At 43.2% G+C, this 72,089-nt stretch overlaps 1 protein-coding gene and 3 long non-coding RNA genes across 5 annotated transcripts in view; 1 reads left to right on the top strand and 3 right to left on the bottom strand.

Annotated features, from left to right (window-relative positions):
- The window catches only part of LOC123046640 (uncharacterized), a 5,055-nt gene extending 2,486 nt beyond the window's left edge, over positions 1-2,569 (bottom strand). Inside the window, exons 1-4 of one of the 2 annotated variants that reach the window (XR_006422492.1) lie at positions 1,916-2,569; positions 1,052-1,825; positions 748-806; positions 1-491 (exon numbers count right to left, since the gene is read on the bottom strand). The exon at positions 1-491 is cut by the window's left edge and continues 2,486 nt beyond it. This is a non-coding gene — a long non-coding RNA (uncharacterized lncRNA). Of the gene's footprint in view, positions 492-747; positions 807-1,051 lie in introns of both variants that reach the window. The other variant, XR_006422491.1, reaches the window with a different exon arrangement.
- A 43,634-nt stretch (positions 2,570-46,203) lies between these two features.
- On the bottom strand, positions 46,204-48,366 carry LOC123046639 (uncharacterized). Its single transcript, XR_006422490.1, has 3 exons — positions 48,355-48,366; positions 48,126-48,256; positions 46,204-46,309 (listed from the first exon to the last, which is right to left on the bottom strand). It is a non-coding gene; the product is annotated as an uncharacterized lncRNA (long non-coding RNA).
- A 3,986-nt stretch (positions 48,367-52,352) lies between these two features.
- Positions 52,353-57,736, bottom strand: LOC123039383 (uncharacterized). Its single transcript, XM_044462579.1, has 14 exons — positions 57,611-57,736; positions 57,367-57,540; positions 57,213-57,284; positions 56,949-57,131; positions 56,689-56,835; positions 56,485-56,613; positions 56,340-56,405; positions 56,189-56,266; positions 55,158-56,096; positions 54,993-55,070; positions 54,819-54,896; positions 54,466-54,722; positions 54,236-54,377; positions 52,353-53,635 (listed from the first exon to the last, which is right to left on the bottom strand). The coding sequence occupies exons 1-14, from the start codon at positions 57,675-57,677 to the stop codon at positions 52,353-52,355; spliced, it is 3,693 nt and encodes a 1,230-aa protein (XP_044318514.1). The 5' UTR covers positions 57,678-57,736.
- Positions 57,737-57,764: 28 nt separating this feature from the next.
- On the top strand, positions 57,765-59,350 carry LOC123046638 (uncharacterized). Its single transcript, XR_006422489.1, has 3 exons — positions 57,765-58,120; positions 58,589-58,714; positions 58,820-59,350. It is a non-coding gene; the product is annotated as an uncharacterized lncRNA (long non-coding RNA).
- The last annotated feature ends 12,739 nt before the right edge of the window (positions 59,351-72,089 follow it).

The raw sequence follows: 72,089 nt of genomic DNA, 5'->3' as shown, positions 1-72,089 counted from the left end.
TAATGATGGAAAGCACCCACTTGCTGAATTATTTTCAGCAGGCACGGTTATTACTCTCTTCATGCTAACCCACGCCAATGTGCTCTGAAATCATACAGAACTAACAACTCGCCATCACACACAAAAAGAACTACTCTTCTTTTCATAGCATAATCAGATAAAAACAAAGGAGAACACAGAGCTTACATTCACAGCCAACCGAAGATTAGCATCTGGCTAACGCCTAATACCAATAATATGAAGGGATATTACATGACTGGAAATTATGACCGACAAGTCATCACAAATAATATTGATATGGTATTTCTCGAAAGAGTTAGAAAGATAAAATTAAGCGAGCCCTGATTATAAGTGAGTGTGTGCCAAAGCTTTGTGAGGTTATGCCTGAGCATCAACATGAGAAATGAGTGTGAGCAAGTACCAATAACTTCTGCTTCTTACGATTTCCGAGGCTCGTACTTTAGGTAGTCATCTTGTTTGATTTTGAACATCTGCCAAGAAAAGAAAATCATCATGGTTAGAGCCAAGCCAGTCTCGCTCGCATACTCGCACATATGAGACGTGAAGCAAAGATACCAGCACAAAAAATTTGATACACAATTCTACCAGTAACTTGGCACATATGGAATGCGAAGCAAAGATCCCAGCACAATAGATTCTAACTACTGGGTCTCATTGTCAGAAACTCAATATTCCCATTAACAGACCACAATATTAATTTCTGCACTAACATAACATAGGATGTACCTTCAAATGGTGATTTTAGTCGCATTCTTTTAGATTTTCCTGTATTGACCGGCATATCCCTGAAAGAGTTGAATATCATATTTGCAAATTAGAGATCGGAGCATCAGATTAGCAGCTATATATTGCAAGCATGCATTTTTAACTCTAAAAGAGCTAAAAAAGTGTTTACTTCAAGAAAATACAGCAGGCGAAGAAAAAATGCATATATAAAAGGTGAACAAAAAAATGAAAAATCAATCCTAATTAGGGTGTGCAGGACCAAATAATTAATATGCCACTCTGGGAAGAAAACTTCAAAACATACCAGCGATTATGTTCACATGGTACAATTGTTTGCCCTGTCATATTCCTCTCATCATTACACAAAAAAGGACTCCCATAGTCTCACATATGTACTCGGGATGCTGCAAGAAGCAACAAACAACCAACAAAAAGATAAATTTGCATATGTACCTATTGAGAGACAACATACACATTTTTTTGGATGATAATTTGAATGTTGTACAAAATTCAAGAGAAATTCTCCTCCACCATACAGTGCTCGCTACATTACTTCATTGCACATATACTCTGCACTGGAGCTATTGACTGCGGGAATTAATCTGATCTTAAGGTCGCCAACAACATCAATCAGCCATAACAGACAACACTACAGTGCCCAGTCTTAAAACTCTAAGCTACAAACTGCAACAGAGGACATGAGACAATACGGTATCTGGACCAACAATTGTCATGTGGAAGCAGAGGGATCAAATCATATTTTTTGTCAGATTTTCCAATAAAACCAGTCAAAGGGTGCAAACTTTGTTCCTTTAGGTGGACTGAACAAACATATAACCAAGGCCATTAGCTCATCCATAAATTCTAGAGAGAAGAATAAGCTTACCCTGTACACACATCAGTTCATGAGAATAAAAAAAAGGAGAAGATAGATATACACACATAAACAATGCACTGGTCAATAATGAGATGAAGAAAAAAGCCACAAGAAGACCAAGGAAAGAGAACGTGCAAAACATCATGTTGCTCTCCTCGCCGGGCTGCTACTTCACCCTGTCGTTGGCCTCCTCACCCTCCCCTGCATCTCCCCCCAACGCAACCAAGAGTCATCTCAAGATGGAAGAGAAGATGAGATCGGACAGACCAAGACGCCAGCCAAAGCACGCACAAAGTGATCCTCCGTCCGTTCTCTGTCGCCGATGTCGATTACGGCCTCCATTGCGTGGGGGCCTTACCCCTGACTATCCCTTGAGCCCGTGCCACGGCATTCGGCGACCTACTGGGCATCGAGCGCGTGGGGCCGCTCATGGACTCAGACGACGACGCTAGGCTCCCGCCGCCGCGCCCTCTCTTCTTTCCTCTGTCCGATCAGCAGTAGTGGGCACTTACACGGACATGCCAAACGTCATCAGCATGATCCCGCGATGGCCGAGACTGGCCGCATCCGTCGCGACTGGGCTTGCTGCGCCACCGTCGAGCCCCAAAGGAGGCCAGATCAACGTGCCTGAGCCAGCTTGGATTGGCCCCTCCCATGGCAGTTCGCCATGGCTGCCGGCCCTGCTCGCCGGACCCCTTGGTAGGAGACGCGTGGGTGGACAACCGGGCAAGATGTGGGCACGCGCGGGCGGTGCATCGGGATTCAGGAGGAGTATGTGGTCTGCGGCGCGATGGGAGCTCGGGGCGTTGGACAACAATGGGGAGAGGAATGAAGAGGGGCGGGCTTGAGCAGGCGACAAAGTCATCGACGGTGCTCGGGACGGAGCAGCACCCGGCGACAGGCGACCATGCGGCCGGAATTGGGGATCGTCGGTGGGAGGTGGGGTTTGGGATTGACGAGGATATCGAAGAAAACGAAACAATACGTTGACTTATGGATAGCGATGCTGGGACTGCGGGCTCTATTTTCGAAAAGCAAAGGGACTTTTTTATAAAAACGCTGCGACGGTGAATCCGAAGATTCAATCCGTGCTTTATTATTAGGAGAGATATAATGACGCGCAAAACTTTTGGGTGTTCTGAAAAAGAAAACCCGCACAAGTAGAAACAGCTATGACCGCGATGGCAAGGTGAGGGCATCGGTGATCTGTCCACCAGGTGCTCTCAGACTTAATCCCTATTTAATTTAGACTAGTTTAGCCTGTTGAATAATTATATTACTGAGTATAGTGTGTGCATATGCATCAGTCCATTAATCAAATTATTTAGGGAAGATATATAGTAGGTTAGTTGATCATGTTGTCACACACCAAGATTTCAAGATAGTTGCCCGTTTAAAATCAGGTTCAGTCTTTGATACGTCTCCGTCGTATCTACGTTTCCAAACACTTTTGCCCTTGTTTTGGACTCTAACTTGTATGATTTGAATGAAACTAACCCGAACTGACGCTGTTTCCAGCAGAATTGCCATGATGTTGTTTTATGTGCAGAAAACAAAAGTTCTCGGAATGACCTGAAACTCCACGGGATGTCTTATAAAAAATAATAAAAAATCATCGCCAAAGATGAAGACCAAGGGGGCCACACCCTATCCACGAGGGTGGGGGGGGGGGGCGCCCCCCCTCCTGGGCGCGCCCCCCTACCTCGTGCCCCCCTGGAGACCCTCCGACGCCAACTCCAACTCCATATATTGGCTTTCGGGGAGAAAAAAATCAGAGAGAAGAAATCATTGCGTTTTACGATACGGAGCCGCCGCCAAGCCCTAATCTCTCTCGGGAGGGCTGATCTGAAGTCCGTTCGGGGCTCCGGAGAGGGGGATTCGTCGCCGTCATCATCATCAACCATCCTCCATCACCAATTTCATGATGCTCACCGCCGTGCGTGAGTAATTCCATCGTAGGCTTGCTGGACGGTGATGGGTTGGATGAGATTTATCATGTAATCGAGTTAGTTTTGTTAGGGTTTGATCCCTACTATCCACTATGTTCTGAGATTGATGTTGCTATGACTTTGCTATGCTTAATGCTTGTCACTAGGGCCGAGTGCCATGATTTCAGATCTGAACCTATTATGTTTTCATGCATATATGTGAGTTCTTGATCCTATCTTGCAAGTCTATAGTCACCTACTATGTGTTATGATCGGGCAACCCCGAAGTGACAATAATCGGGACCACTCCCGGTGATGACCATAGTTTGAGGAGTTCATGTATTCACTATGTGCTAATGCTTTGTTCCAGTTCTCTATTGAAAGGAGGCCTTAATATCCCTTAGTTTCCAATAGGACCCCGCTGCCACGGGAGAGTAGGACAAAAGATGTCATGCAAGTTCTTTTCCATAAGCTCGTATGACTATATTCGGAATACATGCCTACATTACATTGATGAATTAGAGCTAGTTCTGTGTCACCCTATGTTATGACTGTTACATGACGAACTGCATCCGGCATAATTATCCATCACTAATCCGGTGCTTACGAGTTTTCCATATACTGGTTCTCGCTTATTTACTTTTCAGTTGCTACTGTTACAATCACTACAAAATACCAAAAACATTACTTTTGCTGTCTTTACTTTTATTACCTTTACCACCACTATCATATTACTTTGCTACTAAACACTTTGCTGCAGATACTAAGTTTTCAGGTGTGGTTGAATTGACAACTCAGCTGCTAATACTTGAGAATATTCTTTGGCTCCCCTTGTGTCGAATCAATAAATTTGGGTTGAATACTCTACCACTAGTAGAAAAAGGGTCAAACGTGAAGCACATTAGTGCCGGTTTGATTTTGGCCCGGTACTAATGGTACCGTTAGTGCCGGTTCGAACGGATTTGCATTAATGCCGGTTCGTGTTGAACCTTTAGTACCGGTTCGTGGCACGAACCGGTACTAAAGGGGTGGTGGCAGGCTGGCGTCAGGCCGGGGCCCCACGATCACCTTTAGTACCGGTTCGTGCCATGAACCGGTACTAAAGGGGTCTGACCTATAGTACCGGTTTGTGACACAAACCGGCACTATAGGGCAATTTTCAAACTCTACCCCCCCCCTGTGTGTCGCCATTTCAGTTCTGAAAAAATCAAAAGAAAATGATAAAAACTTCAAAAAATAAAATCCTTCGAGAGGTAGTTATATTACTACATCTACTAGTTAGGAAAATTTGAAAACTACAATTTGGACATGTTTTGCAAAAAGTGTAGGGAAAATGTAAAACGGCTATAACTTTTGCATACGATGTCGGAAAAAACGTATAATATATCAAAAAATTCAGCACGAAAATCTGCATCCGATGGAGACCGCCTACGGCCTGTTTGGAATTTTTTAGAATCCTCAAATTCCAAAAGGAAAAAAAGATATGGTCAAATTTCAGTTTTTTTAAAAAAATTGGTTAAATCTGGTCAAACTACTTATTCAAGAAGTATTAATGTTACTACATAATTATTCAAGAATATTAGTGTTACTAAATAATTATTTCAATTTTTGAATTTTGGTCAAATATGGTCAAACTATGGTCAAACTGTGGTCAAACTATGGTCAAACTGTGGTCAAACTATGGTCAAACTTATTCAAGAAATATTAGCGTTACTAAATAATTACTGTTTTTTAGAATAATAGTTTCAAACTCAAACAGTGAAATGTGTGACTTCATGCTCAAGCTAAACTCCTGAGGGTTAATAAGATTGACATCCTACTATTGTCAGGAAAACAACAAGTGCAGACTCAGTAACGAAGGAGAATAGAACCCGAAAGTTAAGCGTGCTCGGGCTAGAGTAGTGAGAGGGATGGGTGACCGGTCGGGAAGTTAGATGATTTGGAATGAGTGATCCACACTTGAGCAGTTAAGAGAGGTGATTAGAGAATAAATCATCAAATAATTCAGAAAAACTAAAAATCGAAAAAAAATCAAATTTTTTTTCCAAAATTTTCAAAAAAAAATTCAAAAAAAACCTTTAGTACCGGTTGGTAACACCAACAGGTACTAAAGGTCCCCCATACCAGGGCGCGAACTCACGCCACGTGGTGGCACTTTAGCGTCGGTTCGTGCCGAACCAGTACTAAAGGGGGGGCTTTAGTGCCCACACTTTAGTGCCGGTTATGGAACCGACACTAAAGGCCCTTACGAACCGGCGCTAAAGCTCCATTTTCTACTAGTGTACCCTCGAAAACTGTTGCGATCCCCTATACTTGTGGGTTATCAAGACCTTTTTCTGGCGCCGTTGCCGGGGAGCATAGCTCTATTCTTTGAGTCACTTGGGATTTATATCTGCTGACACTATGAAGAACTTGAAAGACGCTAAGACAACAATTTATCCCTCAACTACGAGGGAAGGTAAGGAACTGCCATCTAGCTCTGCACTTGATTCACCTTCTGTTATGAGTAAGCTAGCGACACCTAAACCTGCTTCTGCTATTCGTTCCGATATGTCGCATGTTATTGATGATGCCACTTCTGCTATGCATGATACTTATGATGAAACTACTTCTATGCTTGATACTACTGTGCCCCTTGGCAAATTTCTTGATGAACAGATTTCTAGGTCTAGAGAAAGAGAAATTATTGAATCTAAATACGATGATGAGAGTGATGATGAGAATATGCCTGCTATTCCTGAGGGTTATCTTTTTGATGCGGAATCTTCTGCAGCTATTTTTGCCTGCCAGGATAGATACGAACTTAAGAGACTGCTAGTTAAATGGAGTAAAGAATCTCTTAGAGATAGAATGAAACCCGACCCTGCTTTTGCTACTTCACCTATCTGTGTTTCCGATAAGGATTATTATGAATTTTCTGTTGATCCAGATATAATTACTTTGGTTGAATCTAATCCTTTCTATGGCTATGAATCTGAAACTGTTGTGGCACATCTTACTAAGTTAAATGATATAGCCGCCCTGTTTACTAATGATGAGAGATCGCGCTACCTTTATATACTCAAAATATTTCCGTTCTCATTAAAGGGTGATGCTAAGATATGGTTTAATTCTCTTGATCCTGGTTGTGTGCGTAGTCCCCAGGATATGATTTATTACTTCTCTGCTAAATATTTCCCTGCTCATAAGAAACAAGCTGCTTTGAGGGAAATATACAACTTCGTGCAAATTAAAGAAGACAGTCTCCCACAAGCTTGGGGGAGGCTTCTCGAGTTACTTAATGCTTTGCCTGATCATCCTCTTAAGAAACCTGAAATACTTGATATCTTTTATAATGGACTAACTGATACTTCCAGAGATTACCTGAATAGTTGTGCTGGTTCTCTTTTCAGGGAAAGAACAACGGATGAAGCTGAAATTCTCTTGAATAATATGTTGACAAATGAAAATAATTGGGCACCTCCCGAGCCACCTCCTGAGCCAGCTCCAGAGCCAATTACTAAGCCCATCTTCTTCCTCTGCCTCATACAAACCCGAAAAACCAACTCAAGCACGAGTTCCAGCCCCTGTTGCTGTGATTTTTGATCTCCTTGCTCAAAGCACCTCTCGCAAAACTGCTTGGGGAGATTGTTCCTTGGTATGTAACTCCCCCATTGGTCCAATTAGTTTTTGTTCTAGTGCTTTATTCATTGCAAATTTGTGCTGCATAGGTGACCATGTTCTTGAGCTTGCATGTCAAATTTATATGGTTCCAAGTAGTTCTAATGCTTGATATAGGCTCTAGGCACTTGTGGGAGTTGTTCCTATCAATTTTATTAAAGTTGGTTCACTTTTATTTGAAGTTACTAAAAATTTCAGATTATTTAAGAAAATAATGAAGAGACTTTTGAGGGGCTCGTCGAGCCGAAGCTCGAAGAAAAAACAAAAGGAAGAACAGCAGAAGCCCAAATTTAATTTGCCTCGCACCGCGGAGGTCCGGTCGTGTAAATGGCCTTTCGGTGACTTCTTGAGGAGAGCCGAGATTTATGAGGATTTCTATTTATTGATTGAGAATGCTGGCCTCACCGACTTCCTCCGCGACCAACGTCATTAGTATCTCTTACTCACCAATACTTTTGTGCAAAACTTCTACTTTTTCCCTAAGAAATTACCTCCATCAGTAGAGTTTCATTTATATGACGTTGTTAAGGAGATGCCATTAGATGAATTTTGCGAGGTTTGCAAAATACCCTTTGAGGGCACCTTGGATGAACCACACCGTAACGAAGTAGAAGCTTTTATTAACACTATCACTGTGGGAGAAACCAGGAAGGTTTCTGATGCAAGGATCACTAGCATACATTTTCCTGTTTTATGCTACTTTGCCTTATTTGCTAGTCGTTGCTTGATTGGATGCGGGAACTGTGGAAACCTTAGTGTTCCTGATATTATTATTTTGTTCCATGGTTTATACCGCAATAACTCTTTTAGTATGGGTGAAATTGTTGCTAGACGGTTAAGTCTGAACCGTACTAAGGGCCCTATCTTTGGAGGCATTTATGCTTCGCGCCTAGCTGAATATTTTGAAATACCTATTAGGCATGAGGAGAAAGAAGAAACATCGTTGCCCCATGCTTATTTGGATTATAAGAGTATGCTAGTGCATGACTTTCTTGTTAAGAGTCGTGAAGAGGAGCTCAAATATAAATTATACTTTGATAAACATCACCCTGAGACTATTACTTTGCCTGCTCCCTCTTTGTTTAACTTGTCTGCAGGTCCTCACATTGTTCCGTGGGCGGCCGTTCAAGCCTATCGGAATCCTTTACCAACCCCGGAACCGGAGCCACAAGATGAGCCTCCACGACAGTCTGTTTATTCTTGGGATCCAGAGGTGGTTGCCAGCCAGTGGCAGTCAGAGTCTTCTTCATCGTAGTATGACCCCAGCTTCACCTACGGGTATCCGCCAGGCTATCCCTGGCAATAGACCAACTTAGGCCAAAAGCCTAAGCTTGGGGGAGTACGTATTTCCCACCGACATTACATTCACGTTCACACACCCTCATTGCTAGATGTCGGTGCTCATACTCTTTCACTGTAATATCCATGCTAGTTTATTTTCCTTTTCCTGCTTTCTTCTTGTGTGTTTAATAAACCTTAAGAAAAAAACCAAAAAATTAGTAGTAGTTTATTTCCTTACTGTAGTAATTAAAAAGAAAACCCAAAAATATTTCCCGTTCTTTTTTTGCTTGTTGGGAGCTTTCCCGTGTAAATAGTTTTTATTTCTTTTCTTTTCTTTGGGGGTCAGTAGGAGAAGACCATGATTAAATTGTTGAAGTGGCTCTTATATGCATCATTGTTGATTTAACCAAGAGCCCATATTGCCTTGTCTTCTCCTGTTTATTGAATGCTCACAGATTCCGGCTTAGTCCAATGCACGTGCACTTTTATTATTATTCACATCATTCGGTCGTGCAAGTGAAAGGCAATCATGATGATATATGATGGACTGACTGAGATGGGAAAAGCTGGTATGAACTCGACCTCTCTTGTTTTTGTAAATATGATGAGTTCATCGTTCTTGATTCAGCTTATTATGAATAAACATGTTTGCAATGACAATTAGAGATCATAGTTGCTCATACCATGCTTGATTAGCTATGAGTTATAATGGTTTACCCAGCATGCCAACATGCTATTAAAATGGTTGCGATGTTGTATGATGGGGTGGTATCCTCCTTTGAATGATTTAAGTGACTTGACTTGGCACATGTTCACGCATGTAGTTGAAACAAATCAACATAGCCTTCACGATATTTATGTTCATGGTGGATTATATCCTACTCATGCTTGTATTCAATGTTTATTAATTTTAATGCATGTTCATGACTGTTGCCGCTCTCTAGTTGGTCGCTTCCCAGTCTTTTGCTAGCCTTCACTTGTACTAAGCGGGAATACTGCTTGTGCATCCAATCCCTTAAACCCCAAAGTTATTCCATATGAGTCCACTATACCTTCCTATATGCGGTATCTACATGCCGTTCCAAGTAAATTTGTATGTGCCAAACTCTAAACCTTAAAATAAACATTCTGTTTTGCATGCTCGAATAGCTCATATATCAACTAGGGCTGCCCTTATCTTTCGTGTTAGGTGGGTTATTCTCGAGAGGAGTGGACTCCGCTCCTCATTCACGAGAAAATGGTTGGTCACCGGGATGCCCGGTCCCATGCTTTATGCAAACTAAATCAAAATAATTGCAAACAAAACTCCCCCTAGGACCCGTTGAATGTTGGAGACACTCGTTTCGAGCAAGCCATGGATTGCTGCTTGTGGAGGAGGGGGAGTATAAACTTTACCATTCTGTTTGGTAACCGCCTATAATTTGTTTAGCATGGAAGATATCGCCATCTCTTAGTTGTTATGTTGACAATGAAAGTATGCCGCTCAAAATATAATTCATCTCTATTTCAAAACCGAGCTCTGGCACCTCTACAAATCCCTGCTTCCCTCTGCGAAGGGCCTATCTATTTACTTTTATGTTGAGTCATCACCCTCTTATTAAAAGCACTAGCTGGAGAGCACAGTTGTCATTTGCATTCATTACTGTTAATTTATATCGGGTATGACTATGATTGGATCTCTTTTACCATGAATTACAATGTCTAGTCAGTCCTTGATCTTTGAAGGTGCTCTGCATTTATGTTTTGCGGTCTCAGAAAGGGCTAGCGAGATACCATCTTGTTATATCATATTATGATTATTTTGAGAAAGTGTTGTCATCCGAGATTTATTATTATGGCTTGCTAGCTGATTATGTTATTGATATGAGTAAACACGAGACCTGAGAATTATTGCAAATGTGGTTAGTTATAATCTTTGCTGAAAACCTGAATGCTGGCTTTACATAGGTACAACAACAAGAGCAAACAGAGTTTGTAAAAGTTTTTCTTTTTCTCTTTCAGTTTGTCAACTGAATTGCTTGAGGACAAGCAAGGGTTTAAGCTTGGGGGAGTTGATACGTCTCCGTCGTATCTTCTTTTCCAAACACTTTTGCCCTTGTTTTGGACTCTAACTTGTATGATTTGATTGGAACTAACCCGGACTGACGTTGTTTTTTGCAGAATTGCCATGATGTTGTTTTATGTGCAGAAAACAAAAGTTCTCGGAATGACCTGAAACTCCATGGGATGTCTTATAAAAAATAATAAAAAATCCTCGCCAAAGATGAAGACCAGGGGGCCCACACCCTGTCCACGAGGGTGGGGGGGCGCCCCCCTCCTGGGCGCGCCCCCTACCTCGTGGGCCCCCTGGAGACCCTCCGACGCCAACTCCAACTCCATATATTGGCTTTCGGGGAGAAAAAATAGAGAGAAGAAATCATCGCGTTTTACGATACGGAGCCGCTGCCAAGCCCTAATCTCTCTCCGGAGGGCTGATCTGGAGTCCGTTTGGGGCTCCGGAGAGGGGGATTCATCGCCGTCGTCATCATCAACCATCCTCCATCACCAATTTCATGATGCTCACCGCCGTGCGTGAGTAATTCCATCATAGGCTTGCTGGACGGTGATGGGTTGGATGAGATTTATCATGTAGTCGAGTTAGTTTTGTTAGGGTTTGATCCCTAGTATCCACTATGTTCTGAGATAGATGTTGCTATGACTTTGCTATGCTTAATGCTTGTTAGTAGGGCCCGAGTGCCATGATTTCAGATCTGAACCTATTATGTTTTCATGAATATATGTGAGTTCTTGATCCTATCTTGCAAGTCTATAGTCACCTACTATGTGTTATGATCCGGCAACCCTGAAGTGACAATAATCGGGACCACTCCCGGTAATGACCATAGTTTGAGGAGTTCATGTATTCACTATGTGCTAATGCTTTGTTCCGGTTCTCTATTAAAAGGAGGCCTTAATATCCCTTAGTTTCCAATAGGACCCCGCTGCCACGGGAGGGTAGGACAAAAGATGTCATGCAAGTTCTTTTCCATAAGCACGTATGACTATATTCGGAATACATGCCTACATTACATTGATGAATTGGAGCTAGTTCTGTGTCACCCTATGTTATGACTGTTACATGACGAACCGCATCCGGCATAATTATCCATCACTAATCCGGTGCCTATGAGTTTTCCATATACTGGTTCTCGCTTATTTACTTTTCCGTTGCTACTGTTACAATCACTACAAAATACCAAAAACATTACTTTTGATGTCTTTACTTTTGTTACCGTTACCACCACTATCATATTACTTTGCTACTAAACACTTTGCTGCAGATACTAAGTTTCCAGGTGTGGTTGAATTGACAACTCAACTGCTAATACTTGAGAATATTCTTTGGCTCCCCTTGTGTCGAATCAATAAATTTGGGTTGAATACTCTACCCTCGAAAACTGTTGCGATCCCCTATACTTGTGGGTTATCAGTCTTTTTTTTAGCATCTCGACAACCATATAATTTATGTATTGTTTGAATTTATTCATTTTTCTATTACACTAAAAACATGTATTCTAGAAATTTCAGGGCCCCAATTTACATTTCGCACTGGGGCCCCGAATTTATGGAGACGGCCTGGATGGCCTTCTCCACTGCTCTCACTTCTGTACCAAAAGCATCAGCAACATGCTCAACCCGTCCCACTCTGGCAGCAATCAGTACGCCCTCACTATTCCTAGCAATCACTCCCCATGCACCATGCTTCTCCCCAGGGTTATGTGCCCCCATCCACATTGAATTTTAGACGAAACTGCTCCATGGACGACACTTCTGCCCGATCATTGCACGATGTGTAAATCAAGCGGCTAGTGCCCTTTTCATTGTTGGGCATATCCGTCTGGATGTAATCTTCGTGTGTGAATCGTGCAAATTTGGTCGTGTGTATAGCATGACTCAATTTTAAAACATCTGGAGAAGGAGGAGTCTAGCGAAAGTTCAGACTTTGTCTTGGTGTGGAAACTTTGTCAAAGCACTCCTGATACTCACAGGCCGTACATACAACTTTAAAAGAAAATGTTCTCGCATCCAGCGGCTTCTCCCCCTCCCGAACCTTGTTACGTTGTGTCCATGGTAGGAACCGGATCCCTACCAGGGCGTGCTCTCAGGTTGTAGCGGTGGAAGGAGGGATGGCGTGGAGGAAGGTGTGGTCGCCGGTGCTGGAGCACCGTCATTGCGTGCACGCGAGGGAGAGGGAGAGCAGGGGCGGCGGCTAGGGTTAGGTCTTCCGGCTCCCTAAGGAGCCGAGCAAATATGATTGGTTCTTGCTTAATCTCAAAACGGGTCCTTACATGAGTATATATAATCCTCCTAATAAGATAATTGGGCTAAGCCCCCAATAACGATAAGATAAACTGGGCTAAGCCCCTAATATGCCAGTCATAACATCTCTCCCCGCCTGCGCAAACAGCTCGTCCTCGAGCTAGAAGGTGGGGAAGCGCTTGCGGAACTCCTCGAGGTGATCAACAGGCGCCAAACACCTCCGCGTCAACTGGGGCGGGCAGGTCGCCGAGCCCGACGGCGGCGGTGTCCTCCTCAGTGTAGTCCACAGTCTCCAGGTAGAAGAGTCATGGGCAGACATGGCCGGGCACGTAAGGCTCATCGCAGTTGAAGCACAAGCCTTGGCGGCGACGCTCGAGTTGCTCGGCCGGGGTGAGTCAGCGGAACGGGCGCGCCGCGGAAGCCTGAGCAGGGCGACCCTGCGCGGGAACTTCCGGCCAGGGTGGCGGCCCAGCAGCCCGGGGCGGTGACGCCTGCTGGATGGCCACCGCGTGCCGCTCGAACGCGCGTGCGTAGTACATGGCCGTCTGAAGGTCCTGTGGCCCGTGCATCTCCATGTCCACGCAGATGTGGTCTGGTAGGCCGCCGACGAAGAGCTCAGCCCGCTGACGAGCCGAAACGTCGGGGACGTGGCACGCCAGTGCTTTGAAGCGGTCGGCGAAGTCTTGAGGTGAGGAAAGGAAGACGTCCAAGCTCCACCAGACGGCTCCCGCGTATAGGCGGACCGAAGCGCAAGAGGCCCAAATCACGGAAGCGCTCCCATGGTGCCGTGCCGCCCTTGTCCTATTCGAGGGTGTAGTACCACATCTGCAGGGATCCTCAAAGATGATACGAGGCGATCCAGGTGCGGTCGGATGCGAGTGTGCGCTGCCCCCTGAAAAATTGGTCGCATTGGTTGAGCCAATTCAGGGGGTCGACGGTGCCGTCGTAGGTTTCGAAATCCAGCTTGGAGAATCTCGGCGATGGGTGGGCGTGGACGACGGGCAGGTGCGCCTCGTTAGCACAGAACAACGAGGATGACGGGGCTGAGTAGGCGGGCATCAGGGTGCCGCCCTGGAACAGGGGCCCGTCGATGCTAGCGAAGGGCTCAGTGGAGCCTGAGGACCCACCAAACTGCATGGCCGGGTGCGTCGCCGGCGGGGGCAGCACGTGCAGCCCGACCGAGGCCATCGTGTAGACCGGCTCAAGGGACACGGCCAGCCAGGCCGGAAACGGAGACGGTGACGGGGGAAACCGGACCTCGTGGATGGGCACCACCGGGCCCGCCGTCGGGATGCTCGGGGCCGCGGTCGTCGGTGGTGGCGGCTGCAGCTGTTGCGGCTGCTACATGGTGGAGGCGCCGGGGTTCATCGCTGGTGGCGGCTGCCACGGCAGTTACTGCATGGCGGCAGCGACGGGGGTCGCCGTGGATGGAGGCTGCCACAGCGGCTGCAGCGCGGGGGGGGGGGGCGTTGGCCAAGGGCACAGGCAGCTGCGGTCCATATGATCTCGCGAAGAACGTGCAGATGCCCGCGACCGCCTGGGTGAGATCCCAGATGGCAGCTGGCATCTCCTCCGGGGTGAGGACAACGTGGATGGGCGCGGCGGAGGTGACCGACACCGGCAAGAGCGGGCCGCTGGCCGTGGTAGCCATCGGGGCGGTCGTCGTGATCGGCAGCGAGAGGGTCGGGGTGGACGGCGGCGAGGACATGATCGCACCGAAGCTATCTGATACCAAATTGGTAGGAACCGAATCCCTACCAGGGCATGCTCTCAGGTTGTAGGGGTGGAAGGAGGGATGTCGTGGAGGAAGGTGTGGTCGCCGGCACTGGTGCACCGTCAAAGCATGTGCAAGAGGGAGAGGGAGAGCAGGGGCGGCGGCTAGGGTTAGGTCTCCCGGCTCCCTAAGGAAGCCGAGCAAATATGATTGCTTCTTACTTAATCTCAAAACGGGTCCTTACACGAGTATATATAATCCTCCTAATAAGATAGCTGGGCTAAGCCCCTAATAACGATAAGATAAACTGGGCCACAACTAACTGGGCTAAGCTCCTAATATGCCGGTCATAACAGTCCACCACTACCACCACATCATGATAATCTCCATGGTACTGGAATTGGTACTGGAAATTGGTACTGGAATTGCTAGTGGAAATCAGCTTGCTTGTTACTCCTAATTAACTGAAAAAGTTTCAGTTTAATACCTCTAAAACAAAGTACTCCTACTGCAGTGCTATACTATAGTTGTCCTCCCTAATGAAGAGAAAAATTTTCAGTTCATATTAATTAACCGGAAAAGTTCTAGTTAATTTTAATTATCTAAAAAGTTAATTTTAATTAACTAAAAACTTGCTTAAACCTGAAGAAATTTTAAGCAATCAAGAATTTGAACAAGTACAGTATGAAATACTCCTGTCTACTCCTAGCAAGAAATTTCAGCAAGCAACCCAAGCAAGAAATTTCAGCAAGTACAATTTCAGACTGCCGCACAGACCGCCGGCTATGGGACATTACTATGGGATACTTATGGAAAAAATCTCTCTAACCATCTAGCTTAGTTGCTCTTACACATGTTAAATTCAATTAAATATTGGCAACAAGCACTACTCCAAGCACTACAAAAAAATACACTTCCGTGACGATACGTGTTTGTCACAGTAGGTCACGTTTTCTGTCATGCATGTATATCCATGATGATTTTATGACAGAATCAAGATAGTCATACATGTGCTGTCGTAGAAGTGTTCCATGACATTACCAAAATTATTATCACTGAAGTGTCCACTTCCATGACGATAAATGGCGCGTCATGAAAGTGCTTTCGTCAAGGGTGACCGACACGTGGCATCCACCATAACGGCTCGCCGTTAAGCTATTGGGTCCGGTTTTGGACCCGGTAACCCATTAACAGCCCTGACCAATGAGGATTTTCCACGCGTAAAATTCTCATTGGCCGTAGGAAACACGTGTTAGCTCACCGTTGGGACAGATGTCATACACTCATTGGATAGGAGGCGCCTATGATAGGTCGACACGTGGCACGGCCCAACAGTGGCCCATTGCAGTGAAAAAGGCCGGCCCAGTAAAAATTAGCAGGCCGGCCCCTATAAGGTCTACTTGTGTCAGGTCCATTTAAGCCCACGACCCATACGAGATGTGCCAATTCGGCCCATCAACGACCCGTTAAAGATTTGACACCACTGCAGCCCATCGTCAGTTCGAGCCTGTTAACAGCCCGCTATATATTTGGGCTCAATATCGGCCCGACGTGATTTCGGCCTTTTCGCGACCCATTTAAGTGTTGGACTAATTTTTGGCCCAGTGTGTCTATCAGCCTGTTGACGGCCCATAAATGAGTTGGGCCATTTGTAGTCGGACCTGAGTTTTGGCCTTTTAGCGACCCATTTAAGTGTTGGGCCAATTCCCGGCCCAATGTGTCTTTCAGCCTGTTGACGGCCCATAAATGAGTTGGGCCATTTGTAGTCGGACCTGAGTTTTTTCCTTCGAACAGATTAATCATGAGTTACTGCCATATTACCTGGCCTAGATTTATTGGAAAGAAACAATGGGGTTGCCTTGCTATTTTCAGAGTTTGTCTTCTTATCTTCAGCAGCCTGCACCAAATTAACACACTAGCATTGCTATCATTGACCAGGTCAGATAATAGAAAAACAACATTGACACAACGAACATTTGGGCAACTAGCCTACACCAAATTAACACAATATGGCACAGCTATCATCAGCCAGGTAAGGTAATACGAAAGCAATATTGACACAATGAATGAATGGGCAACCAGAGAAGCACTACAATTCAGTAATGTGCATGATATGAGATATTACACTCATGCAGCTTAGTATGCAAAACAACCAGGTAGTTTTCCTTACAAAAATCAACATTGGCGCCTTTAACATTTTGCTACATCTAATTTTAGATCAGATAAAGGTTGGATTCATGCCGATTAACAAAATACATGCTGATGTAAAAATATAGTGATATATATAACAGGTACCTACATCAGCATTGGAGCACAGAGAATTCCCGCAAGATACTTTCCTCGAATACGATCCCAGTACAGAAAGTCTTCTATCATTTAACCTTATTTTCTAAAAGAGAGATGAGTGATAAACATGTAGAAAATATAATCAGAATGCTATAAAATGTCATGATGCAAGGATATGCACACGCTTCTTAGAATGGAGCTGACATTCTTTTGCTAGACTGGAGCGGACTAGTTCTTTGGCCATTGGAATCTGCTTATTATCAGTGGAAGTTGGGTTTCTCTGTGCTGGAGCAATATCTATGAAAATTGGAGTTGGTTTATTATCTCCTGGCGTTTGGATCTTTTGCAAAGACCTGGTTTGTAACCCTTCATATTCTAACATAGCCGTCTTCCCCTTGCATGCCTTATATAGAAGAATGGTGCTTCAATTATAAAACAGGCTAGAGCAGAGATGGAGTAGGTACTGAAGAATAGAAAGGCATGGCATATTGACATGTATTCCCTCCATCCGGAAATAAATAGATGGGTCTAGGCGTATTTCAGTTCTAGATACATCCAGTTTTATCCATTTCTGCGACATGTAATCCGAACGAAGGGAGTATGATGTAAGAGCTAGGGATACGACAGGACAACAGTGTAAAAAAATACTACTTGAATGTAAAACTATATGCTAGCGAAATACATACAGAAAAACACTAAGGCAACATATGCGTGTATGATTGGGAAACTAAGATGGCATTGCAAGAGACCACTAGAACAACACTTCAATGTAAAAAAAAGAACATGGTATGGTAGACAGATGAAGTACATACTGATAAATAACAATGCATAAGATATTCAGAAGCATGATGTCCAAACTAAGAAGATGACATTATGATAGAGTAGAATGACAGTACTTGAGTTTGAAAACATGTTATCATGAATGGAATAGCACTGGTGCGCGTCGGTCCTAAACAAATGGTTTTTAACCCCTTTCCGCGACGGCATCTGGAACCGTCGCCAAGTGAGTGTGGGCGATAGGAGGGGTCCTTCCCACACGACCCAGAAACCATCGGGGATATGCCCTCCTAGCACACACGTTCGGCAAAATGAGGTCATGTGCGACCGGCGAGCGCTCAAATACGGAAATACGTACAGTAGAGCTAAAAAAATACAATTATACGGCGAAATTGTTTTCGGTCGCAAGTACATCCCACACAGTCAGTCCCCGCTAAACGTTTCTGTTCGTATGTACATCCCACACAGTCGCTCCAAGGAAAACGTTTCTGTTCACAGGTACATCACACACATTTTTTCCCGTTAAATCGTTTGTGATAGCGTTGCCATTGGACACGATATTAATAATTTTATCGTTTACGTTATTGAATGCATCACACACGTTGCGTAGAAAGAAACTGTGTGGCAAAGGCTGTCCATCACACACACTTTTTATGCGACGCGCAAGGTGGCCTAACGCAAACAGTTTTTAAGAGAAAGTCCTGTGTGCAGTGGAGATTGATCGCACACGTAGTGGATCCTAGAAAGGTTTCTGATCTCCACGTATATCGCAGACGTTTCGCTTTCGCGAACCGTGTGCATTGTAATCACTATTTAATCCATAATTAATCCATAATTAGTCCAATTAATCCCTAATTTAAAAATCACATGTTATGAATTTGAAAGTAGGCAATCACTTATTTCATATCCAACCATGTTTATTACAAATATAGGTTCAACCATGAATCCATAATTCAATGCATAGGTACATATACTGAAGAACTATAGAAGCACCAAGTAAAGAATGATGAACCACAGTTGTACTAAAGACTGTAAAGAGATAGGAAAAAGACATTCTGGTTGCTGGAGAAGGTGAAGTGAGATGCCCATATTGTGCCCTCCTCCATGCGTAAGGCGCGCACGACTCTAGGCCAACCCCTTGTGCTGGCTGCCCGTCCGTCCTTCACCATCTTCATTAGGTCTTCTCGATGCTCATTGTAGTCTAGATGAAATACTTTAACCTCCATTACGTGTCCACCAATCATGTACTTTGCGAGGTAATCTTGAGTGAACTGCTTCGGGGACCACTAGGAACGAAAAAGATTCAGACATTGTTGTCTAACAACTCATTATGAGCAGTAAAAAGAGAAGGCTGCAGAGTTTGTAATTACCATCCTACAGCTCACTGTTGTGTTGGATAGAGCATAAACAAATAATTTGCTTGCCACCATTCGTATCTTTTTGCTAATAATCCTTATCAGTTTCCTCACTTGATGCTTGTTCATCAATATCTCATTGCCCCATACGCAAAAAGGGTCGATGCATGGATCCTTGCCAAGGGCATATGTACCTACAAGCAACAAGTCAATATTAGAAGCTAACTAGTGTCCAGGCCTGGATCTATATGCACTACATTATGGAACGACAGGGGAGTACAAGCCGAGGGATGAAGCTAACCTCAGCGGAAAATGGTGGCCACTCCCGTTGTTGTCCTGCATAAGCAGTGGAAAGGCATGATAAGTACAACAATCTTAACATCAAACAAATATAGCAAAGGTAAACAACATCATCTCCAAATGATAGCTTGAATGTGTTGGTTTCAGCATGTTGTTAAAGCAGATATAAAATGGAAGGCAATGTTAACAACAGCAGGCTTAACAACCATCAAATATTGCAATTCAAACTGGTATTGTTGAAAATGAATAGAACGTAGGTAATGCTTAAACATCACACTGGATAAATGTGTAAAACTGAAAATAAAGGGCATGTGTTAACTACACCAGGAATAACTGGAACCAAATATGGCCGTTCAAACTGGTATTGATGTAGTCGAGCAGCACCGTTCCGACTTGCACATAATGAACCACACATTGTGAATGACTGAAATAAACAAGGCATAAATGACTAGTATAACAACCAAATATAGCCATTGAAAACTGGATAGAGTCTCACTGCAACCAACCTAACAAGCAAATACAGATAAACACGACATATGCTTGAAAACTGGACAAATGCTCACTGTAACCAACCTAATAAGCAGATAAAGATAAACGAGGCATCTTCTTGATAACTAGAGAAATGCTAAAAAAGCAACCTAACAACCAAATACAGATAAACAAGGCATCTGCTTGATAACTGGACAAATGCTAAAAAAAGCAACCTATCAACCAAATACAGATAAACAAGGCATCTGCTTGATAACTGGACAAATACTCACTGCAACCAAACTAAGAACCAAATACAGATAAACAAGGCATCTGCTCGATAACTGAAAAATGCTCACTCCAACCAACCTAACAACCAAATACAGATAAACAAGGCATCTACTCACTATAAATAACCAAATATAGCCATTCGTGAAACTAAAGTGGACAATTCATACTTAAACATCACATAGACCTATTGAACAATACATTTTTGCATAACTGAAATAATTAAACACGTCACAGTTAAAGGACCGCACTGCAAATGCTACTACAACAAAGGGTATGAGTTGGCAAGCTAGAAAAGGTAATATTTGCTGATAGAATGTTGCCTCACATTTCATGGACGGGATCCTTCCAGTTGGAAGAGCACAGACCCATGGTGCGCTCTCTGATGTCACATATGGGCTGTTTCACCTTGGAAGAACCTTCATGGGTGCCCTCCTCGTGGTCGTGCTCGTGGTTGATGAGATCTGACTTGGCAATTGAGGATCCCAAGCCGCCGCCATAGGACGTGTCCTTCAGAAGTGACAAAATGAGCTCGATGACGTATAAAGCTCGCAAATCCTTGACTGCTTGGTGGAGGAGATCAGCCACAGGGCCGTCGAAGAGATCGACGACTATTGAACCAAAGGGGTTGGGGACGGACCACTTAACCTGTGACATGGCCCGCGTGAAGCCGTCGGTGTGGACGAGCTTGATGTCATAGCCAGCTTTCCCGAGATACAGTAATACGCTAGCCTGCTGACATGAAGCCTTCAGCATGGCAACGTAGTCAACGTCTTCGTCGGCTTCCGCGACGACGTGTTGCTCCGGGATCGACAGATCGGGGCGAATGGCGGCCACCTCGCCAACGTCCAACGGAGAGGCCATGATAAACCTCTTCTTGGCCGAACGCTCGTCGGGCTCCCCGGGATACATGGTCGAGATTAGGCTACGACATTCTGGAGCAGGGGATGTGGATATGGCAGGGAGGGACACTGCAGGCCTCATCTAAAAACTCAGGGGAGTGGGGCGATGGTATGGGAATCGCTAGATAACCTGAACTTTATTATATAAGCTAGGAGAAACAGGCAGACTGGCAGGGTTGGCGGCGGCGCCGGCGGCGGCCGCGAGCTAGGGTTCAAAGGGAGGGAGGGGGCGGGTGGGGGACTGTGGAGGGGGGGGGGCTGGTGTTTGAGGATACGCCGCGGCTATTGAAAATTTTAGTAATGGTGGGTGGAGATGGTGGTGGACGAGGGAAGGCGATGGTTCAAATGCCTCGTTTGCTAAAAATTTACTATAAGGTCGGTGCTGGAGGAGTGTGGGTGACGGTTGAAGTACGGTGGCTACTAAAATTTGGGTAAAGGAATTGATGAGGGGCGGGAGTGCCCAAGATCATGCACAGTCCAATAACAATATGCGTGTGTGATAAGAAGGAAAAGTGGCGCGGATCCGCCGATTTTTGAAACGCTCAAGGCAGGTAGTTTGTTTTTTTATATTTCTAGGTAGCTGGTCTATCGCACATGGTTTGTCCTAATTTCCAAATAAACTTACCCGCCTTTAGCTTCCATAGGTGGTGGTTTTACAGCGCACTTGCATCGCACACGGTTAAGCCAGTACCTCCACCCTTTGCTCGCGCTTGCGCGGCCATGGTGATTTCAGCGCACTTGCATCGCACATGGTTGAGCCAGTACCTCCACCTTAATTTGCTCGGGCTTGCGCGGTCGTGGTGATTCATATCGCACTTGTATCGCACACAGTTTAGGTATTATACCCCCTGTCTGCATAGGATCATCAGAGTCTTTGCAGCAAAATATAACATTAGGGAGGGTCAAAAGACAGCCACACCAGCATGTGGCGCAAATATATATGAGTGAAAAGGGTGGTATGTGATGTTCAAAATTCCAATGCACAACTTTGACCCCGCGGGCCCACGGTTGGGCGCGTCATTGAAGATCGATGAGAGGGGCCAAAAGTCAAGAACCACCTGGAAGTGGCCAAATATATGTACGATTATTGGGGATGTTTAAAACTTTGAGCACACACTGCATAACTTTGGTGGCACCTGCCTCGCAAACCTGAAAGCACCCTAACAACCACCTAGCTAGGATATATATAATGACATAATGTCGTACCTAGCTAGGATGCTTGGCCCACCACCTCCCACTTCGTGTCAGCGGCGCGGATGCACGTAATGATTGATACTTTGGTCATACATGCATGTCAACATGACCTACCATAAGACGGACCAATGAATCTTTCGTTTGGTCAAATGATAGTTGTTGCTGTCGATAAACCGCTTGGACCAATAGATTGAACCATCATAAACATCGCACGAGAGGGACCACAAAACCAGCACCTCTTGCATGCGGCCCAAAATGATGTATGTTGGGAAGGGGTGATGTGTGTTTTCAATAAAGAATAATGTACAATTTAGATGTGGTGCCTACCTCTCGATACAGACAACAACCATGAAGGAAAGTTAGTTAAGGACGAGATACGTATGCAGGGTTTGATGTAGGTCGAACCCAGCAATCCGAGCATCTGGGAGGGAATCCTGACAACGCATGAGCTCGAGTTTTGGTTGACCGACATTTAACGGTGACCGGCCCTAACATGAACTAGGAGGAATCCATTCATGGCAAACACACACCCCTCATTATCGGTCAAAAGGATGATATATATACACTCGGGGAGCCCACATATATCCGTGTCATCACAAAAAACTGGACAAGGGAGATGTGGTCGATCAGAAGACCCCTTATACACTGCATGTGGCCCGAAAATATGTATGGGTACGATGGTGTATGATGTGTTTAAATCCCAAATGCACAACTTCGATGGGCCACGCCCAGTACATTACAAACCGAACACCGTACCCGACTCCAAGCCTGGTTCAATACCTATGATGTCAGTTTCCCAACTTCGAGGCGGCAGCGGGGGGGGGGGGGGGGGGGGGGTCGTCCCACGCATGCGCTCAAACTTTATTTTGTGTAGCATGGGACACATCTATATATATCTATACATCTATACATCTATACACATATATAGTGTGCAAATGACTATGAAAGTTACTCGTTGGATGAAGCCAATCCGACAGTACAGAGATGGCAAATCCGAGCACTACTGGCCGTTGGATATCATCTACATTCCATCAGATTCTGCCACATGTACAATCTAGAAGACTCCATGGTTGAACTTAAGCATAATGCACAAACCTCTAAACACAAACACTTCTCCTTTGTTCTCTAGAATCTTCCATATCTTAATTGCCCAAAACTTTTTTTTCTAAATGAATTGTCCCTATTTGTTTTTACCTTTACAATGCACAATTCCATGAATCTTAAAATAGTTTTTTTACAAAACTAATTGATTTTAGATGAGATGAACTATAAGAATTAAACGAACATCTACATCATGCATATCTGGGAGAAGAGGCGGGAAATCAATGAGAGGAGTGGCGAGAAACGGTAGCCTGTTTTGAGTGGAAACCTAGTAGAGAAGGAAGCGTGAGCTACACGACGCATGCGCACCGTGCTTACCCATGTACTGCATGTGCTGTCAAAAGGGCTCAGGGTTGTCGTTCGATCTGGGAGCATCCAATGGTGCACACGTACAATCCGTGGGGTTTGGTTCTGACCAGTCAGAATGCAGGACTCAGATCGTGCGCGCAGCGGGGGGGGGGGGGTATCATACGGAAACCAACATTCGGTGGAAACCGGTGAAAACCACAAGAAAAAGATGTTTTGAAGTTAAAAAAAAATCAAAAAATGCGGGATGTTAAGACGATGATGTTTTATTGGCACACAAAATTTCAAGTTGAAACACATTAAGAGATGTGAGCTATGAAAAAGACAAAATCAGTGTTGAATAGTGCCGAATAGTAATGTCACTATTCAGGGCGGAATTTGTCTTTTTCATAGCTCACATCTCGTAATGTTTTTCAACTTGAAATTTTGTGTCACAATAAAACATCACCTTCTTAACATCCCACATTTTTTTTCAGTTTTTTATGAAACTTTAAAATATGGTTTCCATGAAGTTTTCATTGAATATCGGCTTTCGTGAGTGAATCGCGTGCTATTTGAAAACATTTCGTGAGAAGAATCTCGGTTTTTAAATCCCCGTAAATCCAAAACTAAGCTGAAAATCGTGAAACCTGCCATGGTGTCACGACATCGCACTTATATGTCGAGGAATTTTTTTGGTCATTGTGGTGCAAGTTTTATTGCAAGCCTCTTACAAACCGGAGCTTCTCTCAAAGAAGCCTCGTGGTTCCGATAGGGAAACATGTCCCCCTTGTGGGCGAAACGTAATCACTGCCTCTTTTCACCTTGTATTTTCTTCTACGGGCAACATGGAACGACAGGATATCCGTGCTGAAATTTAAACTTATTCAAGGTTCGTTTGACCTTTTTATACACTAATTGAGTTTCATAGGCATTTAATGTCCATAATTCAAATCTGAACTACAAATACATGCTCTAGTTCACCAAAATGGCTGGAAAAATTATACATCTGTCCTTGGGTGCATGTTTAGGTCCCATGCTAGGAATGGGAATGAATTACAACCGTACTGGTGTCATGGCTCGTACTCAAACATTTCGAATCTCGGTTTCTAAGTCCCCATAAATCCTAAACTCACCAGAAAGTCATCAAAGGTGGCATGGTGTCATGTCATGGCACATATATGTCGTGGTAAAAACATTGTCCAATTTGGGTCAAGCTTTATTACAAACCTCTTACAAAAACTGGAGCTTCTCTCAAAGAAGCCTCGTGGTTCTGATAGGGAAACGTGTTCCCCTTGTGGGCGAAACATAATCACTGCCTCTTTTCGCCTTGTATTTTCTTCCACAAGCAACATGGAACCACAGGATATCCGTGCTGAAATTGAAACTTATTCAGGGTTCGTTTGGCCTTTTTATACACTAATTGAGTTTTCTAGGCATTTAATGTCCATAATTCAAATCTAAACTACAAATACATGCTCCAGTTCACCGAAATGGCTAGAAAAATTATACATGTGTCCTTGGGTGCATGTTTAGGTCTCATGCCAGGAATGGGAACGAATTACAACCGTACTGGTGTCCTGGCTCTTCCTCAAACATTTCGAATCTCGGCTTTTAAGTCCCCATAAATCCTAAACTCACCAGAAAGTCATCAAAGGTGGCAACGTTTCATGTCATGCCACATATATGTCGTGGTAAAAACATTGCCAATTTGGGTCAAGCTTTATTACAAACCTGTTACAAACTGGAGCATGTCGCAAGAACCTCTTACAAACCTCTTACAAGGCCTGGCCACAAACATTGCGAATCTCAGTTTTTAAATGTCTGTAAATCCAAAACTCACCAGGAAATCATGAAACTTGGTATGGTATCACTACATGGTATATATTATTGTCCAATTTGGGTGAAGCTATATTACAAGCCTTTTACAAACCGAAGCCTGTCGCAACCCTCGTGGTTCCGGCAGGGAAACATGCCCTCTTGTGGGCGAAACGATAATTGATGCCTCTTCTCGCCTTGAACTTTGTTTTCTACAGGCAACATAGAATAACAGGAGTGTGGGCTGAAATTTGAAACTGTTCAGGGTTCATTTGGCCATTGTATATATATTACTAATTACTAAGTTTTCTATGCATTTAATGTAGTCCATAATTCAAATTTGAACTACAACCACATGCTCCAGTGAAGCAAAATGGGTGGGAAATCGTACATGTGTCATTGGGTGCATGTTTAGGTCTCGTTTATGAGAATGAATTACAAACTTGTCGTTGTCCTGAAACAATGAGAATCTCGGTTTTTAAATCGCAGTAAATAAAAAAGTCACCCAAAAAACATGAAACTTGGCATGGTTTCATGACATGGCACATATATGCCGTGGTAACAAAAATCGCCCAGTTTGAGAAGAGGCGCACACATTAGTAGCCAATGAAGTCCTTTTTGAAAAAAAACTGACAGTTAATATCGCAAACGGTTGTATTATATTTACCATGTAGAAATTTAACCATACTCGGTAGCGTGCGTGCAGATGTTTGATTAGACGAGACGAGCATGAGAAGTCCGCCGTGCAGCTTCGACGGGATGCGTGCGAGCAGTCCGCCGTGCAGTCTCGACGGGATGCGTGCATCTTGTCCACCTCGCACGCTCGACGAGACACATGCGAGCAGCAAGGCCCGCCCATGCTCACCGGGAAGCGAGTTCTTTGACCTCCATGCACCAGCCGCCGCCCGCCTCGCTCACAACTTCTCCATTAATGGGTTAATTAAAACACCTGGACGGAGGGTGTGTGCTTGTGATCCCATGGCAACATTTGCTTTGTTCGTGTTTTCAACTAGTATTCTGCCCTAATTTAAATTGTCACATAGGGCAACGGATAATATGACCACAAATAAAATGGCAACGGATAATACGATGACAAATTTACAATGGTGCACATAATAATTGTCTTACATATTCCGGATAATTTAAAATGCCACATGTGGAAAAGCCCGGAAGACTCAGGGGCAAGAGAAGAAGGAAATTGCAGACAACGATCTGGGTCGCTACTGTCTCTACTCGTCGATGGATCGCCGGGCGGCGAAATCCTCCAGCTCCTTCTTCAATTCCTCACGACTTTGCTTGAAAGAAACCACGGATTCCTCCACCTCCTGCTCACGCTCGATCCGGAGCTTCCTCAAGCCACCCATCAGTTCCTCGACGACCGCTTTTAGCGTCATCTCCAGGCACTGCTCTTCTCATGCAACATCTTCCATTTGGTGGCCTCCTCCTCCTTCTCGGCGACCAACTTGAGGAGCTTCGCATTGTCATCCATGAGTTGCTCGACGAGGCCGGTCGCCTTGTCAACCGAGGCATCGCTGATCTTGAGCAGTTTCATCAAGCCGTCGACCAGCTGCTGCCGCGTAGTGATGCCAGCGAGAATATCGTCATCACCGGCGAAGGACTTCAGGAACGCCGGCTCGTCGTGATGGCCGACGCCGCGGATGCGCTTGTGAGAGCCCTCGCGTGCCCGTGAGAGCTCGTTCGAGGGCTCCGCGATGCGCCCAGAGATTTCTGTTGCGGCTGAGGCTTCACGGCGGGACCTCTCTAGTGCTTCCGCGGCCTTGGTCTTTGCTGCCTGGTTATATGTCCACCCAAAACTCCTCCTACCGGTCATGGCGGAACGACTTGACAGAGAAAACCAGTTTTGTGGGTGATGAGGAGAGGAACTGTGAAGTAATTTTTGAGTGCGTAGTTTTTATAGCCCGGTGCTAAGTGTGAACACATATTAGGTTGAGAGGTGTGAACTGATTTGCAATTACTTATTGCATTGTAATCAGCAATGTGATGAGAAAGAAGGTCAAAATTTATTGATGGCAGAAGGTTGACCACGTGGTTGCTCGCTGTTGAGGCGGCCGCGGCGCGCTCCGCTCTGGCGTCCCTGCGCGCGCTCTGCTCGCCGTTGAGGCAAAGTTACAATGGCAACTGTTAATAATTCTTAATAATTGTCTTACATATTCAGGATAATTTAAAATGCCAAATGCGGCAAGGCCCAGAACACTCACGACCTACATATGCATACAATTATAATAAAATATAAGCTAAAAGGCTGAGCTGGCGGCCTTCCGGCGATGGTCTTCTCAGACTCCATGATCAGCATAGCACCCTTGCGGCCGTTCACTCCGACTGTCCCGACCCGCCTCCACCTACGGAGCTGCTGGCGCTGATGTGAGGCTCTTGGGGCTGCTAGGCCTCTTCCAGAAGAGCTTGACAGCGTGCAATCGCGTGCATGACAACTTCGCGGAACCGCTCCATTTCCATGTCTCTAGCCTGGTAGCAAATTCCGTCGATCACATGCATCCTCAAGATATCATGTTGGCGATGTTCTACTTCGTCGGGGGCGTCACCTCCGCCAAGGATGCGCTCGAGCCTAGCCAGCACATCGTCGGGATCAAGGTTGACACGGCCGCCGCGGGCAATGATGAAGCCGCGGGCTGCCTTTGTCTTGACTGAATCACAGAGGTCATGTGCCCATGCCTTGCGGGGCATCAGGCTCTCGATGAGCACTGGTGACGGCGGTTCTTCAGGTGGGTCGTCGATCATGTGGCCGAGCAGCTTGATACGTCTCCAACGTATCTACTTTTCCAAACACTTTTGCCCTTGTATTGGACTCTAACTTGCATGATTTGAATGAAACTAACCCGGACTGACGCTGTTTTCAGCAAAACTGCCATGATGTTGTTTTATGTGTAGAAAAGAAAAGTTCTCGCAATGTCCTGGAAATCCACGGAGGCACTTTTCAGAATTAATAAGAATTTTCGGCGAAAGAATCAAGGCCAGGGGGCCCACGGCCTGTCCACGAGACAGGGGGCGCCCCCCCAGGGCGCGCCCTCCTATCTCGTGGGCCCCCTGGACACCTCCTGACCTCAACTCCAACTCCATATATACCGTCTCGGGGATAAAAAAATCAGAGAGAAAGTTTCATCGCGTTTCATGACATGGAGCCGCCGCCAAGCCCTAATCTCTCTCGGGAGGGCTGATCTGGAGTCCTTTCGGGGCTCCGGAGAGGGGGATTCGTCGCCGTCGTCATCATCAACCATCCTCCATCACCAATTTCATGAAGCTCACCGCCGTGCGTGAGTAATTCCATCATAGGCTTGCTGTACGGTGATGGTTTGGATGAGATTTACCATGCAATCAAGTTAGTTTTGTTAGGGTTTGATCCCCTAGTATCCACTATGTTCTGAGATTGATGTTGCTATGACTTTGCTATGCTTAATGCTTGTCACTAGGGCCCGAGTGCCATGATTTCAGATCTGAACCTATTATGTTTTCATGAATATATGTGTGTTCTTGATCCTATCTTGCAAGTCTATAGTCACCTATTATGTGTTGTGATCCGACAACCCCGAAGTGACAATAATCGGGATACTTCTCGGTGATGACCGTAGTTTGAGGAGTTCATGTATTCACTATGTGCTAATGCTTTGTTCCGGTTCTCTATTAAAAGGAGGCCTTAATATCCCTTAGTTTCCGTAAGGACCCTGCTGAACATGGGAGGGTAGGACAAAAGATGTCGTGCAAGTTCTTTTCCATAAGCACGTATGACTATTTACGGAATACATGCCTACATTACATTGATGAATTGGAGCTAGTTCTATATCACCCTCTGTTATAACTATTACATGAGGAATCACATCCGGCATAATTATCCATCACTGATCCATTGCCTACGAGCTTTTCACATATTGTTCTTCGCCTATTTACTTTTCCGTTGCTATCGTTACAACTACTATAAAAACCCAAAAACATTTTTCTTTACTTTTGCTACTGCTACTATTATTATCATACCACTTTTGCTACTAAACACTTTGCTGCAGATACTAAGTTATCCAGGTGTGGTTGAATTGACAATTCAACAGCTAATACTCAAGAATATTCTTTGGCTCCCCTTGTGTCGAATCAATAAATTTGGGTTGAATACTCTACCCTCGAAAGCTGTTGCGATCCCCTATACTTGTGGGTTATCACAGCTCTGGATCTTTTGCATGGTGGATGGCAAACTGCTCATCACACCTCCTCTGCAATATGTCGATTGTGCTCCCAAGGATTGTGACGCAGATATCACTGCCGATGGGCCATGGTGCCTGCACCGGCCGATGAAGATCTTGCTCCCCGACCTGCTCCGGCTCGTTCTCCTCGTCGAAGATGTAACGCAGGTAGGCATCGGGTCAAAGCTTTGGTCGTTGCTTGGCATGCTTGGAATAGCTAATGGTAGATGGGTGACGACTAGATCTTCGCAGAGTGTCATGGCGGTGCGTTGCCGCTTGGGTTATATGCAGCAAGCCGTTAGCTGGTGGTGGGAAACCGGTGAGGGAATACGCGTGGATTTTACAATTCACCCATATGGAGCGCGGGAAGCATTCGCTGGAGCGCAGGAAGCATTCGCCGGAGCGCGGGAAGACTAAGTGGAGCACACACACAACCCAAATACCGTAGCCGGTGCCACGTGTTATTTATCACACAAGTGTCAACATAAGGAAATGCATGTGTAACTTACTAATCATCGCACGCGAGTACTCGTAGACGCATCGTGTGCGATACTCCTAGCCACCGCAAGCAACTAGTTTGCATTTTTCAATTTTTTTTGTAGACACAGAATCGCACACGAACTAACTGTATTAACCGTCTGTGTTGTAAATTCTCATCGTAAACAATTCATCCGAGTCGGTTGTTTTCCACGTATCACACACATCTTGTTAAGTTGAACCGTTTCTGTTGCGTTTGCTAATTAAAAGCAGTTCGTCTGAGTGAACCGTATGCCCTATATCACACACACACCTTGATGTGGCTAACCGTTTATGTTGCACTCCCTAATAGCAAACGGTTCATCGGAGTGAACTGTATGCCGTATATCGCACGCACATTGATATGGCTGCCCGTTTCTGTTATTCTGCCTCATCGCAAACAGTTCGAACGGGTTAACCGTGTGGCCCATCAGAGCAAGGACCTTGTGGGGTGAATAGGATTCGTCATCTTTCTGCAAGTCTTGTGAAGAATTGCCTTTACATGTTCCATCATATTGGGTATCATTGACGTCAAGTTTGTTGGCTGTTACATTGCTCCGTGAGGTTCTTATGGATAAATCAGTGTGTGCAATTATATCTGACATGCATGGAAGGCAACTAGTAGTTAGATTTATGTAATGAGTGCTTGTAGGAGACGACATAAATAGTAGGACTAGGGTTAACTAGCAGCAATAGGTCTCAAAAACTAAAGGGAGAACACAGATGAAAGCTATAGAATATGTATCATTTGTACTCGAGATTAACTAGATGGCACACAAAAGTATTAAAGAACAACATAGGTAATACTAGAAGTGGTATAATAATATAATCACCAGCCTGTGGGATAGCATTGGCTGATGGATGATAACTATGGAACAACGTTACCTAAAGAACAAGTCTCTTAGCTGAACTATGGAACAACATTAACTCCTGAACAAGACCCGTAAGAGATCAACATGAATATATAGTGAAATGTGATAATCTATTTTCCATGCTTAGATGAATAACAAAGCCATAAATGTTGCACACAAGTAAGATGAGGGTACAACCTATCTGTCCGCCATCCATAGGAGTGAGCATCATGTGCTGACTTGTCGATGGCCCTGCAGTTGTTGTGGTTGTCCATGTCGGGCATGCGCATTCGATGCAGGGAACTGTTGAGTGGGGACTATAGCTCCCTTCTGGTGTATGCTTCCCTTGTTGGAGCAGCTGCAGTGAGTCAGAAGACGGTGTGGCTCAAGATGCAGAAAACACATAATGTTAAGAACGACACATCTCTTTGATCTGGAGAAATACCCTAAGCGATCAACAGGAAGGTACGAGAGTGGTCACACGTCTGTTGACTGAAGACTAAATTGGGGTCACACGATTTTATTTTATTTTGGTATTGTCTGATCTACGCCGGATGGCTTGATGGCCGTCTTGTGCCTCCCGGCTGACACTGTTCGGAATCTTCCCCGAAGAGCCAGCGACCACCGGTAGAGTAGCCTGCCTCCGCCGTCTGTGGCCTCGACCAAAACCCCGCTCCCTGCCCCACCGCACTACCGTGGTGGCACCGCCCCCGGGCCAATCCACAAAGACTCACCATCATCTAGATCTGGCGGCGCCAGTACCTTCAAACCATGCAACTCTAAGATAGCCATCTAAGCGTTGCTTCCGCGACGAACTTGCGCCCCCGCACCCTTACGTTAGACACCAGCCAACCAGCAGCCTAGGAGCTCCGTGATACGTCCATTTTGCATCATGCTTTTATATCAATATTTATTGCATTATGGGCTGTTATTTCACGTTATGTCACAATACTTATGGCTATTCTCTCTTATTTTACAAGGTTTACATGAAGAGGGAGAATGCCGTCAGCTGGAATTCTGGGCTGGAAAAGGAGCAAATATTGGAGACCTATTCTGCGCAACTCCAAAAGTCCTGAAACTCCACGGAATATCTTAAAATAAATAAAGAAAAATCATCGCCAAAGATGAAGGCCAGGGGCCCACACCCTGCTCACGAGGGTGGGGGGCGCCCCCCCTGGGGCGCGCCTCCCTACCTCGTGGGCCCCCTGGTGGCTCTCCGAGGCCCATCTTCTCCTATATGAAGTCTTTCAATGAGAAAAAAATAGAAGGCAACCTTTCGGGACGAGACTCCACCGCCACGGGGCGGAACCTTGGCGGAACCAATCTAGGGCTCCGGCAGAGCTGTTCTGCCGGGGACACTTCCCTCCGGGAGGGGGAAATCATCACCATCATCATCACCAACGCTCCTCTCATCAGGAGAGGGCAATCTCCATCAACATCTTCACCAGCACCATCTCATCTCTAAACCCTAGTTCATCTCTTGTATCCAATTCTTGTCTCCAAGTCCGGGATTGGTGCTAGTAGGTTGCTAGTAGTGTTGATTACTCCTTGTAGTTGATGCTAGTTGGTTTATTTGGTGGAAGAGCATATGTTCAGATCCTTTATGCATATTATTACCCCTCTGATTATGAACATGAATATGCTTTGTGAGTAGTTACGTTTGTTCCTGAGGACAAGGGAGAAGTCTTGCTATTAGTAGTCATGTGAATTTGGTATTCGTTTGATATTTTGATAAGATGTATGTTGTCTAGCCTCTAGTGGTGTTATGTGAACATCGACTACATAACACTTCACCATTATTTGGGCCTAGAGGAAGGCATTGGGAAGTAATAAGTAGATGATGGGTTACTAGAGTGACAGAAGCTTAAACCCTAGTTTATGCGTTGCTTCATAAGGGGCTGATTTGGATCCATATATTTCATGCTATGGTTAGGTTTACCTTAATACTTTTGTTGTAGTTGCGGATGCTTGTAATAGAGGTTAATCATAAGTGGGATTCTTGTTCAAGTAATAACAGCACCCAAGCACCGGTCCACCCACATATCAAATTATCAAAGTACCGAACGCGAATCATATGAGCGTGATGAAAACTAGCTTGATGATATTCCCATGTGTCCTCGGGAGCGCTTTTCCTATTATAAGAGTTTGTCCAGGCTTGTCCTTTGCTACAAAAAGGATTGGGCCACCTTGCTGCACTTTATTTACTCTTTTTACTTGTTGCTTGTTACAATTTATCTTATCACAAAACTATCTGTTACCACTTATTTCAGTACTTGCAGAGAATACCTTGCTGAAAACCGCTTATTATTTCCTTTTGCTCCTCGTTGGGTTCGACACTCTTACTTATAGAAAGGACTACGATAGATCCCCTATACTTGTGGGTCATCAAGACTCTTTTCTGGCGCCGTTGCCGGGGAGTGTAGCGCCTTTGGTAGGTGGAATTTGGTAAGGAAAAATTTATATGGTGTGCTGAAATTTTCTGTCACTTGTTACTATGGAAAGTAATTCTCTGAGGGGCTTGTTCGGGGTATCTTCACCCCATTGAGTAGAGCAAAGAGTTGCTCCTCAACCTACTGAACCTATTGAAAATGAAACTCCCTTTGAAATTCCTTAGGGTATGATGGAAAAACTGCTAGCTAACACTTTTACAGGAGATGGAACAAAGCATCCTGATGAACATCTACTCTATGTGGATGAAGTTTGTGGACTATTTAAGCTTGCAGGTATACCCGATGATGTTGTTAAGAAGAAGGCCTTCCCTTTATCTTTGAAGGGAGACGAATTGACATGGTACATGCTATGTGATGATACGAGATCATGGAACTATAAAAGATTGAAATTGGAATTTCATCAAAAGTATTACCCTATGCATCTTGTTCATCATGATCGCAATTATATATATAATTTTTGGCCTCACGAAGGAGAAAGCATTGCTCAAGCTTGGGGGAGGCTTAAATCAATGTTATATTCATGCCCCAATCATGAGCTCCCAAGAGAAGTAATTATTCAAAGTTTTTATGCTCGGCTTTTTGATAACAATCACACCATGCTCAATACTTCTTGTGATGGCTCTTTTCTGATGAAGACTATTGAATTTAAATGGAATTTATTGGATAGAATTAAACGCAACTCTGAAGATTGGGACCTCGACGAAGGTAAGGATTCAGGTATGACACCTAAGTTTGATTGTGTTAAATCTTTTATGGATACCGATATTTTCCGTAAGTTTAGCACTAAATATGGACTTGACTCTGAGATAGTTGCTTCTTTCTGTGAATCTTTTGCTACCTATGTTGATCTCCCCAAGGAGAAGTGGTTTAAATATCATCCTCCCATAGAAGTAAAAGTAGCTGCACCTATTAAAGTTGAAGAAAAGACTGTCACTTATAATGATCCTATTGTTCCCACTTCTTATGTTGAGAAACCACCTTTCCCTGTTAGAATGAAGGATCATGCTAAAGCTTCAACTGTTGTTCGTAAAAGCAATATTAGAACTTATACAACTCCTGAGCAAGTCAAAGTAGAACCTAATATTGCTATTGTAAAAGATCTCTTGTCAGATAATATTGATGGGCATGTTATTCAATTCTGTGGTGAAACTGCTAGAATTGCTAAAACTTGTGCTAGAGATAAACATAGACCTGTGATAGGCGTGCCTATTATTTCTGTTAAAATAGGAGATCATTGTTATCATGGCTTATGTGATATAGGTGCTAGTGCTAGTGTTATACCTATTACCTTGTATGAAGAAATTAAGCATGAAATTGCACCCGCTGAGATAGAAGATATTGATGTTACAATTAAACTTGCCAATAGAGATACGATATCTGCAATGGGAATTGTTAGAGATGTTGAAGTCTTGTGTGGGAAAACCAAATATCCCGCTGATTTTCTTGTTCTTGGTTCTCCACAAGATAGCTTTTGTCCCATTGTATTTGGTAGACCCTTCTTGAATACTGTTAATGCTAAGATAGACTGCGAAAAGAATGTTGTTACTATTGGCTTGGATGATATGGTTCATGAGTTTAATTTCTCTAAATTTAGTAAACAACATCGTGAGGAAGAATTGCCTAGTAAAGATGAAATTATTGGTCTTGCTTCTATTGTCGTACCTCCTAGTGATCCTTTAGAACACTATTTGCTAGACCATGAAAATGATATGTTCATGAATGAAAGAAGGGAAATAGATGAAGTATTCTTTAAACATGAACCTATTCTGCAACACAATTTGCCTGTTGAAATCCTAGGGGGTCCTCCTCCACCCAAGGGTGATCCCGTGTTTGAGCTTAAACCGTTGCCTGATAATCTTAAATATGCTTATCTTGATGAAAAGAAAATATATCCTGTCATTATTAGTGCTAACCTCTTAGAGCATGAAGAAGAAAGATTATTGAAAACTCTGAAGAAGCACCGTGCCGCTATTGGATATACTCTTGATGTTCTTAAGGGCATCAGTCCCACTCTATGTCAACATAAAATAAATTTGGAAGTGGATGCCAAACCAGTTCATGATCCTCAACGACGTTTGAATCCTAAAATGAAAGAAGTGGTAAGAAAAGAAATACTCAAGCTTCTGGAGGTAGGTATAATTTATCCTGTTGCTGATAGTCAGTGGGTAAGTCCTGTCCATTGTGTCCCTAAGAAGGGAGGTATTATTGTTGTCCCTAATGATAAAGATGAATTGATTCCGCAAAGAATTATCACAGGTTATAGGATGGTAATTGATTTCTGCAAATTAAATAAGGCTACTAAGAAAGATCATTACGCCTTACCTTTTATTGATCAAATGCTAGAAAGATTATGCAAACATACACATTATTGCTTTCTAGATGGTTATTCTGGTTTCTCTCAATGAATACATGAATACCTCAAAAATCAAAGACTACTTTTACATGCCCTTTTGGTACTTTTGCTTATAGACGTATGCCTTTCAGTTTATGTAATGCACCTGCTACCTTTCAAAGATGCATGATGGCTATATTCTCTGATTTTTGTGAAAAAATTTGTGAGGTTTTCATGGACGATTTTTCCGTCTATGGTTCCTCTTTTGATGATTGCTTGAGCAATCTTGATCGAGTTTTGCAGAGATGTGAAGAAACTAATCTTGTCTTGAATTGGGAAAAGTGCCACTTTATGGTTAATGAAGGTATTGTATTGGGGCACAAAGTTTCTGAAAGAGGTATTGAAGTTGATAAAGCCAAGGTTGATGCTATTGAAATGATGCCCGAGGACATCAAAGGTATAAGAAGTTTCCTTGGCCACGCTGGATTTTATAGGAGGTTCATTAAGGACTTCTCAAAAATTTCTCGGCCTCTGACTAATTTACTACAAAAAGATGTACCATTTGTCTTTGATGATGATTGTGTAGAAGCATTTTAAATACTTAAGAAAGCATTAGTCTCTGCACCTGTTGTTCAGCCACCTGATTGGAATTTACCCTTTGAAATTATGTGTGATGCTAGTGATTACGCTGTAGGTGCTGTTCAAGGGCAAAGAGTTGATAAGAAATTAAATGTTATCCATTATGCTAGTAAGACTCTACACAATGCTCAAAGAAATTATGCTACTACCGAAAAGGAACTTTTAGCAGTTGTATTTGCTTGTGATAAATTCAGACCATATATTGTTGATTCTAAAGTAACCATTCACACTGATCATGCTGCTATTAAATATCTTATGGAAAAGAAAGATGCAAAACCTAGACTTATTAGATGGGTTCTCTTGCTGCAAGAATTTGATTTGCATATTGTTGATAGAAAAGGAGCTGAGAACCCCGTTGCAGACAACTTATCTAGGTTAGGGAATGTTCTTGATGACCCACTACCTATTGATGATAGCTTTCCTGATGAACAATTAAATGTCATAAGCACTTCTCGTAGCACTCCATGGTATGCTGATTATGCTAATTATATTGTTGCAAAATTTATACCACCTAGCTTCACATACCAACAAAAGAAAAAGTTTTTCTATGATTTGCGACATTACTTTTGGCATGACCCACATCTTTATGAAGAAGGAGTAGATGGTGTTATTAGACGTTGTGTACCTGAGCATGAACAGGAACAGATCCTATGCAAGTGTCACTCCGAAGCTTATGGAGGACACCACGCTGGAGATAGAACTGCACATAAGGTATTGCAATCCGGCTTTTATTGGCCCACTCTCTTCAAGGATGCACGTAAGTTTGTTTTGTCTTGTGATGAATGTCAAAGAATTGGTAATATTAGTAGACGTCAAGAAATTCTTATGAATTATTCACTTGTTATTGAACCATTTGATGTTTGGGGCTTTGATTACATGGGACCTTTTCCTGCCTCTAACAGATATACACATATTTTAGTTGCTGTTGATTACGTTACTAAGTTGGTAGAAGCTATTCCAACTAGTAGTGCTGATCATAACACTTCTATTAAAATGCTTAAAGAAGTTATTTTTCCGAGGTTTGGAGTCCCTAGATATTTAATGACTGATGGTGGTTCACACTTTATTCATGGTGCTTTCCGTAAAATGCTTGCTAAATATGACGTTAATCATAGAATTGCATCTCCATATCACCCGCAATCTAGTGGTCAAGTAGAATTGAGCAATAGAGAGCTCAAATTAATTTTGCAAAAGGCTGTTAACAGGTCTAGAAAGAATTGGTCCAATAAACTGGATGACGCATTATGGGCCTATAGAACTGCATATAAGAATCCTATGGGTATGTCTCCGTATAAAATGGTTTATGGAAAAGCATGTCACTTACCTCTCAAACTAGAACATAAGGCATATTGGGCAATTAAAGAGCTCAACTATGATTTCAAACTTGCCGGTGAGAAGAGGTTATTTGATATTAGCTCACTTGATGAATGGAGAACCCAAGCTTATGAAAATGCCAAGTTGTTTAAAGAAAAGGTTAAAAGATGGCATGACAAAAGGATACGAAAGCGTGAGTTTAATGTAGGTGATTATGTATTTCTATACAACTCTCGTTTAAGATTTTTTGCAGGAAAACTTCTCTCTAAATGGGAAGGTCCCTACGTTATCGAGGAGGTCTATCATTCTGGTGCCATAAAAATCAACAACTTCGAAGGCACAAATCCGAAGGTGGTAAACGGTCAAAGGATCAAACATTATATCTCAGGTAATCCCATAAATGTTGAAACCAATATTATTGAAACCGTAACCTCGGAGGAATACATAAGGGACACCTTCCAGACCGTTTCAGACTTGAAAAGGAATAGTTATGTGGTACGGTAAGTAAACTGACTCCAAAACAATTTTTAAGGCAATATTTCTCCATTTTGGAATATTTAGAAAAATAGAAAAAAGAGTGGCAGTCCGGGAAGGACACGAGGGCCCCACGAGGGTGGTGGGCGCGCCCTACCCCCCTGGGCGCGCCCTCCTACCTCGTGAGCACCTCGTGTGCCCTCCGGACTCCTTTTTCTTGCACGATACGTATTTTGGTCGGTAAAAATTCATTATATATTCTCCCGAAGGTTTTGACTCTCGTATCACGCAAATATCCTCTGTTTTTGTTTCGAGCTGTTGCTGCTGCAGATTAGAGCAAGATGTCTTCTCAAGAGTCAGTCGGGGAAAGCCGGGTATCTAACCCAGCACCGGAACCAAGGGCAAACAGCGACGCTGACCACTTTGGGCCAGCAACGGAGGAAGAGATGGAGGCTGACCTGATGAGGGTAGATGCCATGGAAGATCAAGAAGTCACCTCTCACCTCCGAGCTGGGTTTATGATGGGGGAACTACAGAGCTCAGCTATTCCAAACTCGGTTATCCCTTCCAATATTAGATTTCTTTCCTATGAAAATATGAGGAGGAGTGTCTGTTGTTCTCTCGCAGCTATGCAACACCCTTGGGTGCAAGGAGCTTTAGCCGTTACAGGAAAGCTTCGCAAGGAAATAATGGACCTCAAGCAGCAAGTCAATAAGCTCGAGGAGGAGAACCGTATCTTGAGGGGAATCATCGCCAAGAATATTACACCAACAACAAAGAAGGAGATATAATCACATGGGTATGGGCACTCCCCTTGCCAACTGCCAAGCTTGGGGGAGGTGCCCTGGTATCGTATCACCATCACAACTCCTATCTTTATCGTTTTTCTTAGTTCGATCCTTTTAGTAGTATCTTGATTTAGTAGAATAAAGTCATGGCATGATCTAGTTTTGAGTTTTGCTTTATTATCCTTCTTTGTAATCGAGTCCGTGAGATTTATATAATAAAGATTAGTGTTGAGTCAAGGGATTGATTATTTTGCCATGATCTTGGGTAAATAGAAAGAAGAAAAAGAATAAAAAGAATCAAAGAGTTCATATTGATCTTATTGAAAGTAATGACTTCACATAGAAAGAGTATGATGATTAAAAGTTGTTGGGAGTTGGCAAATATAGCTTTGGTCATCGTTGCAATTAATAGGAAGTAATAAGGAAAGAGAGGTTTCACATATAGATATATTATCATTGACATCTTTTATGATTGGGAGCACTCATTAAAATATGACATGCTAAAGAGTTGAGGTTGGACAAGGAAGACAACATAATGAGTTATATTTTCTTCCATCTGAGATAAAGTATGTTGTCATGGATCCTCTAACATGTTGAGCTTGCCTTTTCCCCTCATGCTAGCCAAATTCTCAGCACCAAGTAGAAATACTACTTGTGCTTCCAAATACCATTAAACCAGTTCAGCTATGAGAGTCCACCATATCTACCTATGGATTGAGTAAGATCCTTCAAGTAAGTTGTCATCGGTGCAAGCAATAAAAATTGCTCTCTAAATATGCATGACTTATTAGTGCAGAGAAAATAAGCTTTGTACGAACTTGTTGGGGAAGTAATAAAAGCGATGGACTGCATAATAAAGGTCCACATACAAGGGGCAATATAAAGTGACGTTCTTTTGCATTAAGATTTTGTGCATCAACCCTAAACGCGCATGACAACCTCTGCTTCCCTCTACGAAGGGCCTATCTTTTGTTATTATCTTCTACCTTATGCAAGAGTCACGGTGATCTTCACATTTCCTTTTTCATTTTATCCTTTGGCAAGTTCAGCATGTTGGAAAGAACATGATATATATATATCTAATTGGATGTAGGGGAGCATGAATTATTATTGTTGACATTACCCTTGAGGTAAAAGGTTGTGGGGCAAAACTATAAGCCCCTATCTTTCTCTGTGTCCGATTAAAACTTCGTAACCACAAGTATTGTGTGAGTGTTAGCAATTATGAAGGACTAAGTGATAGTTGAGTATGTGGACTTGCTCTTAAGCTCTGACATAGACTCTTTCCGATGTTATGATAAATTGCAATTGCTTCAATGACTGAGGTTATAATTTGTTGGTGCTCAATAAGGTTTCTGATTCATACTTTTGCATTGTGAAAAGATCATCACTTGAACATAAGTAATCATATGACAAAATCTATATATGTTGTTGTTATGGGAATAATCATGATGCCTTCATGTCCGTATTTTATTTTTTATCGACGCCTCTACCTCTAAACATGAGGACATATTTATTGTTATCGGCTTTTCGCTTGAGGACAAGCGAGGTCTAAGCTTGGGGGAGTTGATACGTCCATTTTGCATCATGCTTTTATATAAATATTTATTGCATTATGGGCTGTTATTTCACGTTATGTCACAATACTTATGGCTATTCTCTCTTATTTTACAAGGTTTACATGAAGAGGGAGAATGCCGGCAGCTGGAATTCTGGGCTGGAAAAGGAGCAAATATTGGAGACCTATTCTGCGCAACTCCAAAAGTCCTGAAACTCCACGGAATATCTTAAAATAAATAAAGAAAAATCATCGCCAAAGATGAAGGCTAGGGGGCCCACACCCTGCTCACGAGGGTGGGGGACGCCCCCCTGGGGCGCGCCCTCCTACCTCGTGGGCCCCCTGGTGGCTCTCTGACGCCCATCTTCTCCTATATGAAGTCTTTCGATGAGAAAAAAATAGAAGGCAACCTTTCGGGACGAGACTCCGCCGCCACGAGGCGGAACCTTGGCGGAACCAATCTAGGGCTCCGGCAGAGCTGTTCTGCCGGGGACACTTCCCTCCAGGAGGGGGAAATCATCACCATCATCATCACCAACGCTCCTCTCATCGAGAGAGGGCAATCTCCATCAACATCTTCACCAGCACCATCTCATCTCTAAACCATAGTTCGTCTCTTGTATCCAATTCTTGTCTCCAAGGCCGGGATTGGTGCTAGTAGGTTGCTAGTAGTGTTGATTACTCCTTGTAGTTGATGCTACTTGGTTTATTTGGTGGAAGATCATATGTTCAGATCCTTTATGCATATTATTACCCCTCTGATTATGAACATGAATATGCTTTGTGAGTAGTTACGTTTGTTCCTGAGGACAAGGGAGAAGTCTTGCTATTAGTAGTCATGTGAATTTGGTATTCGTTCGATATTTTGATAAGATGTCTGTTGTCTAGCCTCTAGTGGTGTTATGTGAACGTCGACTACATAACACTTCACCATTATTTGGGCCTAGAGGAAGGCATTGGGAAGTAATAAGTAGATGATGGGTTGCTAGAGTGACAGAAGCTTAAACCCTAGTTTATGCGTTGCTTCGTAAGGGGCTGATTTGGATCCATATGTTTCATGCTATGGTTAGGTTTACCTTAATACTTTTGTTGTAGTTGCGGATGCTTGCAATAGAGGTTAATCATAAGTTGGATGCTTGTTCAAGTAAGAACAGCGCCCAAGCACCGGTCCACCCACATATCAAATTATCAAAGTACCGAATGTGAATCATATGAGCGTGATGAAAACTAGCTTGAGGATATTCCCATGTGTCCTCGGGAGCGCTTTTCCTATTATAAGAGTTTGTCCAGGCTTGTCCTTTGCTACAAAAAGGATTGGGCCACCTTGCTGTACTTTATTTACTCTTTTTACTTGTTGCTCGTTACAATTTATCTTATCACAAAACTATCTGTTACCACTTATTTCAGTACTTGCAGAGAATACCTTGCTGAAAACCGCTTATCATTTCCTTCTGCTCCTCGTTGGGTTCGACACTCTTACTTATCAAAAGGACTACGATAGATCCCCTATACTTGTGGGTCATCACTCCGCCGCCTCGAGGGGTGCTGCTTCCCATTGGGAATCGATTGGCCCAGAATAAAAAATTCAGACAACTGACGCCTAAATAAAGTGATTTGAGATGAGGGTGTGACCTATCTGGCGGCACGGTGAAGTAGGAAGCTCTAGCTACCGAGTCGGCGAGGCCGGCGCGGTTGCAGTGGCTACCGGCGGCAGGGAAGCAGAGATGTCATGACGGTCGACGGCTACAGGGAAGCAGCACCGGGCTCTGGACGGATCCGAAGTTGGAGCCGCTTTGGCGCCGTGAACAACGGAGGGGGTGAATCGGCTCCGGTATGGTTCACGTAGCCGTCGTCGAGGCAGCTCCAGCAGCACGGAGTAAGAGGCACACGACCTAGTGCACGACGGCAAATGGACATCGTCTCCGGCATTAGGGAGGAGGGCGGCTGTGAATTTGGTGCGGTGGGGGGCGCCATGGAGGAGGGGCTGAGGTTTCGTGGCTCGGGAAAAGGGAGCTTCCGGGGAGAAGGTGATTTGGCGCCCACGAGGTATGAATGGGGAATTGGGAGGGGAGTGGAACCATGTCTTACGGAGGCATTTGTCTGAAATGTGTGGGGAGTTATAGTTCTACCCCTGCCTTTAGGCTTCTCGTCTTGGGTCTGTGTACTGAGGGTCGGGGATAGTAGAGTAACATTGCTTCTCCCCAAATAGTGGGCGCGAGCGATTTCGGGCAAGGAGGGCGTGTTTTGAAATATAGTGGGTGCAGCGATTTCGGCCGAGGAGAGCATGTTTTGAAATAGTGGGCGCGAGCTATTTCGGGCGAGGAGAGGGTGTTTTGCCGACCATGGTTTATGAATTATTTGGCACATGTCATTTCGGCCGAGGAGAAGGCGCGCTTGGATGAACTTACAAACCTACCCTCGATGTACAATGGGCCAATTGATGCGTGTCCCACATAGGTCGGTAATTTCGCGTCTCCCATTTATTTGCTCGGGCGAATTCCACCGAGCAGAGGGTGTTTAACGGTTCATTCAAATTTTGGGAGAACAAGCATCCATGTCTACCTTACCAAGTTGATTCGAATCAATTTTGAAATATTTTAGCTTGCCACTTCTTTTCTAGATGGGGAGATGATGCTCGGGAGTAATGTGTTTTTACATGTTCGTTGCTAGTTATTTACTATATGAAAAACTAGCAGAGTCACCCGCGCATTTGCACGGCTAGATTTAATATGTACTACCATACATCTCCTCATTTATATATGTTCTTGAACTATTTTCATATGAATATGCATTTGTAATATCTTAGATGGTTGTTAGATGAAAAAAAACTCTGCAAAGAATAAATCAATATTAGTTTTAATTGTAAATTTTATTACATTTTGTATTGATTGTAAATTTTGAATTTTTCATTGTGCATGTTGTTCTCAGTATATGATTTTCTTATTCATGCACCATAGATAATTAGACACCAAAGGAGAAATATATTGGTATAGTTGTTTCAAAACACCTTTTTGTAGAAATTTTAAGCAAAACATTGATTAATATCCATGGCTTACACCTAGACATTTCACCTTTCCTCCACCTATCCCATAATTAGGGGCTTTGCTATTATATGTTACTCGGTTAGTATGATGTCATGCATCCATATGCTCCAATACATGTTCATCTTACTCGAAATATGTCCTTCATCCATATTTGTCATGATTTGTTGCTTCCAAGAATTTAGGTTGGTGTCTCACAACAGTTTGTTGCTCTTTCAATATGCCTGTTGGTAAGTGGGTCCCAAACTCACATGGACATACATGAAAAACTTGCATAGAGCATGTTTATCGATTTTTATTTATACACACACATTTACTCTTTTGACATTCTCAAGTTAACATTTATAGTCGTTATTATTTCAAGTAATATGGTGTATTCTTTCACTCATCTTCATTCTACTCAGGTCAGACACTCTCTTGTAGTGCCCAACACACTCATGTTGGTACTGCTACTTATTTTATTTATGCATTGAAAGGAACACTCAAAGTATGTCGATACATATGAGTCATGTTACGTCCACATATTTTCATTCTTACTACTTCTTGTCTGCCTTTTAAAGAAATCAAATTGATATATTAATTAAAATAGTTGGATGGTAAATTGCGCTGCTAGATTTACGTTAAAATTTCATATTTGGTATTACTTTTCTTATTCTTATTTGGTCACTTTATTGAATAATATTTGGGTCCGGATACTGATATATTCATACAGATATACAATTAAAAAAATGAAAATGGGCATACGAAATGTATACCAAAGGATGTATGTCTTGAGAAATATGATTGTGTACTTGCGTACAAAGGCTTTCCATTTCAGTGCATTGGATTGCATCCAAGGACTTTTCCAAGGACTTGTCACGTGGTGAGGTTTTGCAGTACAAATAGGTGGCCCTATGGTAATTAGAAATCTCTTCTCTCTATACACTAGTAAGCGTGCACGTGCAACGCACGTATCCTAATAAAATACACTAAAAACATGAACTTTCATCTCTCTTTTTAGCAGAACATTTAAATGTGTGTCACGCAAAATGATTTGAATGCAATAATTTATTTTAGATTAAGTCATAAGTCTTGTTTGACCGGTGAAAGACTTCCATTGTTGAAATGTTGTGATCCCAAAATTCCAAAAACAAAATGAAAAAACCCGCGCATGTAACACACGACCAATACACGTGTCTTCACATAAAATAACGATGACATAAATATATTGTAATTGTTACTTATTACAAAAATACTTAAAAATAACAACTAAGGAACATTATCTAGTAATCGCTATTTGATGATGATCCTCTCTGGAAGGTCCATCTTTTGATCCGGTCTATGATGCTTCGTTCTAAGACCGGGATATTGTTTAAAACTTCATTCTCTTCATATTTCAAAATATGAACCAAAAATCGCTTCCTCAGTTCAAAATCATCCTACATATGCATTATATAACATTGTTATTTAAAAAAAGTGTAACGTGTGTAGAAATGAGCATGGTGTCAATACTTACCTTGGGTACTGGAAAATGTAGCGTCCCATCGTGCCATGAGTGCATTAAATTGAAAACCAAATAACCAGACAGGGGACTGCATGTATGAAATGTTACATGCAAGCTGAATGAATCAATTAAGATTGTGATGTATTGACAAGATTCATACCCGTATGAGTTTGTGGGAACAGCAGGAACTTTGCATCCCCATATCAAAATGTCGTCCTTGAAGGCAGGGTTTGCAGCTTGGAGTGCAAGGTTTAGATTGTTGGCCATAGTTTCAAGTATATGCTTTCCGAAAGTGGGTATTGAAAGCGGGTCCAAAATAGAGACAACTTTTTTATGTTGGTCCAAGACAAACAATAAAAATAACCCAAGAATATCACGAGGCAATAAAATCTACAATGATACATACATGCATTTAGAAATACATCAATTATTATCATTCATAAGACCAAATAAACAATAAATTTGAATTTAAATCTTATCGTATCACATTCTGAGATATGATACTCATTGCTGTCAGGCCAGCTATCAAACAATTGTGCCAACATAGCGATGTCCATACCATCACGTTGACTTGGGACTCGTGCATAGTGGGACATGGACTACAATATTGTAAGAAAATATTAGTAGAATGAGGCAAAATGTAAAATGTGATTAAAATAACTTACACAGAATCGTAGATCCATATAGTGTACTGGGACGTCTCTAGCAAGCTGGACGTCGTGGCACGCTAGTATCCTCACAGCCATGTTAAAACAATCAGCATCCATGTACTCATCATTTTTTTAATATGTTCTTTAATTGTCTCAAGTTTAAACTAATAGGGTAAGGCTGAGAGCTTTTCACCCATTCGCTCATGTGAAATGGGAATTCTGTCATTATACAAGAGTAATAGGAACAAAAATGAATTGCAAAAATGTGTCTTACTCTAGCATCGGGACATCATCAACCATGGTGATGAACAAGCAAAGTTCATCTATTAAGTCGTCGTTTGTTGGAGTGACAATTGGCGAAAGGATAAATGATTGCGAGATGAGCTCAACTTGTGACGATGAGTTGGATGCTTTAGGTTTGTTAGGAGGTCTTTCGACAATCATACAATCAGTGGGATCCATGTTGGTTTCATCATCATCCAAGTCTCGGTTTCTTATATCGTCATCATTGAATTCCGAGTCGACTAAAATGACAACTAATTTTGTTCTAAAATCTGTCATGTGAACCTAAAGTGAAGCAGTAATAAGACTTAGTTTTCAAATAATGATACAACACAAAATAATTAGTATCATGATACGATGCTAAATATACCTGTTCAGGAGTGTCGGACAAACCATCTCCCGTGAAGTACTCCATGTAATTTAACATCCAGAGACCACAAGACCACCTTGATGATAAAGAATTTTTGTTATGCTTAATAACAAAAATATTAATAAAAAAATAGTATCATAAAATGATGATGACTAAACCACACTATCATACCAAATACGCTCGTAAAAAAAGAACTAAACAACGTTTGCCGCTAATATAAATCAAATAACCAAAAGGGCTATCAATAAAATAACTAAATTTCTAACCCATATATTTTTTATATATAAATCAAATGAACAAAATGGTTATCAATAAAAAAATGAATTTGTGAATGCATAATTATTTTGAGAGGAACCCATATAATTATTACTTCACCGAATGGGTTGTCGATCATAGATACAAAAATCAAACAAAAGAGACACGGCCAATGATCCATTTGGTCGATGTACTATTTAATCTGGGTGGCGTAATTATGTGATAGAAAAGCAACCAGAGGTCAGACTGCAAAAGAGAAAAAAAAGCAACCAAAGAAACACTAATAAGGAGCAGCCGGTGAAAAGTATAAAAAAAAGAGCAACAGGAAGCCGTCCGTCGCACTATCACTATCTCGATCTCTCCAGTACTTAATCACTTTGCTTTATCCACTCCTCACTTCTTCCTCCCCCAGCCGCCTCCTCTGTAGCACGGCGCCAAATCTGCAGCACGCCACATCCTCTCCCGGCACGACGCCGGCCGCCCCCCCCCCCCACCCACCACCACCAGGGCCTCGCCCCATCTCCTCCTATCCCCTCCAGGGCCTCGCCCCGTCTCCTCCTATCCCCTCCAGGGCCTCGCCCCGTCGGCCCTTATCCCCAGCACGGCCTCGCCCCGCCCCCTCCTCTCACCACCGCGGCCTTGCCTCGCCGCCAACCCCGCGGATCTTCCCTGGATCGACTCTGCCGCCTCCATCCTACTGCCCCAGAGGATATCGAGATGTGAGCTGGTCGACACAATTCGGGAGCAGGCATATGGAATTGGATCGAGATCCAGTGCATCATCAAGTCGCTCTGGGAAGGAGTTCGCAGCTCGCGTACGTGCTCTACAGGATCAGCCTAATCTCTCTGTCGCCGCTGTTGTTGGCTTGCAATAGACCAGACTATTTCCAGAGGTCAGTTCATCTATCCTCAAGTAGGCCTTGTCTCCATTCCTCTGCTTTTCATGCAGCTTCAGTTTGTACACTTAGTAGAACACACTTCCTGACCAAATGATGGACAATAACTCTTCCAGGTACCACAAAGTGGTTGATTCAAAGTTCGCACTATTTATATCACAGGTAATGGTAATAGCAATTTCAGTTCTTGTTCTTGATCTCCTGTATAGAGGATGTTATTTTTTTACATTGCTTCTTCCAATTGCAGGATGGTACAAATGGAGAAAAAAATAAGGCCTGGAGCTATACCCAAATTTATGCAGGTGCGGAAAGAAACACTTGATCTATGCTCAATTGCCTAATAGTATAACAGAACACGCTCTGCTTCTTCTCCTGTAATATTGCTAGCATAGCTGATACTTCTCCTGTAATATTGCTAGCATAGCTGATAGTACAAGTTAATGCGTGGCTGCTTACTCTATTTAGCCCTATGAGTGAATAAAAATAGATTGAAAATCATAACGCATTTTTTATATGCAGCCCAATGAAGTGTATCGCCTTGAGCTCCATTATTTAGGCCAGATCTCATGAGATGTGTTGTGACAATTGCATTGGCATACAATAAGGTAAATAATTGCATTGGCATACCAAATCTCTTGAACAAATGTGATTCAGGAATGCTATGAGTGATAAAATAAACATAATAACATACCAAATGTGCCCTGTTAAGCATAAATGCGATGAGTTCTAGTAGGAGGCGTACCCATCCGTCTGAAGACGGCTCTTAATATATTCTTCTCTTTTCCATGTTGTAACATCTAGATCAATCCACTTATCGGATTTTAATTCCATGTGCTTGGATGCATATTTGAATAAATCCTCTAGTCCTTCTAGCTGTTGTAGCAACAAATGGAAAAAGTATAAGCATCACAAGTGAGAAATAAGAAAAGAAGGTTCTTAGAAAAGATGGGGGAGTAGGACTAAGTACTAACTGTATCAGTGAGGTCCTTGCGGCTCATGTATGGGCCTAGCGAGTCGAGCACTTGAACACATTTTTTTTGGCATTTATAACACATAAATACCAGTGAATGCCGTCCATGTTTATTGGTAAGTATATCTGAAGAAAATGATTATTTTAGTTGTAGAAGTATGTGGACGAATCGGTCGTTCTTGCTGTAATTCATAGAAATATGTAGAAAAGTAAGACTAACCATATCATTTTTCAAATACGCTTTGGCTCTGTTTAATACCCATGCTGGTGCAGCATCCATGTCATCTGAGGGCAGATAGCTACCGATCTTCATCATCTTAGAGATGCATGCATTCTCTAAGAACACACTTCCACCTGACCTTACTTGTAGATGCTCCGTAAAAATCATGCAATTTATGTACGTATTTATGACCTACAATTAAAAGTATACATAGTAGATTAGATGGCACATACTTATAATCAAATAGCATCTTCATGTCGTAATATACTTACTTCGTCGCCAACCCATTCTTCGGGAGATAGAAGAGATACTAAATGTCTTTTTTTCAGAAATGCGTCGCCGATGCTCACTAAATTTCTTTCTTTACTTGGTTCGGATCTGATTTTTTCTATAACGGACCAATCATCGCCAGTGCAGGCATAATCTGTCACGATGGCCATAATAACATTTAATGATAATGAACACAAAAACAATAATATAGCAGTACAAGGACATCTCCAGGTTTCGTTCTGTGCCTTGTGGAGAAACAACATAGTCTTGTGCCTTCTTAGGCTTGTTATGTCGTCGTATATGTTTCTTTATATGCACGGGCATTGTTAGCTCGTCCTCTATAGTTTGAAGCCCTTCCATGCCGGGTGTTTGTGCCAATTTCTCGTCCTCAGTTGCCACCATTTGTTGACTTGTTTCGTTGTGGGATTTCTGAAAACAATATTAAAAGAATTACCCGTATGTAGGATATAATATAATTATAATAGTTTTGGAAGAAGTAGTTGGAAAAGGAAAGTCACATTTGTATGTTCAGAATCTTTGGCCTCTCTGTTTGCTATGTTTTCTTCAAGAATAGGTGTATATTCTGAGCTCTCCGTGCAATTATTTTCCTCCACTTCATTATTGTTGAGTACTTCACTTGATTCGTCATCTCTCGGTAGCTAAAACACATGGTAGTATAATATTATAACAGATAGAATATCGTTTTGATATGATATTGTACTAAAAAAAATTACAAAGTGCTCTTTGGTGTTAGAATTAGAATAGTAATGACATGTGGAAAGAAAACTTGCCTCTGTGGACTCGGGATATGTATCCTCCTGTACGGTTATCACCTCATCAATATGCATATACTCTGTATCCTCCATAGTAGAGTCTTCTTGTATCACCTGTGCCGACTCATAGTTTGTATCCTCGTCCTTCTTTATGACCTCTTCAACCTACATATTATCTATATCCTCATCCTTTGCTACATTGTTGATGCCATCCTAACAACCCAAGTATGACACTTTTAGATAGGAAACCTTGCATAGAAAGAACAGGGATATAATATGTCTTTACCATCTCGATAGCATGGACAGTAGTACTGGATCTGGTTGGAGATTGACTCGCATGGGGCACCGGTGACGGAGGCGTAGACATGGACGATGACGGTGCTTCACTAAGGGCAGATGTGTGTGGCTCAGTGGAGAGACTTGTTGTGGAGGTAGGTTGGGATGCGGATGAGAGATCGCGACGGAGGATGGAGGAGAGGTGAAAGTAATGGTATCAGGCAATATAAGGCAGAATCGTGAGAGAAAGGAAACTACTATCGCGATAATTGGGGACTCCTGATTGCTATCATCCCCGGATTTTTCTGAGGCCCCAGAATCTTATCTTGTGTTTTTTTATACTCACACAAAATTATTGGAGTTATTTTCGTGGTACATTTTATATGCATAAATATTGTGATTGGCCCACCTTCCTTCTGTAATCGTGGGCTTAATTCAGAAAAGGCACACCCTTTTAATATTTGAGAAACTAATTTTTTCTGTTTCATTTGAAATTCAGGTGTTGTATGGTGGTTGCCTTCTTGTACATGAGCTTGCGACTGCGGGAGATCACGACTTGTTCTTTTGAATTTTTTTGGTTCATCACATGATCCTTCAAGCCAGCCAAGGGGGAGATCGGTGAAGAGGTGAAGTAGAAAATGCTGCACGGAATAGGAGGCATATCTTCAACTGGTTTGATGCATGTTGGAAGAGGTATTCTCGCCCACTGTGGTTATCCACCAGTTTAGTCTGTTACATGACTTATATTCTTTTATGAATATTGTATGCATTATTCTTTTGATTGTTTCTAAAAAAAGAAAGCATGTGAGCTCGTGTGCTATAGATCCGGGAACGTCCTATTTGCAACATAGTAGTAAAAATGCCTTTTAACTTCAATATATTCCAGGAATCTCAGTCTTTTGCAGTTTTCGTTACAAATAGATTATATAACATCTCACATAGGCATTCAAGAATATATTCCAGGAATCTCAGTCTTTTGCAGTTTTCGTTACAAATATATCATAGAGCATCTCACTTGGGCATTCAAGAACATGTTTAACAGAAAGTAATTTCGAAGGGAAAATGTAGATAGTACAGGATACAGCACAAAGCATTCCTTATTATGTATGATCTGACACCCTGTCGTAGCATCATTCGACCATGTTCTTCTCTTCCATATAGGTTTACAAGTTGCACATGTGGAGACCAGTAACCACAGCAAAGCCTCAATTATCCTGAACAAGAATATTTCTCAAACCTGATCAATAAAAAATGTGAAGTGATTAGTGGATGACATGAGATACGACTACAAAAATGATAAGCTTGTAAGGAGCTAGTTTCATAAGCTGGTTTCCAAAGCATTATAGTATGTGAAAAGAAATAATGGAATAATGCACCTGCCTCATCTCTCCAAAACATCTCTATAGACAATGTTCTTGGTGCTTTTCCCGGATTTATCAACATCCTTGTTTGGCTTGGCCAAAATCCATGTCGTCTCTCTCGACACTCCTCTTGACAATGCAACATATAGCTGCCCATGTGAGAATACTGGCTCGGGAAGGTAAATGCCGACATTTGGGATGGTCTGACCCTGTGCCTTGTTAATTGTCATGGCAAAACTCAGGCGGATGGGGAACTGTTTTCTCTTAAGTTTGAAAGGAAGTGAGATGTCCTCTGAGGGTGACATAGGGATCCTAGGTATAAACACCCTCTTTCCAGCATGCTGACCACCAACAATCTCCGCATCGATTGCATTATCCTGAAAGGCTCTGATCATAAGCCATGTTCCATTGCATAGACCATTATGAGGGTCGAGGTTCTGGAGCAGAATGACTGGACAGTTGACCTTTAATTTCAAAACATGCGGGGGCAAGCCATTTGGTGTGATTGAGTTCAAAAAATCAATTGTGTAATTATTCTGCAAGTCATCCTCAATTGAGTCAAAACTATGGTATAACTTTTCTTCGCCTGGAAACCTGGAGATCATTTTGTCATTCAGGTCATCGACATGATCGTTCTTGGTTGAAAGAATAGCACGTGCACTCATGTACTCTCTCGATCTAGCATTGGCCTGCAAAGATGGGAAGGCATTTTCGATGAGCATGTTAATAGCTTTTTCATCCTCGGTATAGCCAATGACAATGTCCTCAGGGAGACGGACATAATCGTCGCCAATTGTCTCTTCAGTTCCATTGCCTATCCTTAGTAGGTATTCTGAGAACCAAGGATCAGCCTGTGCCCGCATATTGCGCGTGAGACGTATCTTGCGGGTCTTCTCCCAAAGATAGGATCTCAGAAGTGTAGCATCCGTTATTTGTGCTCTTGTCCCACGTGTCACAACGGGTAGGACCTGCCTGAAATCACCACCAAATACAACAACCTTTCCTCCAAACGGCAAAGAACATTCCATTATATCCTGTAGTGATCTATCAAGCGTCTCAACTGCTTGTCGTTTTGTCATAGCGACTTCGTCCCAAATTATCAGGGACGCATGTCTAAGCAATCCGCTGTACCACTCTGTTTTGTGAAACCGCACATACTGTTGTCAGTGAGCTTGATTGGAATTTTGAACCGGGAGTGTGCTGTGCGTCCTCCAGGCATTATCGACGCTGCAATACCAGATGTAGCAGTTGCGATCGCGATTTCGCCCATGGAACGCAGCTTTGCTAGCAATGCCTTGTACAAGTACGTCTTCCCAGTTCCTCCTGGACCATCAACAAAGAATATCTGGCTTTTTTTGTTCATCACATGATCCATTATGTCATTGAAACCAGCTAGCTGCTCATTGTTCAAACTGCTAAATAGATCTAGATGTTCTGTGTCCGTGGTGATTTGCCTCTCCTCTGTTACCTCTTTGTACTCACTGTCATAAGAACCATCGGTCTCAACCAGATCCGGAAGTCCATAGCTCTTAATATCCTTTCCCATGGATTGCAACATATCCGTAATATCTCGAAGGACCATCTGCTCAAGTACCGGCTCATTGGATTCATTACGACTGTAGTCCTCACACATTGATGGTAGATGTTTATCCCACAATTGTCGTATTTCCGTTGCCTCGCAAAATACCAATATAGTTGCAAACAACCGTCTTAGGGCAGAAGGCATCTGAAATGTGGCTGCCTCTGTCATGCAATCATCAAGAGTCTTGTCGTGCTCAATGAGGCCTAAGTGCTCACATGCCTCTCTAAAGGAAGTGCATAGGTTGCCATTTACTGTTTTTAAATGATCAAAAGAAGTGGCACCTTGAACATGACTTAGCAGCACACGCAAGTAGTACCTCTCTCCTTCAGCAGGGTGTGCATACACAAGTCTTCCAATCTGTGATCTGTTATTTCTTCTCTTCTGCCACTTCTTTTTTCCAGCTATCCATCTATAATGCTCTGGAAACTCTCTGTACAACAATTTCTGTGCTTGCGGATTCCTCCGGTTCATCTCAAAGTACTCGGTAAGCATGGACCTGGATGAAGATGGTCGAGCGACAACATCTTCAAGATTTTCACCAGCTTTAAATGCAATTGTATGCATGTTCGGCAAATGAAGCTGGAGCTGCAGCACTGATGGACTGACACCAAACATTTTGAAACCAAAAATCATGTAAATAGCCTCTGGAGGAGATACGTAGCGTGCATCCCTATATTGTCGGATTTCATTGATGATTCCACCATCATTGATTATGTCCTGCTCGAATGCAAAGGACGTCCGATCGTGGCCTTTATAGATGTACTTGAACAAATACTTGACTGCCTTGATGCTCGAGCATGCTTCCACATTAATGTGGCAGTTATATCGCATAAGCAAAGAAGGGTTGTAAGGGACCACCCATCTATTGTCCAAATTCGCTCCTCTGATCCTAACTCCACGCCCATCATCCCTCCTCCGATAGATGGGATAAGAGTCTTTCCCTTGTTGTGTGGCATCACAAAAATCTCGCGGATAATGAAACCTACACTGTCCCTCAATCATGCAAGGACAACTCTTTTTCAACTCACCACAGGGTCCGTGCAGCATGTGTTTGACGACCAGGTCATGCAGAACGGGGTGTTTCTCTTTGTCAGGTATCTCTGCGGATATCACCCGATCATAGTCATCTGGGGATGCTAACTTGCTTTTTGTTTTCATGATTAAAAGTATATGCTCATGAGGAAGGCCTCGTTTCTGAAACTCCGTGACATGTACATAAGCTGGGACTTCTCCGAAATGCTTACCCTTAGTTAGCAAGTCCATCATATCTCGTTGTTTAGCCTTGTATACTCTTGCCACAAGGTCTGGACGGTCTTGTGGCAGTTGTCCAGGCATCAGATTATGGGTTATCTCCTCCCAATAGGGATTGCAAGTCATCGTGATAAAATAATCCGGTTTACCCCACTGTTGGACTATTGCCATCGCATCCAGCAACCTCCGCTGCATGTCGCGATCACCACCAGGAAACGTACGTGGAAGCACGATTCTCTTGCCAATTCGATCACCGCGTGACTCGCCGGCAACGATGGTGTCAACAAGACCCTGTAAGAGTATACAAGGTTATGGAAAAGGCATGATTTTCAAAATGTTCTTGTATTGCGATGTATTGGAATAAACAAAAGCACCATACCTGGTAGAGATCAGCTCGTATAACTTTTTGATTTTCTGGCTTTGAGTACCAGTCCAGCCTCATAGTCTCAATCTTGATATACATATCAACCGCCCACTGTTGGAAAAGGCGCCCACCAAACAAGATGATGTTAAAAAGCTTCTTCCTGACCTGTAGCTTGAAGCAGTAGTACTCCCTTGCACTAACAAATTTCCTGGATTGTGTTGCATTGACCTCATTGTCACCAAAATCCTCATCTTGGATATCCTCGTTATCATCTACAACATTGAACATAAATACCAGTAGACTGGCTGGACTCATAATGACTGACAACATAAGATTTGCTTAAGAATATAAGCAATGATGACTGGTACCTGCATGTAGATCAGTCGCTTGGCCTTCATCTGGCATAAAATTGCCAACCTGTTCCCTTTCATTAATTAAATCCTCATCTGTTTGATAGGCGATCCAATTCATAAGTTTCATATGAACTTTTTATTCACAAAGATAGCAAGTATATAAAAACAATTTAATAATGAACACCATACCTGCATGTAAACCAGTGACCCGGTCTTCATCTGGCACAAAGGTGCCAACTCGTTCCCTTCCATTAATCAAGTTTTCATCTGTTTGATAGGTGAACGAAGTCAAATGTTTTTATTACTCTTCTTAAAGATAGTAAGTAGATAACAAATTAATAATGAACATCATACCTGGATGTAAATCAGAGGTGCGGTTTTCTTGTGGTCCAGAATTATGCGCTGGAAATTGGGTGGTGTCATCGGGGGCCTGAACATACGGCATCCAACGATTCCAACCAGTCTCCCCACGTGGTAAAAACAGTGGATATGACAATGGGTCATAGCAACCATAGTATGCTCTAATATAGAGTGGTCGGTCTCCTTTTTTGGCATGCACGACAACACTCCTGTCAAAATAGTTTTGTGGATCACTCCCTTCAACCCATATCCCTGCCACCTGAGAAGTCGTTGGGGCATTGTACCTACGTTGATCCAACTTGATATCTGTGTTTAGTGAGATCTTGTACTCATCTAGATTCGGAACAGACCCAAGGCTCTTGAAAGCATGTGCATAAGGGTTCTGCTCTAGTATTCCCAGAATTTTCCGTATGAGATCTATATCTAGATCTGGAGACATATTAGTCATGTGCCCCAAGTTATGATCTGTATCATAAATAGAGAGTTGCAAATGCCTAGGGCCATTATCAGCCGGCACCAGCTCATCAAGAGCGTGGTACAACCCCCCACAAGCACGAAAGGTATATACGCCGGTTCTTGCTGCAGTGCTTACTCGACGATCAAGGGTGACTCCAAGACTTGTGAATGAGAAGTGAGAGTTGAAATACCGAATATTGTCTCGAAAATGTTTAGCATCGTCATCACGTTGACTTGTGAACAACCGTTTCAACTCGTCTGGGACCTCGGGAGTAAATAAATCTACTTTCCCCTTTCTGCAACAAAATGCAGGTCCCTCGTATTGAAACCGCAATGCTCCACAGTGGAGACAGTCCCTAACTTTTCTAAGGACATGGTGATTTTTGGGAAGGTTAATGTAAGCCCTATCATTAGGATCATTTGTTGGTGTTCCATCAGTGTGACGTCGTTCAACTCGGTAGGATTCAAAGTCAACATCTGGATTGGAATATGAAGATTAATTAATATTTTGTTCTGCAGAAAAGACAGTATTATACTATATATGGAAACTCATGATAGCAATATGGTACCTTGGTGGGCGAACATCCTAGCTTCTTCATCAGGCTCAACATATTCAGTTTCAATAAGATTTTCAACTCCCAAGCAGTCTATATAGTAGACAAATATTAGTTATAAGATATCCTAAAATAAACATAGAACCGTAAATGCATTTATGTGTACCATCCATATTTGTTGTGTTGCCATCGGGCTCCAGTATTCCATATGCATCATCGTCGTGGTCGTTGCCTGACAACATATGTTGCAAAATGGGCAAGTTTCAGCGTTGAATGAAAGGCATGAACCAAGAAGTAGTCAATGAAAGCACCATTATAATTGTTGACTTGATTGTGTCCACGTGACGACGCAGTGACTATGTTGTCTCGCCTCATCATCCTTCCAATGGTTTGTCTCTGGTACATATCATTTGTGTGGAGCCAATCACAATCTTCATCAGCTACAGAAACATCGAGTGAATCTCAGTTAGGAAATCTAATATAAGAAATACAGTGTTTCATGTAGCTGGCATCACCTGTATCAGATTGGTTTTGTTCTCCGGTTGTAAGCACTACTGTAGATTTGGCTGCACGACGTTTGTCACGTAGGCTTTGCAATATCTCTTCTTTATGTTGCTCATACCGGGCATTTTCCCTCTGCCTCTTCAGTGCTTGTTTTTCTTCTGTATAGTAAGTGTGAATTAGGTTCAAGACAACTTGAGCAACATAGGTTTATACTATGTACGAAGTATGTGTGCATTATGTATGATTGTTAATATGAGCCAGAAATGATTACCATACGAACTGCTGCATCTGTAGGCTTGAAGTGGCGGTCGTAACACAGTAAGTTGGGAGGAATCAATGGCAGAGTTAATATTATCAACATTTTCCTTGTTAGACCCGACAGTATCTGGTGTTGTTAGTTCACATGGACCATGAAGTGGAGTCTGATCACTCATTACCACATCAACAAGTATGCCTGCATCAAAATTGTATTACCAAAGTCAGTTGCTGACACACAAAAGCCGGTAGTATGTCTGGATGTAGTAGAACACATGACCTTCCACAACTGGTGTGTGCCGTTGCTGGGTGATAGCAGACTGCGCACTGGGCATCCCCACAGTGTCAAAACCTGTCGAAAGGGACTTTTAATTAACATGTCTTTAGATGTGATTAATGAAATGTATGATAGAGAACAGAGAAAATTGAGTAACCAGGCGACATGGCCACGGGTGGCTTAGATGGAGTGTTGGTTCCATTTAAAATAGCGGGCATAGCTTTCTTACGATCCCTTGCCTCCTTTCTTTTTTTCAATATTGCATCCCTGTTTAGTGCATACCTCTCCCTTTCCCTCTGTCTCTTTAGTTCTTTTGGATCTGTTTTTTGACCTGCGACGCAATAACATAGTCGGTACTTACATGATCTTAGTAGGTAAGAGTAGGTGATATATGTATTTACCTGAACTGTCGTTGTTTGTCAGGTCCTGAAAGGGAGTACGTACCCCACTACGCTGAGATCCGGACATACTGTATTCTCAACGGCTCCTGTTATGAAACACTTCTGAACCCTGCCTGAACTTAGTGTGCTATGCAAATCATGATGTACTGTAAGTATAAAATTACACGTTGTCAGATTAAAAGAGCAATTCCTTTTGTCTTATGTCTGACCAAAAGACGTGCAAATTCAGTTGATCTAACTTGTGCACTGCCAGGTTTGGCAGTAGTCATATGTATTGGAGATGTTGCTGGCTACAGGGGTGATGACACCGGAGGTAAGGCAGCGCGCCGGGTCGAGGACGTCGCTGACACCGGGGGCGAGGGCGGCGTCGTGACGACGGCGTATTGAGGAGAGTTAGGGCTGCAAGGCGGGTCGAGGACGTCGCGGAGACCAGGGGCGAGGGTCGCGTGCCAAGGGCGGCCGGGCGGGGCGGGGCGGAGCGAGGACCGCGGGACGGCGTGCCGACGCGAGGTTCGTGGCGTGGTGGCGTTGATTGCGGAGATAGGGCATTATTCGCTGGATGGAGTTGTTATCGTTGGGATGTGTAGGAGCCTGGACGTGGGAGTCTGCCGGCAGAACATTTCGTTTGAACCGTCGATCTATTTGTATTATGGTTGATGAAACGTGGACTATTGGATGGTAGTTAGTGGGTATGATCGGACGTCTTGGGTAATCCTGTGTGCACTTTTTCGTGTGGATGTAGGGGAAGTAACGTTTGGTCTTTTAATAGTAGTATAGATATAGACAGATATAGACTCCTTTCTTTTTTTCAATATTGCATCCCTGTTTAGTGCATACCTCTTCCTTTCCCTCTGTCTCTTTAGTTCTTTTGGATCTGTTTTTTGACCTGCGACGCAATAACATAGTCGGTACTTACATGATCTTAGTAGGTAAGAGTAGGTGATATATGTATTTACCTGAACTGTCGTTGTTTGTCAGGTCCTGAAAGGGAGTACGTACCCCACTACGCTGAGATCCGGACATACTGTATTCTCAATGGCTCCTGTTATGAAACACTTCTGAACCCTGCCTGAACTTAGTGTGCTATGCAAATCATGATGTACTGTAAGTATAAAATTACACGTTGTCAGATTAAAAGAGCAATTCCTTTTGTCTTATGTCTGACCAAAAGACGTGCAAATTCAGTTGATCTAACTTGTGCACTGCCAGGTTTGGCAGTAGTCATATGTATTGGAGATGTTGCTGGCTACAGGGGTGATGACACCGGAGGTAAGGCAGCGCGCCGGGTCGAGGACGTCGCTGACACCGGGGGCGAGGGCGGCGTCGTGACGACGGCGTATTGAGGAGAGTTAGGGCTGCAAGGCGGGTCGAGGACGTCGCGGAGACCAGGGGCGAGGGTCGCGTGCCAAGGGCGGCCGGGCGGGGCGGGGCGGAGCGAGGACCGCGGGACGGCGTGCCGACGCGAGGTTCGTGGCGTGGTGGCGTTGATTGCGGAGATAGGGCATTATTCGCTGGATGGAGTTGTTATCGTTGGGATGTGTAGGAGCCTGGACGTGGGAGTCTGCCGGCAGAACATTTCGTTTGAACCGTCGATCTATTTGTATTATGGTTGATGAAACGTGGACTGTTGGATGGTAGTTAGTGGGTATGATCGGACGTCTTGGGTAATCCTGTGTGCACTTTTTCGTGTGGATGTAGGGGAAGTAACGTTTGGTCTTTTAATAGTAGTATAGATATAGATGAAAGTCGCACACATTTCTTCCTTATAGTCTATCAAGGGAATATTACTATGTTTGGAAGCGATCCTATAATATGCGAGAACTTGAAACAATAATACAACATGCAAGGTCTTGTTTGATATCGTTTTGTGTACTAATCGCTTGCCCCTTGTCGAAATTAAAAGGTTTTGCTTGCCACTGCATTAGCATCGGTACATGCACCTATTATACATTAAAAGTCATTGTTGGTTAAGAAAAAACAAGCTAGAACATCTCCCCCAAAGGATGCCATCTATTTGGTGGATCATGTATAGAAATTTACAATATGGGTTGACCCGACAAAAGGAAAACATGCTAAAATTTATTGCATAAAAGCAAAACATCAGGAATTTCATTCAGTAGACCTTTGTTATAGCATATTATAATCATGAGATGTTCAAAATTGTATCTAAACGCCATATAATCATTGATTCTTAATCAAATGGAATCCATATAAAAAAGTCCAACGCATTGGCCATCCATGTGAAAAGTAGGTAGTTATCAAGTGCGGACTTTTGGTGCTCGACCACCATGGTTGGGATTATTTTCAAAAAAAATCAAAAAGCCCATTTAAAAGTTAGAAAAAAGCCGTGGGGTACATGTATATGTGTTCCGCATGAACGTGTGAAAATTCGTTTGAAAAAGTTGTGACTTGTAGGCTGTACAAAAAAAATCAAGCACAATAACATAATATGCTGGCCCATTTAGAAATATGTATTTTGTCTTTTTTGTGTACGCCACATATGAAAGTATGATGTTATGAAATTTTGCATATACGTCGTATACATGTGTATCTGTGTTCACAAAAAATTTGAATATTTTCGCTTTGTGGAAAATTGTATTTTGAAACCGTCCACCATGGTGGTCGGCCCGTTGGCATTTTTTGGTAGTTATATCACAACTTGCATGATGCATATTCCATCTACAACGTTAAAATAAATACATATATCCCCAAGAGAAAAATATCTCTTAAAACACATGCATATATGTTCAAAAAATGTTTGCATATATGATATATTAGGCTAGCTGGTTGCTCATACACTAGTAGTAGCTGGTACCTGTGAAGAATCAATTAGCTTATGTGAACCAATCATCTTAGTGCGTAGGCAAGAGGGAGAGATGGATGAAAGCACCTGTGTGTTCTGCTAGGCCGAAACTTCTAATCGTGTTTGCCCATTGACTCGTCTTGATCACGCGGCCACGACGGCGAGTTAGCGACCTTGCGTCCACGTGCTCTTGTGCCTCGACATGCGACTTTGCCGCTGCCATCGCAAACGCACAAGTTTAAAGTATATAATAGATCATGCAAGTTAGAGTCCAAAATAAGGGCAAAAATGTTTGGAAAAGTAGATATATTGGAGACGTACCAAAATTGTATGTGCGTATCTTCCCATCTTGGAAATATTATACTGAAGATGAAGGAAAATGCCAGTTGCAGGTGTTTGTCGAGGAGTTATGTGTAAGTAATGTTATTCATGGCAATTACTTTGCTTTGTCCCATACATCCTACCTCCATGATGGTTATAATGCAGCAAATTTTTCTACTTTTCTCTATAGAGAAGGACCGATTTGGAAACTCAGAATGAGGTAACCTGTGCTAATACCTCTGCTATTTTCAAGAATGCTTAGTGGCAGTATCGAAATTACCTAAATAAAATGTACATCACCGGCAAAGAAACTCATCAAATTTCCTTACGTTCTCCTGAGACACATTTACTGCACGATGACTGGGAACGCTTTGTTCTGTACTGGTCCCGAACCAAGAATGTGGTAAGGTCTATGAGCTCATTTTCTAATTTTTAAGTACTATATTCTTGCGTCTTACTATACTCTGTTCATGTAGAACAAGTGCCTAAACCTGAAGAACAACTGTTCTAATTTAAGATTCCATTGATATCATAGTTCAAAAAAGCGCTAGGCGTTAATTGTGCGTTTTGCCACCGCCTTGCGCTTTACTGACCAAAGCGCATGCTTATGCGCAGTTATGCACAGATTAAGCGTAGTTATGCGCAATGCATTTCGCCAACGCCTAGAGCCTAGGCACGCTTAAGCGCTCGCTTAGGCGTGCCTTTTTTTAACTATGATTGATATCGTGCATACTGTTTTGCTCTTGAATCGCTGTATTTACTCAATACAAAATTAATTTTAAATTGAAGGATCCAATCGAAACTGCAATGGCACAGCAGGTATGTTCACGCATGTTTCTTTAACAGGCTTGCTCTTATCAATAGCTCTGTTGATTTCAATTTCAATTGTGTATACAGTTGACTTCTCATATCATGCACATTACTAGCATCACAACAGAACCAATAGTGTTGTTGTACATGTAGACCCGTGGCACCCATCTGAAATCTTGTTGTGCCGTGTAGTTTCCCACGCTTTGTAATTTCACTGCTGCTTTGTCTTGAACTGATATGATTTGAACAGTGTCTCTATTTTGATTTGGCAAGACAATGCAGTGACCATAGGACATAGATATATGTTTGTTTGATGCTTTTATTATGTACTAGTACTTGGCAATAGAAGACTTGGTAGTTTAATCCTGTCCACCTTACTAATGAACTGGTTCACCGAAATGAGTTTCATATACAAGTACATGCTAAACTATTATGTGCCTGCTTGTTTCTTCTTTTAGAATGCTGAAAGAATATTGGGGAAGAGTGCCTTATTAAGCAATGGTAAAGGAAGTAATGCAGATAAGGTTCAGGATAGTGACACATCCTTGTTGGTCTCCAACAAAGCAGATAAAATAGCTAAGGAAGACTATCTTGATCAAAGTGAGACAACCCCAAAGTCCTGTCTTGGTTTAGTGTTGGAGTTACTGGCCACTACCGCTTGCACAAGCTATTCAAACTCACTGTCTAAATCAGTTTGGTTTCTTGAGTCTCAACTACAAGCTGAAAGACATCGATCACCTGTGCTGCGACAAGAAGCGGAAGGACCGCGGAAGTCCCTAGAGCATTCAGCTGCATACTTTCTGCTGGAACAGCAAGCGTTGGAGGACTTTAGCTCTAAACAGGACAAAGCTAATAAGCTTGCTAAGCTTATTGCCAGCATGGTGGATACCACATTTCTTGAGCTCTTCTGAAGTTGTTTCAGTTATGCTCTTGTTTTGCTGTCGTGTTTGTTTGCACTGGTGAGCAATTTTGACGGCCAGTGTATGTAATATGCTGCTTTGTTCCCTATATTTGCACTGGTGTCGAACTTTGATGCCCAGTGGATGTAATATGTGTAATAGCGGTAATAGGATCGCATTAATTGCTTGCTTATTTATTTCCTTATTGTCTTGTTTAGTTGTTTGCTTGTAGTCACTGCAGTTCTTTTTCTGTGTTTTTCTAGTGGCCACAATAACCTATTTTTGGAAACTAGGCCAAAATAATCATGGCAACACACGGACTGTTGTAACCATGGGCCTCCTGCGGACCATATGATCCATGGGCCTTCTATGGGTCGTAGGATCCATGGGCCTTCTATGGGCCATAGGATCCATTGGCCTTCTATACGGGCCGTACGATCCATGGGCCTTCTACGGGTCGTACGATCCATGGGCCTTTTACGGGTCGTAGGATACATGGGCCTTCTACGGGGCATATCATCATTCCACCAATCATGGGCCATACTATTCGTGGACAATAACGGGCCATTTATCGGCCGTATTTGATAACTCTATGAAAACAGCCCAACGGGTTTTTTCCGACATGAAGACGGCCCAACGTATTAACGGGCCACAAACGGGCCGACTGTAACCACAGACTGAATTTGGCCCACAAGCAGAAAATAACAGTAACGGGCCGTAAGTAACCGAATGCTGGAAATGAGCCCAAGAATAAATGGGCCCTGAGAAGGCCGAAAGATATCATGGGCTGGAAACGGCCCAACGGATCAATGGGCCGTTAATGGGTATAAAGTGATACACTGTTCATTACAGGCCAGTTTTACCACGGGTCGTTAAGGGGCCGAGGGTTACTAAGGGCCTCATATGGGCCGAAAGACGTCATGGGCCATACATGGGCCAGAAGTTAAAACGGGCTGGAATTATATTGGACGGCCCAGATGACGCTACTGGGCCTAATTCGGATAGGCCGTAAATGGGCCCTGGGATAGCGGGCTGTAAATGGGCTATATGTGAACATGTCATTAACAGGCTTGCCGTGGGCCGGCCCGCCACTGTTTGACCAAGTCACACGGGCCGGCCTTTTCACAGGAATGGGCCTCTGTTGGACCGTGCCACGTGTCGACGTATCATAGGCGCTTTGGGTCCAATGAGTGGATGACATCTGTCCCAACGGTGAGCCGACACGTGTTTCCTCCAGCCAATGATGATTTTACACGTGGAAAATCCCCATTGGTCGAGGCTGTTAACGGGTTATCGGATCCAAAACTGGACCCGATAGCTTAACGGCGTTCCGTTACGGTGGATGCCACGTGTCGGTCACCCTTAACGGAAGCACTTCTGTGACGCGCGATTTATCGTCATGGAAATGGACACTTCCGTGATGATAATTTTGGTAATGTCATGGAACACTTCTACACAACACAGGTATGACTATCTTGATTCTGTCATAAATTTGTCATGGATGTACATGCATGACAGAAAACGTGACCTACTGTGACAAACACGTATCATCACGGAAGTGTACTTTTTTGTAGTGATGGGTGTTTCAACGTTGTGTTTCTCCTGAGGAAGGTCGTGAGATTCTATGGGAGATTCATGAATGAGATTGTGGTCATGATGCCGGTTCTAAGTCTCTCGTAGCCAAGGCTTTTCGTCATGGGTTTTATTGGCTGACGGCTTATGCTGATGCAGAGGATTTGGTCAGTAAATGTGATGGTTGTCAGAAATTTTCAAGACGAGCTCATGTGCCGGCTCAAGAATTGAGGATGATTCAGTTACTTGGCCGTCTGCAGTCTGGGGGCTGGATATGGTTGGACCTTTTAAAAGATCCAAGGATAAAAAGACCCACCTTTTGGTGGCGGTTGACAAGTTCACAAAGTGGGTTGAGGCAGAGCCGGTCAGCAAGTGTGACGCGGTGACGACGGTTCAATTCATCAAAAAAGGTGATTTTCTGTTTTGGCTACCCTCACAGCATTATAACTGATAATGGCACTAATCTATCCAAGATGGTATGAAAGAATTTTGTCAACGAGAGCATATTCGTCTTGATGTATCACCAGTGGCTCACCCCCAATCCAATGGCCAAGTTGAAAGAGCCAATCAAGAAATTTTTAGAGGCATAAAGCCCTGGCTTATGGTCCCTTTATAGAGGACGCCGGGTTGTTGGGTGGAGGAATTTCCCTTAGTGTTATGGAGTATCAATACTACCCCCAACAAATCTACGGGTTACACGCCTTTCTTGATGGTTTACAGAGCAGAGGCGGTTCTCCCAAGTGACATCCGTCACGACTCGCCCCGTGTGGCAGCTTATGTTGAAGTTGATAATGAACAAGCACGTCAAGATGCTCTTGACCTGTGGATGAGGAGCGTGACCTTGCGGCGGATCGTTTGGCAATTTGCCAGCAAGATGTGCGTCATTATCATAGCCGCCGGGTTAAAACTAGGGCCTTTCAAGAAGGAGATTTGGTGCTCCGGCTCATCCAGGATCAAACTGACATACACAAGCTATCCCCACCTTGGCAAGGCCCCTTCATGGTCAGCAAAAATTTGAACAACGGGTCATACTACCTTATCGATGTTCGAGACCACAAGGACTCACGCACGTCGGAGGAAAAGAGCCATCGGCCGTGGAATATTGCTCATCTTCATCATTATTATACCTGAGCCACCGGTTCTTGTGATACACATACTTCTATCAATGTATATATTATGATTGGTATAATAAAGCCGGCATCCCTGATAATTCAGGGCCTCTCTCGTTTCATTTCTGAGAATATGAGTCTTTATTGTCACTTCATAAGATCACTTGGGGGCTTCCTGCTCATTGAGCATAGCTATGACTACCCTCTTGATCTGGCTTGTACACCTTGATTACAAAAAACTTGGGGGCTTCCTGCTCGTTGAGCATAGCTGTGACTACCCTATTGATTCGGCTTGAACGCCATTGCTACAACCCACTTGGGGGCTTGCTGCCCGGGTTAAGGAGCCAAAGAGAGTCTGGTGAAGAGCACAGCTCAAACATGGGCACCCTGCCTTAACGGCTTAAAATATATCATTTGGGGGCTCCCGGTTCATTGAACATAGCTTTGATAACCCTTTTGATTGGCTTGAAACGCCACGTGTACACACCAAAAATTTCAGTTGATCCTGCCTTGTACGTCTGCCACTCCGCCCAGGTAATCCCAGAATGACCCACCGAACTGTTGACAGTCAATCTTATTAAGACCCTGAACTTATCAAGGTTAGAATGGCGGTTAGTCATGTGAGGCCCGGCTTACAGGTTTGAATGAAGGATTAACTTCGTGGCTGTGCCACCCATGAAATGCACTTGATGTTGAGGCTTGGCCGCCTATGAAAGCCTTGATTTTTTGTTATTTGTTTTGAACATTGTTTGGTTTTATATTTTTGTACCATATTGATATATGGTTTAAAATTGGTTCAGGCCATGTTGCCTTGATCCTTATGATTCATATTTGAATTTATCCGGAGTTTTGATAACCCAGCCTGGCTTTGGACGACAAGTCGCCAGTGAGTTTTGAGTTTGCGCTTGGAGTTATGTGTTCTAAGTCTTTGGGATGTTACGTTTGCTGCATATGGTGTTGTAAGCCGGTAGCGTGAATAAATTATATAGGGTGTTGTGCTCTAAGTCTTTGGGTTGTTACGCTTACTGCATGTCATGTGGTAAGCCGGCAGTATGAACAAATATCACTGGTATGATATTTATTTTGTTATGATTATATGAGGTTTTGATAAACCCGCCCTGGTTATGGACTATTCATTCACCAGTGGATTTTATATGCGGCATTATGACCCGCCCTGGGGTAAACCGCCAGAGCACCTGTTATCTACTTATGTGCAGGAAAAATGATAAACATGGTCTGCATAATGGATGACATTATAAGCATAAGCGGCATATCTTCAAATAATAGACTAGCGGTTCATAAGTGTTATGCAAATAAACACGCACGATGGTGTGGCGATCATGGTTTTTTCAACTAGCCTATTACAAGGCATCATGTGGACGCAAAATAATAAGTTTTTTTGAGACACACAACATCCAAATGCTATGACTGGTAAACCGGCTCATGAATTAAGACTTCTAGTCTTGGCGGGTCGAGGCTTCCGGGTCATCCTGTGCTGGCTCTTCTTCTTCCTCTGTTGTCTGGAAGTTAGGCGATGACCAATCGATCCCAGTCAAAGCTTTGAACACAGACTTGTCATCAATAAGTGTTGATGGGTCAATATCAGGGGCAAATGTGTGCTTATGAATTGGCAGAATAAGGTCCTTAGCTTCATGAACCGGCGCTTTGACCTTCTTATTTTCAGCATCATAAGCCGCCTGGTATTGGGATAGATCTATTTCTTCAGCCAGCTTACTTGCTAATGGACGCATTGCTCTTCCTATTTGGGCAAAGTCAGCAGCACTGAAAGCAGACCCGTCCTCTTTGACGCTTGGGCAGCCATTGGCTAATTCTTCTGGATCAAGATCTGCTTGCCAGGCCTTTGCCCGGCTCAGGGCGGTCATGGCGCTGGCTCTTGCCGCTGACAGCTTCAGATCATCAAGCCTCTGGGGCATCACTGACAGTTTCTCCAATACTTCTTTGATAAGTGAAGGAGGTTGCTTTTTATGTGAAGCGGCAGATATGACCCGTTGAGCACCAGTATATAACTGTTCCACCAAAGTGTACGTGGCTTTAAGCTTTTTGCACATATCTTAACCGAAGTTGAGCTTCTAGGGCCTATATCAGCAAATGAGATTGATAAACCGGGAAAGAGATTGATATATGTTATGAAGGAATGATCAACAAATAGTGTTATTTATCGAAGATAGCAGTTGTCATGTTACTGATCTGGCGTTTTAAGCCGGACAGTTCTTCAGTCACCGGCTTAAGGGCAGCTTCAGCTTCTTCCGCTCTTTTAACTAGAGATGCCTTTTCAGTGTCCTAGTTGCTCCTGTCAGCCTTGAAGTCCTTCTTCATCTTTTCCATCTCTTCCAAAGCAGTTTCCAAATCTGTCTGAGCCTTTGACGTTGTAGCTTGCTGAGTGGAGATGTTCTGACGAAGATCAGCGACTTGGGATCTTTCATATTAAGCTCAGCCTATACAACACAAAGATAGGGAGTATTATGATCATCTTATCTGAAGTCCCAGGCACAATACAAGTATATTACTTGGCATTTGAAGGCTAGTGCATATTGCTCTCTTTTTTATGAAAATTCTATGATGACCCGGCTATGCTGCTATGACCATAGACGACTCATGGGGTCTATGTAGCTGGGTTTTATTCACAGTAATGGTGATAAGTCCCAGCTTATTCATGATGATTAAGCCGGCCCTTGGGGGCTACAAGTGCAAACTTGATCATTATTACTTGAAGTTCCGGTTTAACTTGCCAGTTTAGGTCGGCCCTAGCGAGCCATATATGTGAAATTAAAAGGTATATTTTGAAGACCCGGCTTTAGCTATACAGCTTAAGCCAGCCCTTGGGGGCTACTTGTTGATTCTGTAGTTCTAGCAGGTTATGACATGGCTATCAAGTTCAACAAGAATGTTTACAGTCTACAGCATATTCAAGTTTATCATATCCAGTAGACTTGGATGCTGACAGATATATATATATATATATATATATATATATATATCCTTCATCAGGTTGACCAGGCCGGCTTCAAAGTCACGGCTGGTGTGAAGGCGGTTTAAATAACCGGAGTGAATCTCTTGGGCGCTGAACTGGGCATAGCTGTCCAAGTCCACCTTCCACTTGCCATTATCAACAGCAGCAAATTCTTCTTTGGCGTTGTGCTTGGATAAGGCAGTGGGGTTGGCCGACGCCATATAACCAAGTCCAGTATTGACGACATCATCAGCCTTCTCTTCAATAGGCTTGATGGGACTGGGCGGGTCATCAACGGTAGCCTCAGCAGTTTGATGAGAGCTTCTCTCCAGCTTAGAAGGGTTGGAATCTTCAGCCGGCTTGTTCATTTTTGCCTTCTTGCTGGGTTTGGCCACGCCACTGAAAATAAAAAATACAAAGATGTCAGCATATCAATCAGCATGGAATTTCAAGTGGTTAAATATTTCTTACCCAGGAGCAACTTTGAAAATCGGAATCTGAGTTCCAGTTGACTCGCCGGAAGAGGAGTGAGATGTTCCCAGATAGTTTGAGTCGGATGGGTTAAGTGGTTGACGCATAAGACCTGCTTTTGGATAAAGTAATGCTGAAGTTTGTGGCACCTAGTTCCGGCGCTTTCGAGGGGCCGGTGTGTTGGGTAAGCCGGAGGAGAGTGTCCCTCCATTATTCCGGGTCTGCCGACGAGCCTCGTGTTGTTGTTGCTTCAAAATAAAGTTTGGATCTAAGTAAGCTAAAGGGTGAGAAAACCTTACTTTTCGGCTCACTTTTCGAGTTCTTTGTCTTGATAAACTCTCTGGGTCGGAGGAAATGAGGGTTACCTCTTCAACATCTGCACGGCTGGCCTCCGTGTCGTCCTGATAGTAATCATTGTCAATAAGATGTATAAAAAATGAGCCAAGAGAGTCAAGTTCTACCTCCGACTCATTATCATCATCGTCATCATCATTGTCGTCCAAGTTAAATAACTCGGAGGGGTTGGTTTTCTTCTTGGCATGCTTTTTGGTAGCTTTGCTCTTTGTCTGGGTCTTCTTGACCGGCTTATCTAACTTCTTCCAGAAAGGAGAATCAGCCTACGCAAATGAAGTGGATTATGAGAAGACAGTTTAAATGAAAGAAAATGCTTAAACCGGAAATAGCTTAAAACCTTACAACTGGCGGTTGATTGAGAACGCAGAGAGGATTCGGTCCAGCTTTGCTACAGTCTCCCAGACTCTCATTCAGTAGAGACTTGGTCATATTATTGATGTCATCTTCAGTTATCTCTGTCTGGCAATGGCGAAGCGGATCTTTCAAATTGCCGGTGTATTCACACATTAAGCCGGGTCCGCGGCTTAGGGGCAATATCCTCCATGAAACCATCATCGGACAAGGTCGATGCCGGTTAAACCGTTAGCCATGAAGGCTCTGATTTTTGAAAAAATGGGCGCATATTTGGCCCGTTCCTTTTTGCTGATGCGTTCTGGAAGAGGATGCCTATTGCTAAGCCGGCTGGCACGGTAACCCGGCAGAGGATTTTCCCCTTCTGGAGAAGTTTCTTGGCAATAAAACCAAGTTTAGTTCCAATCCTTAGGATGACTAGGTAGTGTGGCGGCTGGGAAAGTGGCTTCTTTCCGTCTCTGAATTAAAATGCCACCTAACTCTAGGCTGGGCCCGTCTATGAACTTGGTCTGCCGGTTTAAATAATAAAATTCCCTGAATAGTTCTACGGTGGGCTCCTGTTGAAGGTACACCTCGCAGAACACTTGAAAGTTGCAGATGTTTGAAATAGAATTTGGTCCGATATCTTGAGGATGGAGCTTGAAAAAATCCAGCACATCATGGAAGAATTTTGAGCCGGGAGGGCTAAAATCCCGGAGCATATGATCAGTGAAGACAATAACTTCACCGTCCTTAGGCTCGGGAGGGGTTTCTGTGCCTGGGACCCTCCAATGGATGACATCTTTTTGGGCCAGGACGCCTGTTTGAACATATTCGTTCAATTCTTCCTCGGTGACTCGGGAAATGACCCAGTTGCATGCAGTGATAATCTTAGGAATTTTGAGGATGAAGGCCTAAAAGAAAGAAATATTGCCGGTTTAAGATTAAGCTACTAAGTCGGACCATTGATTCAAAAGAAAAGTGCTATAAAAGGCCAATGCATTAAGCCAGAAGATGAACACTGAAGTATGCGGATATTCATATTGGCGGCTTAAAAGGGGACTAATGGTACCTGGCGGGTTATGGTTTATTGGTTAAGCCGCCCAAACAGTTGCTATGTTTCAGATCTACAAGTGAGGGTTTGCTAAGTAGCGGACAAACATATTCTACAGATCGACGCTACGATTTTGGATCTACAACAGTTTGGAAAATAAAATAAATTTTATACCTAAAGTGAAGGCAGTGGAAGAACACCTGTGTTCGGATGGATCTGATACAGAAAAAATACCTATTGCAGTTGGACAAAGGGATGCTACGCTGCTACCGCATGTTTTCGATAGCTTTTTCAGATTCAACCGTGCAATCTAGAGAAGACCAAAGAAGAACAGAGGGGAACTCCGATGAACTAGGACTAACCCTAATGAAGATCTGTTACGAGGAAGAAGAAGTGCTTACGGATGCTGCTGGACAGCAGAGGTACGCCGCGATGCTCTGGTTTGTTTAAGTTGATGCAGTGGCCGGAGTTGAGGAAGTTGACGAGGTCGACAACGGCGTAGCTCGAGCGCGTGCGTGGCGTTGCGGAGAAGAGGATGAAGGCAAGGAGGCAAGGGGGAAATGAATAGGACCCCTGTCCCTATTTATGAGGAGATGGATAACAAGCATGCACGGGAATCGAGGAGGCCAAAAAGTGATTATGTGGTTGCACGGGCGCCTCGAATTTCGGAAAGTCCATTAAAGACAAAGATCTGTTGAGATGTTCTGAGCTTCGTGCGAAGTTAATGCAAGATGATATCATGGCGGTTTAACATGATTCTGTGAGCTGATGTCATGGCGGGTTATAGCAAGTCCATAAAAACTGATGATGCAAGATTCTGCTAAGTCAAGTATTGAAGATTGATGTGAACAAGTTCAAATCAACCTGGGGCCTAATGTTGGGGATATAACTATTGGGTATGACCCGCCCAGGAGGGGCCGGGTCATGCCACTGGCGGCTTAAGAAGAGAAGGCCCAAGAGGATGATGAGGATGGCGGTCCATAGAGGAAGCTTATTGAAAGCCTAAGACCCGGAGGTAACTTGAGGCCCATGGGTATGAACCGCCATATATGTAACTTGTATTGTAAGGAAAGCTTAGTTAGTCACCGAGCCAGACACGTTGTGTATGAGCCGACTGGGACTCTATAAGCCGCCGGGCATCAACCTGTGTATATAAAGGGGTGACCCGGTGGTGGGTTAAGGCAAGAAACAAGAGATCGAGAACTAGGTCAAGCATATTCGCCCCCTGGTAATCGAAACCCAAGCAATACAACCCCAAACTGGAGTAAGCCTTTACCTCGTTGCGAGGGAACGAACCAGTATAAACTCTCTGTATCCTTTGTCCCAATTAGCCCCTTCAAGCTAACCTAGTTGCGATCGCTCCACACCTAAGTCCTTTCGCTAGGGCATCTGTCGTGTTAAGTCCACGACATTATCAGAGGGTGAGTGTTCACTACTAGATTGAGTTTCAGCATTAGAGATAGAGACTTCATTATCATTATTAGGAGGTTTTTCTACTTCAGGTTCACTAGAGGCATGCAAAGTCCTATCATTTTTCTTCTTCTTTTTCTTTTTAGAAGGACTAGGTGCATCAGTGTTAACTCTTTGCGAGTCTTGTTCAATTATTTTTGGGTGTCCCCTGGGATAAAGTGGTTCCTGAGTCATTTTACATCCTCTAGTTGCTACTCTAACAGCAAAGTCATTTATATTATTATTCATTTCATCAAGCAACTCTATTTGAGATTTAGCAACTTGTTCTAATTGAGTTTGACCCATAGAGGCATGCTTTCTTACACCTCTAATATC

Source organism: Triticum aestivum, chromosome 2B (genome assembly GCF_018294505.1).
Source record: "Triticum aestivum cultivar Chinese Spring chromosome 2B, IWGSC CS RefSeq v2.1, whole genome shotgun sequence".
NCBI classification, from domain to species: domain Eukaryota; kingdom Viridiplantae; phylum Streptophyta; class Magnoliopsida; order Poales; family Poaceae; genus Triticum; species Triticum aestivum.
The sequence above is the reverse complement of the archived record's forward strand: the minus strand, read 5'-3'. Positions and strand labels throughout refer to the sequence as shown.

Excerpts from the sequence above, each read along its gene's own strand:
- LOC123039383 (XM_044462579.1), bottom strand. The coding sequence starts at position 57,677 with ATGTCCGGATCTCAGCGTAGTGGGGTACGTACTCCCTTTCAGGACCTG. Across the intron at positions 56,836-56,948 it reads CAGATGCAGCAGTTCGTATG|AAGAAAAACAAGCACTGAAG; the intron begins GTAATCATTTCT and ends CTTACTATACAG. Across the intron at positions 54,897-54,992 it reads GGTCACTGGTTTACATGCAG|ATGAGGATTTAATTAATGAA; the intron begins GTATGGTGTTCA and ends CCTATCAAACAG.